This window comes from Oryctolagus cuniculus, chromosome 21, assembly GCF_964237555.1.
Source record: "Oryctolagus cuniculus chromosome 21, mOryCun1.1, whole genome shotgun sequence".
NCBI lineage: Eukaryota > Metazoa > Chordata > Mammalia > Lagomorpha > Leporidae > Oryctolagus > Oryctolagus cuniculus.
Window position 1 is genome coordinate 2,246,731 of NC_091452.1, and position 68,537 is coordinate 2,315,267.

At 64.3% G+C, this 68,537-nt stretch overlaps 1 protein-coding gene and 2 long non-coding RNA genes across 3 annotated transcripts; 1 reads left to right on the forward strand and 2 right to left on the reverse strand.

The window, feature by feature from the left end:
- Positions 1-12,017: 12,017 nt before the first annotated feature.
- Positions 12,018-14,735, reverse strand: FZD10 (frizzled class receptor 10). The gene has a single exon (XM_070066257.1). The coding sequence runs from the start codon at positions 14,650-14,652 to the stop codon at positions 12,901-12,903; it is 1,752 nt and encodes a 583-aa protein (XP_069922358.1). The 5' UTR covers positions 14,653-14,735; the 3' UTR covers positions 12,018-12,900.
- A 22,267-nt stretch (positions 14,736-37,002) lies between these two features.
- LOC138847357 (uncharacterized) lies at positions 37,003-37,987 on the reverse strand. Its single transcript, XR_011385093.1, has 2 exons — positions 37,744-37,987; positions 37,003-37,121 (listed from the first exon to the last, which is right to left on the reverse strand). It is a non-coding gene; the product is annotated as an uncharacterized lncRNA (long non-coding RNA).
- Positions 37,988-48,667: 10,680 nt separating this feature from the next.
- LOC138847365 (uncharacterized) lies at positions 48,668-51,613 on the forward strand. The gene is made up of 3 exons (XR_011385116.1): positions 48,668-49,623; positions 50,440-50,594; positions 50,879-51,613. It is a non-coding gene; the product is annotated as an uncharacterized lncRNA (long non-coding RNA).
- The last annotated feature ends 16,924 nt before the right edge of the window (positions 51,614-68,537 follow it).

Genomic DNA, 68,537 nt, shown 5'->3' on the forward strand with positions numbered 1-68,537 from the left:
TGGGGGATTCCGGCTGCTGCCGTGCGGATGCCCAGTGAGAGAATCAGCTCCGGGCCACCACGCGAGACTGCTGGGGCGCGGGAGCTCCCCGCAACAGGTGAGACAAAGGCCGCAGGGCGCGCTCCGCCCAGCCCTGCCCTTCCTGCAGCCCGAATCTAAACAAGAAACACACGGAGGCCATAAACGCTCCGGTCCTGGCTTTGAAATCTCAATTAAAACCAACAGGAAACAAGGCGGTTCCGCGCCCACGTGCAGGACGGTCTCCCAGGCCCGTCCCTGGTTCTTCCACCGCTTACCTAAAAAAGGAACAAACCTCGCCAGCCGGGCCGGGGCTCAGCCACCGGCCCGAGCCGGCCCCTCGAGCGTCTCCACTCTGGCCGTGCGCCAGGACGTGTCTCGGCACGACTCTCCCCTTAATTTATAACCTCTGTGTATCTGCGAGGAAATGCAATCCTTATGTTTCTGATTCCTTTACACTGAACTCATCAAATGCCGCTCTCCGTGAGCCATCTGATGTCAGGGCTCAAAGAGCCCTGGTTTATGTTCGAGCCTGCGCCCCCTTAGGAGCCGGAAGCCAGGTCTGGCCGGGAGTAAACAAAGCCGGCCGTGAGGTGGCCCCGGCGGCCCTGGCACCCTCTGCACATCTGATACAGCTGCTGCAAGGCGCAGGTCTTCTGGCTGCTGCCCAGCCATGGCCTGTGGGACAGGGCCAGCGGGACCGTGCAGGGGAGGCGCCCTCAGCTCCCCAGGGACGCATTCTGGAAAACAAAGGCCGGGCAGGCGGCAGATGAAAGGAAGCCATTTCCGCCCCCTCTGTCCCACAGCCTCCGCCCCTCCTCCAGGGGCCGGCCCGAGCCTGCAGCCCGCACCCTGACCACTTCCTCACGGGCTGGGGCAGGCGCGGCCCGGGGCAGCCTGCGGTCCAGGCTCTGGGCAGCCTGTGGTGGGCTGGGCAGAGCCGCCGCTGTGTAGGATCCACACACCCACGCCCGCCATGCTGTGCGGGAGCCCAAGTCTTCCGAGGAGGCCCTGGAGGGGGGGAACGCCACGTGACACGGTGTGCGACACGGTGTGTGATACCATGTGGGACAGTGTGTGACACGGTGCATGTGGGACACTGGGTTGTGTGTATGTGTGTGGGGCACCTTGTGTGTATGAGTGTGTGTCTGTGTTTGAGTGTTTATTTGTATATGTATGAGTGCGTACATGCGTGTGAGTGTGTGTACATATGTGTGTGCATGAATGTATGTATGAGTGTGCGTGTACATATGTGTGTGCGTGTGTGTGTCTGAGTGTGTGTATGTATGAGTGTGTATGAGTGTGTGTACATATGTGTGTGCATGTGTGTGTATGAGTGAGTGTGTGCATGAGTGTGTGTGTGTGGCACACGCAGCCTCTACACGTGTGAGTGAAGCGGAAAGCTGCAGCAGATACCCCGGCCCGCGTCAGTGTCCAGCCAGTTTGCGCCAGAACCGACTCCGAGCGGGGCTGTTTTCAGGCTCTGTGTGCTGGGGCGTCGGTGAGCACTGACGGGGAGCCGGGGCCCTGGAGGAGCCGGCTGTCCCCCTTGGGGCTGAGTGTGGCACCGCCGGCTGCTTCCGTGGCCGAAGCCCATGGGCTTCGAGGAGGGAAAGCCCCACGCCCCCGTCTGTGAGAGGCGGGCACAGACCGCAGGTCCTGTCTGCTCACGGCTCTGCGGCTGACTTTGTCCCTGGCTCTGGCGCCCTCGAGACAGCCAGAGGGCAGAGGCGCTTCCAATCCCTGCCTCCCCGACACCCGACCCGGAGACAGGAGGCGCCCCTTCGCCTGCCCGGCACCCGCTGCCGCCCCGGGTGGGTCGTTCCACGGTGCGACCAATGGAGGTGGGGTCCACGTGCCCCAGGCACACGGCCCAGCCAACAGAACGAGGGTGACGCGGGCTTGGGAGAGCAACGCGCCCTCAGGAAACAGCCAGGCGGGAGTGAGCGGCCGCACGCCGGACTTCAAAGTGGAGGCTGCGCGCTGCAGGCGTGTTCCAGCTTCCTGTTGACCCAGGCCGCTCCCAGGCCACCAGAGCTGCACGGAAGCCCAGCTGCTGCGGCCAGGCGGCCGCCGGCTGCCCCTTCCTCACGGCTTCCGCTCTGGCCCCCGGGGCTCAAGCACCCGCTCCTGGTGCAGGTTCGCTGTTGCTTGGCGGACACGTGGCAGAGTGACAGCACACCGGATCCCAGACGTGGGCATCACAGCCGGGGGAAGGTGGGAGCTGCCGAGGACGGCCACGGCGAGGCTGCCAGGAGCAGGGGACCGGGCCGGGAAAGCGCGGCGCAAGTCAGCAGGGGTGTCCCCGCTCCGCTCCTCTCCTCGGGTAGCAAGCCCAGGTCTGACCCCGGGATGGCTCTGGCAGCCTGCGTGACTTTCAGTTTGTTGTTTACATGTGGATGCAGGAGAATCGGCCCCCAGTAAATCAGAGTTTCCTCCAACCTGGAGCCTCCACAGCTGCCGTGGCACCAAAGGCACCTGTTCACGTGGTCCCCGAGCGGGCGCACGGATGCCAGCGCCTCCCCAGCGTCCGTGTTTCTCCTCTCCCCCCGACGGCTTCGCTCCTTGTCTTCCCAGCCCTCCGGCTGCTTCCGCTTGCAGCCCCTGACGGCAATGCAGCCATCGGCCCATGGCTCTTCTAGCCCAGCAGTACGCATCTGCCCACGGCAATGCGGCCATCGGTCCATGGCTTTTCTAGCCCGGCAGTACGCATCTGCCCACGGCAGTGAGGCCATCGGCCCATGGCTTTTCTAGCCCGGCAGTACGCATCTGCCCACGGCAGTGCGGCCATCGGCCCATGGCTTTTCTAGCCCGGCAGTACGCATCTGCCCACGGCAGTGCGGCCATCGGCCCATGGCTTTTCTAGCCCGGCAGTACGCATCTGCCCACGGCAGTGCGGCCATCGGCCCATGGCTTTTCTAGCCCGGCAGTACGCATCTGCCCACGGCAGTGCGGCCATCGGCCCATGGCTTTTCTAGCCCGGCAGTACGCATCTGCCCACGGCAGTGCGGCCATCGGCCCATGGCTTTTCTAGCCCGGCAGTACGCATCTGCCCACGGCAGTGCGGCCATCGGCCCATGGCTTTTCTAGCCCGGCAGTACGCATCTGCCCACGGCAGTGCGGCCATCGGCCCATGGCTTTTCTAGCCCGGCAGTACGCATCTGCCCACGGCAATGCGGCCATCGGCCCATGGCTTTTCTACCCCAGCAGTACGCATCTGCCCACACATTGTCTCCTCCTCCACCTCTCCGTCTGTCATCTGTCCCTCCATCCACCATCTGCTGTCTACCTATACTGCACACACAGCTTGTCCGACACAGACACTGGGAATTACCAGGGGAGTGGACAGCAGTGCCCATGACCCTGACTGTGAGCATCGCGTCTTTCCGGGGACGTGCACAGGTTCTCCAGAGCACTGAGCGGCACTGCACGGCTGGGTGCAGGCTTGCTTTGTCCCATTAGCAACAGGAGCAACGCTGCACTATTCCGAGCGTCTAACAGTGGCTGAGGCAGGACAGGGGCCACGCAGAGAACGCTCCGAGCACAGGTGGCCAGGTGGAGTGCCACAGCCCCATGGCTGCTGCAGTTCCAGCCTAAGGACGGGTGCACCTGCCCACTGGGTCCCGTTGCTCAGGCCCCTTCCCGGACATGGACGCGCTGGGCTGAGGATGGCCGTTAGACACACGGGGAGGCCCCCGCACGGCGAGCCACGCTGCTCACACCCGAGTCACATCTCTGTGACGAAGCACCTGTGTGGGAGGCAGAACCAATCCTGCTCCCCTGGGCGCCCCGCCCACCCCCAGGTGCACAGCCCCCGGGACTTCTCCACCCTGAGCTATGTGTTCTCGGACCTGGGTTTGCGGGTTCTCAGACCCGGGTTTGTGGGTTCTCGGACCCGGGTTTGTGGGTTCTCGGACCCGGGTTTGCAGTTCTCGGACCTGGGTTTGTGCGTTCTCGGACCCAGGGGAGGAGCTCCAGCTCTCAATTCTTGATTGTGTTCACAATGAGTTTGCATTTTTTAATAAATGTTGCCTTCTAGCATCTGACACTCTTACGTATTCGAATCACGATGTTTTGCGTTTTTGGCTTTGATGTCCCAGTACGATGACTTCCCGGTGAGTTGGTGATCAGTCTTTTCCTGTTTTCTTCCTACTTCCCCGATAATTTCCGCGTGCATCCCCACTAACGGTAGTGCTGCTTTTGCATCTAAATCTTTGTCTGTTCTGATGAAGGACGTGAGGTGGGGTCTGACGGAAGCTTCTCCAAACTGCGAGCAGCCGGCGCCTCTCCCCTGCCCCTTGTTTGTGGGCAACAAAGCTCCCGACGCACTGGGCGCCTGCTCTGCTTGTGTTTCGCCGCGTGCTTTGTCCACGTCCAGGCTGTCCTAGTGCCTGCGGCTTTATACGTCAGCTGCTGTCCGACAGTTGCGGCCTTTCTTGTTGCTGCTACAGTGTCTTATTCTTGGCCATTCACTCTGGTCTCGTGTATTTGATATTATTTTGTGAGATTCCAAAAAAAAAGCTTTTAAAAAAATAATTCACGATGGCAAATGTTCATGCATTTACACACACTCACATGCATGGACACACACATGCACACACACATGCAGATACACACACGCACACACAGACACACGTGTGCACACACATGCAGATACACACGCACACACACGGACACACACATGCACACACATGCACAGATACACATGGACACATGCACACGTACACACACTGACACACACACACGGACACACACGCGTGCACACACACTGACACACACATGCATGGACACACACGTGCACACACACATGCACAGATACACACACACGGACACACACATGCACACACACATGAGCCTCATCCACTGGTTCATCCCCCAAGTGCCTGCATCCCCTGGGACTGGGTGTGGCCAAAGCTGGGAGCTGGGAGCTGCACCCCGGGTTCCACACAGGACACGAACCCAGGTTCTTCAGCCCTCACTGCTGTCCCCTGGAGCAGAGCTGTATGTCCGATCCGGGCACCCAGAGGTGCGACACAGACGATTTGACGGCTGGGCAAACGCCCACTCCCAATAGCACAGGCTTTTCCGCTGGAACTGTAATCTCTCTGGGGAATCAGATGGGGATAACGGACATGCACCTGATCCGTAGTGGGATTTCTCCGGTATTGGAGCCTTGTTCTCGTGCCCCGGTAACTTCTCCACCTTGTCTTCCAAAGGGCCTGCAAACCCTGGAGTGACCCTCGGTGGTCAGCGCAGCTCCGCGGGCCATGCACATGGGCTCTCTCATCTGCAGCCACTTACGCAGGGTGGAAGGAACTCCTGATCTCACAGACGCGCTCTGTCCTGGTCTCATCCAGTCTGGTTTCAGCTGGCTCTCTTCCAAAAGATGCCGGTCCCCAGAGGTCTCACCCCCCCTTAGGGCATCACCAGGCATGTCTGGGGGGGGCGCCCGGAAGTCAGAGCCAGCCTCACGTTGCTCCTGGCTTCAATAAAAATGCCTCATGTCCCAGGACCACAAATGGCACACCCTGTGGGTGTCCCGGGACCACATGTGGTGCACGTTGTGGGTGTCCCGGGACCACGCGTGGTGCACGTTGTGGGTGTCCCGGGACCATGAGTGGCATGTGCTGTGGGTGTCCCGGGACCACGCGTGGTGTGTGCTGCAGGTGTCCCGGGACCATGTGTGGTGTGCACTGTGGGTGTCCCGGGACCACGCGTGGTGTGTGCTGTGGGTGTCCCGGGACCACGCGTGGTGTGCACTGTGGGTGTCCAGGGAGCCTGCAAGGTTGCATCTATGGCAGCTGTGCCTGCAGAGCTCCGTCCACTGTGGGTGCCCAGCCTGCTGTGGGGGGTGCAGGCAGCAGGACGGGACCAAGGTACCTGGGCAGCAGCTTCTAGGACCAGAGAAGGGCCAGGGAGCACCTCGCCCTCAGCTTCAACCCTGGGAAGGCTTCCGGGCAGAAGGGGCCCCTTGTGTCCTGAGACTGCTGGGTGAGAGCAGTGCGCTAGTGGAGAGTGACACAGGGAGTGGCTCTAACTCAGCCCAGGAACACTCACTCAGAGCTGGTCCCCCCGCTAACGCCTGCCTGCAAAAGCAGCAGGAGATGGACCCACTGCCCCCTCTCCGCACCCTCGTGGGAGAGCAGAATGAAGCTCCCGGCTCCTGGCCCAGCCCTGGCCATTGCGGCCACCTGGGGAGTGAACCAGCAGATGGAGATCTCTCCCTCTCTCTCTCTCTCTCTCTCTCTCTCTCTCTCTCTCTCTCTCTCTTTCTCCCCCCGACTCTCCCTCTCTCTGTAACTCTGACTTTCAAATAGAATACATAGCACACAGGTCCAAGACAGGACCTCACCGGGGGCAGCCCAGGATAAATCCTTGCAACAACAGCCAGGATTAACTGGGGAGTTTGGGACCACACACTGGGGGCCGATTCCGCCCCTGCTGGCGTGAGCCGCACAGACCCGCGGCACCAACAGCACCTGGAGAACTTGCCACTGCGGGGCCCGAGCTTCGTCAGGAGCCCCAGGTGCTCAGTTCACGGGCACTGGACCAGCCAGGCGGCTGTGTCAGGCACGCCTCCCCAAGAGGCACGGGACACCCAGCCTGCCGACGCGGAGGGAACACAGGTGGCTGGCAGCCTTGCCTCCCTCGGCCTGCAGGGCAGCAGCTTAATGAAGTCGTCAGGGAGCTGGGTCGTTCCTGACTCGCACCTGGCAAATCCAGGTTTTGGCTCCATTGCCTCACGATCACAAAGTGACTGCAAGAGCTCCACAGATGAGTGTCACAGACCACGTTCCACGCAGGAGAAGGACAGCCATCCTCAGCCTCTGTTGATCGTGACGCAAAATCTCCCCTGGAACTGCCCAGCCCTGTTCTTCCCTCTCACGTCTTCCTGGCCAGACGCACGGACACGCACAGCTCGAACCCAGTGCCTCTGACTTCCTTGGCTTTTGGGTTCACCGCAGGACACGTACGGAGATTCTGCCTTGGGAACAATAAAGCGGTCAGAAGGTGGAGGCGAGCGGAAAGCACGTTTCATGCTTTGGGCGGCCCTCCTTCCTCTCCCAGGATCCCCTGCCGGCACGTCCCGCCCCCGGTGATGGGGCTCTGTGCTGCGCGTGGCCGGGGTGTGGGTGCCGGTGGCAGTCGTGAGACGTGGTGACCGTGAATCAGGGCCACCCCAATGTTCTCACGTCTCCTCCATGCCCTGTGTGGAAGGGACAGTCAACATTATTTTCCGGACACTTAGACAAGGTCCCTGTAAGCAGCAAAAGTTTCGGCTGCCGCCCCTCTTTCTGCGTTGAGTTCGACAGGAGCCCTCCACTCAGCCTGGGGGCCAAAGACCCCCAGAGGCACAGCCTGCCTGGGACCAGCGGCCCGGAGCCCAGCAAGACCCCGCATTGCCGGAGAAGGCGGAGGGGGCTGGGGCCTTGCAGGGGAGGAGGTGCGGCTGCCCTGGGCGGCAGGCGGGAGAGGAGGGGCGGGAGGGGAGGGCGCCAGGCCCATCAAAGCCGGCACCTGCGCCTCGGGCTCCGCGCCACCCCCTCGTGGAGCGGCTCCGATTTATCATCTGTCAGCCTTGATAACTTTGTAGTTCTGCCCAAAATACCTAAAACGTCCCTAGGAGCAGCTCTTAGGGTTTTTTTTTAAGTGCAAATATTCCTTCAAGCGCCACAAAGGGCCCCCTTTGCGGGCACCTGTCTAAGGCCCCACCCAGCACCCTGAGAAGTGCGATGAGGCTGCCGTGCGGTGCTGGCCCCACGGGGCGATGGTCGGCAGGACGTCGCCCACTTACGGACACGGCCCGGCAGCCGCAGCCCCTGCGCACCTCCACCAGCCCGGCTGCACACTCTTCATAAAGCATGGAAAAGCAGCCCGCGCCGCCTGCGCCCGTGCGAGCCAGCCTCTGCCCGTCCCCAGGGGACAGCCCCCTCCGTCTGTGGCGCAGAGGCCCCGAGCCTGGGGCCTGAGTGCCCGGGGAGCCGGCTGTCCTGTTCTGGTGTTCACAGAGAGAGCGAGGACCTCTGTGGGCCGTGGGTATTCCGCAGGACGCGGACGCGGCTGCGGGAAAAGCGTTTCTGTGACAAACGTCTCCTCCTCTCTCTGGGTCTGGCAGTCTCGCCGGGACGGGCAGCAGGCAGGAGAGCAGCCGACCCCCAGCACTGCCCCTGCCCGCGGTGATCCAAGGACTCAACACACACCGTCTTTAAAAATGCTATTTATGTTTGTTATTTGAAAGGCAGAGGGACAGAGTGAGCTCCTGCTTGCTGGTTTGCCTCTCAAATGCCTGCAACGGCCAGGGCTGGGCCAGGCCAAAGCCAGGACCTGGGACTCCACCCGGGTCTCCTGTGTGGGTGGCAGGACCCCAAGCACGGAGCTCTCCCCGCAGCAGGGAGCGGGGTCTTAGCCGCTGCACCCCCCGCCCGGCCCTGCTCACGGAACCCCGTTTCTTCTCCCCGGCGAGTTAGCACACAAGCGCACCTCTGAGCGCGGCACACGTGGCGATCACCCCGTAAACACTGGTCACCAACCACGGGCAGCCCAGGGAGAGGGGACAGCAGCACACCCATTTCACACACGAGACACCGAGCAGGGACGCTCCAGTCCCCTTCCCCAGGGCGGAGGGATTCGTCAGCGGTGGTGTCGGACCGAAGCCAGCGCACGTCTCGCTCGCGGCAGGAAGTGTGTGGGAAATGGCGTTCAGAAGGGGCGTGCTCATCCTGGACGCCCAAGGGTTGGCTGTGATGTGTATCGAAGACCCCACCCTGCAAGGTGCCAGCTTTACTGTGCGTTTCCTGGGCTTTGTCCCCTGAGAGTCTCGGGGGGCCCAGGGGCCACTCCCCACAGGGCGACAGCGGCCAGGGCTTCAGTGCCGGAGGGAACCGTCGTGGCCGGCAGAGGAAGCCCCCTCCCACACCCAGTCCAGGACCCTCTGCCCTCCCCCTGCCTCTGGCCGGGCCACAGACTGGGGCTTTGCATGGGCCGGCGACGCCATCTGCTCCAATTCTCTCATGGCAGAAACCAGAAGCCGGGTCCCCGTGTGGACACTGCCCTCGCCGGGCCCCTGCCCCAGCTGGCCCCTCTGTCCACCCTCCGGCCCTCGTCCACGTGACACTCCTCAGCCTCCCCCCACTTATCCCCTCCTGTCCTGTGGCTGTGCCCGCCCTCCCCACTTCCCAACCCCCTCCCAGCTCCTCTGCATCCACCTGCGCAGCCCCGCCCCCCACGCTGACAGAGCTCTTTGCTCTTTGCCCTGTGACCTCGGGCCCCTGTGGCCACAGCAGTGCTGCCAGGGAGATGAAACGATTCAATTTTCAGGACAGTGGGAGAGCCGGGGGTCCCAAGTAGGAATGTGGAGCTGGGTCTGCCTCCCAGGCTCCGGGTGCCTGCCCCTGCTGGCTGCAGACTGCCCCCTGCAGCGAGGGGCCGGGAGCCACACAAGGCCGTCACCCCCGCGACACCGGGAGGCACACAAGGCCATCACCCCCACGACACCGGGAGCCACACAAGGCCATCACCCCCGCGACACCGGGAGCCACACAAGGCCGTCACCCCTGTGACACCGGGAGCCACACAAGGCCGTCACCCCCGCGACACTGGGAGCCACACAAGGCCGTCACCCCCCCCCCGACACCGGGAGCCACACAAGGCCGTCACCCCCGCGACACCGGGAGCCACACAAGGCCGTCACCCCTGTGACACCGGGAGCCACACAAGGCCATCACCCCCGCGACACTGGGAGCCACACAAGGCCGTCACCCCTGTGACACCGGGAGCCACACAAGGCCGTCACCCCCGCGACACCGGGAGCCACACAAGGCCGTCACCCCCGCGACACCAGGAGCCACACAAGGCCATCACCCCCGCGACACCGGGAGCCACACAAGGCCGTCACCCCCGCGACACTGGGAGCCACACAAGGCTGTCACCCCCCCGACACTGGGAGCCACACAAGGCCGTCACCCCTGTGACACCGGGAGCCACACAAGGCCGTCACCCCCGCGACACCGGGAGCCACACAAGGCTGTCACCACCCCCCCGACACTGGGAGCCACACGAGGCCGTCACCCCCCGACACTGACTCAGTGACATTCACCCCTCCCGCACTCAGGCCCTGAAACACTGGTCCCGGATCACTGTTGGGTCGCCTGGTTCTCATGCTGTCTCCAACTTTTTAATAAAATTTTTTAATTCATTTTCATTTTATTTGCAAGGCAGAGAGACCCAGAAGGAGAGAGAGACAGAGAGCTCTTTTCCATGCACTGGTTCACTCCACAAATGCCCACATCAGTCAGGGTCTGGGATAAGCCAAAGCCCCAAGCCTCGAACTCAGTCTGATGTCCCACAGGGGTGGCACGGCCCAGGCGGCTGAGCCAGCACCTGCCGCCTCCCGGAAACCTCATGGGAAGCAGACTAATGGGGACTAGAACCCGCACTCGACATGGGATGAGGGCGTCAGGAGCAGCGCCTTAACCGCTCTGCCACCCCTGCCCCGGCTCCGGCTTTGTCTTGCTGTGTGCCCCCAGGAGTGGTGGAACCTCTCTGTGCATCAGGGACAGCACATGTCCAGGAGGCCGAACAGGCCGCTGGGGTGATGTGGAGACCACCTCTGCCGAGCACGGGGAGCAGAGCTGTGCCGGCTGCACCGTGACCACCCTGCTTCTGCTGCAGCGGCCAGGCCTGCACGCCAAGCTCCCCGCCGGGGGCTGGCCATGCGCCGGGACCAGGAGGCCCCGGCTGGGTCCTCACGGGGCTCTCCAGCCCCCGTTCACGGCTCCCACGCTGGCTGTCTCCATGCCTGCGGCTTCACCTTGGAACTTTTGCCGTGTGCACAGGTCAGCTACCGTGGAGACTTCAGAATCTGGGACACTGCCCCTCACACAGGTCAGGCGACAGAAGGGGAGCAGGGTGTGACCCCGACACGACCGTCCATGCCCCGTCCCCGCAAGGTCTTCCCTGGACAGTCCCCTTTCCCGGGCTTCTGCTGTGACTCCGGCTGCGCAGACCTGGGTGCTGTGTCCCTGCAGCCGAGAAAAGCTCCGACCACAGCAGTCGGCGCCGGGAAAAGTTTGCAGCCGCTCGAGAGCAGAGCGAGAGGGAGCATGTGCCCGGCGGCACCTGGCCCAACTGCACGTCAGACCCCCGCATCTGCTGACAGGATGCGCCCCGCTGAGCGCCGGGCCGCAGAGCACGCCTGCCCTGGGGACCGAGCTGCAAAGCCGGCACAGCTGAAAATGAGCCCCCTGGTTCAGACCCCAGCGCCGCACTGTGCCGGCAGCTCCACACTGCCCTTCTAAAAGCTCCGACCACAACGTCTTTATCCTCCCCAAGAGTGGCAAGAAGGGAGCGTGACAGACACAGTTCCCAACCATCCCATGCCGCCTGAGAGCTGGCTGGGAACAAGCAGTGAACTGATTTTTATTGGGGGAGGGCATTTAAAAATATTATTTCATCCTCCCCAGTGTCCTGCAGGTGTTGTGGGCTTTACATGCATTTCTCTGCCCTCCTAGCCCGGTTCAGCTTCTTGGCCTTCATCCGAAAGCAGCCAGCCTCCTGCTCCCGCACGCTGCAGGTGCGCAGCCCTGGCCCACTCAGCCTTCACCCGAGACCCCCGAGCACCCCTCCGGACACAGCCCTGACCTCAGGCTTCTGCCCCCGGTGCTTAAGAGCTCCGGTTCTGGCTGAGCTGGGTGCGTGCGGCCCCCGGGACGCCTGGTCTGTCTGTGGGGTTCCCGCCACAGTGGGACTGGATGATGCCCCTGGGTCCTCTGGCCAGAACCAGAGCTTAGCTGTGCCTCCGCTCAGCGGCTGTGCGCCTCCTCCGGGAAGCACTCCCGGGACCCAGGGGCACACCTGTGTCCAGGTATGGGGGGAGCGCCCCCTTGTTGGGGTGTCACACCTATGCCTTCCCCGACCCACCCAGCCACCAGGTCACGACCCAGTGCCGTCTCACCGAGGGAGAGCCACGCACGCCCACGGACAAGGGGAAGCCCACAACGCAAACCAAAGAGCATCTTTTATTTTTAATAAAATAGTGGAGCACGAAAAACGCCGTCTCGTACACACGCACACAGCAGCAGCGCCTCCAGACGACACGGGGTGGGGTGGGGGCACCACGCGCGGCGCCTCTCCCTCTGTCCACAGAAACTGCGGTGACAATACAAAGTCACGAGCCCTCTGGGTACTTCTGAACGGCCTCTCCCCTCCCCCGCCTTTCCACAAATCAGTCCACGGGGACAGCAGTGCTGGGTTTCCGTTAAAAAGCCACAAAATGTGACACTGAGAGCCCGGCCTGCTTGTTCTTTTGTTAGGAGGCCTCTTTTGTTGTCTTTATGTACAGCAAAATACTTGTTTCTCTTTTTACTTTCGTGGAGAGAGAAGGAAAAAAATGTATTGCACATGGTTTGAGTTGGCAAACGCTGGGTTCGGTGACGGTTTCTGTCTTGGAGAAAGGCGGCCGTGCCGGTGCCGGCTGCAGCGCCGAGCCTGGCGGAGCGGGAGGGGCTGGCAGGGCCCCTTCTCCCCCCCCCCCCCCCACGAGCTGCTGTCACCCGCAGCCTCCCGGGCAGCGGAAGCTCCTCCCGCAGCAAAGCAGCCCCGGCTCGCACACAGCGCACTTCCGGGGCCATCAGTTCGGTCGCCCCCAGTTAGCGATGCCAGGGCCCCTCACAGAGGAGCTGCCCGCTCCCCAGAAAGCAACCCGGCACCACCCGCGCGTCCCTTCACACGGTCAGTGGGTCACAGCACCCCGAACTCCAGGGTAAACACTTGAGTTATCTCTCAACTTTCATGTTAAAAAACAAACCAAACCAAACCAGAAACACACCGGGCAGGCAAGCAAGCAGAGCTCGGCAGAGACCCCGCGCCTGCCCCGGGGCGAGCTCACACGCAGGTGGGCGGCGGGGCGGGGATCTCGTACTTGCCCTGGTGGGTTTTGGGGGGAGGCTGGGCCTTGGAGTAAATGCCCCCGCCGGCGCCGGCGATGACGCTGGCGGGCTTCCTGCGGCTGCTCCGCCTCAGCCGGCGGCTGCACACGCTCTGCCAGGACTGCAGGGTCTTGGAGGTCCAGACCCACATGCCGCTGGTGATGCCTACGACCAGCAGCATGGACACCTTCACCAGGAAGATCTCCACGGCCGGGATGGAGGCCGCCATGGCGCAGTCCAGGTCCTTGGTCTGGTTGTTCACCCTGCACTTGTGCTGCGTGGCCAGGGTCTTCCAGTAGTCCACGTTCAGGCGCTCGTAGAAGTAGCAGGCGATGACGCAGGTGGCGGGCACGGTGTAGAGCACGGAGAAGACGCCGATCCGCACCATGAGCTTCTCCAGCTTGTCCGTGTTCTCCCCGCCCGTCTTCATGACCCGGCGGATGTGGAAGAGGGCCACGAAGCCGGACAGCACGAAGGACGTGCCCACCACCAGGTAGCAGGCCAGCGGCACCAGCACGAAGCCCGTGAGGGCGTTCACGTCCATGCTGCCCACGTAGCACACGCCGGTCAGCTCGTCGCCCGCCACCCGGCGCATCACCAGCACCACGATGGTCTTCACGGCCGGGATGGCCCAGGCGGCCAGGTGGAAGTAGCTGCTGTTGGCCTCGATGGCCTCGTGGCCCCACTTCTTGCCCGCGGCCAGGAACCAGGTGAGCGTGAGGACCACCCACCAGAGCGAGCTGGCCATGCCGAAGTAGTAGAGCACCAGGAAGACCAGGGTGCAGCCCGTGCTCTCCAGCCCCTCCTGGATCACGTAGCGCTGGCCGCTGTCCCGGTCGCACGCGATGCTCTCGGCGCCCGCGAAGAGGCGGATGATGTAGCCCACGGAGTAGACGCAGTAGCACATGGAGAGGAAGATGATGGGGCGCTCGGGGTACCGGAAGCGCGCCGGGTCGATGAGGAAGGTGAGCACGGTGAAGGCGCTGGACAGGAAGCACAGCACGGACCACACGGCCAGCCAGACCACGGCGAAGCGCTTGTCGGCGCGGCTCCAGTACACGTCCACGTCCGGCGCGCACAGCGGCGCGCACGCCGCGCTCTTGCCCACGTGGTGGAACTTGCCCGGGTTGTCGCAGCCGGCGCGCCCGGGGCCGCCCTCCCGCGGCGGGGGCTCCTGCGCGCCCGGCGGCCGCTGCGGCCGGAAGAGCGGCGGGAAGAGGCCGGCGCCGCGGCGGGGCTCCTCCGAGCCGTTGTGCGGCGGCTCCATGCACAGGTAGTTGGGGTCGTTCTGGCTGGGCAGCTTGGCGCAGTCCAGCGAGTCTGGCCACCTGAAGTTGAACTGCTCCATGATGGGCGAGCACTTGAGGCGGGCCTGCTCGCACATGACGCGGCAGGCGGGGATGGGCGTCGAGACCTGCTCGGTGCACATGGGCGCGTACAGCGAGCACAGGAAGAAGCGCAGGTGTCCGTGGCAGCCGTACTCCACGAGCGGCGCGAACTCGTGCAGCTGGATGGCGGCCTCGCGCTGGTCCTCGTGGCCCATCAGGTTGGGCATGCGCGTCGAGTTGTAGCCGATGTCCTTGCACATGGGGATCTCGATGGGCTGGCACTGGCCGTCGCCCGGGCGCTCGCGGTCCAGGGAGCCGATGGCGGCGCACGAGCCCACCACCTGCAGCAGCAGCCACAGGCGCGGGCCCGGGCGCCGCATGCTGGCGTCGGAGGGGGCCGCGCGCGCGCGCGCACACGTCCGCGCGCCCCCCGCCCCCGCTTCAGGGCCGCCGCGCCCGCGCGCGGGCTGCGGGCGCCGGGCCCCCGCCCATGCCCGCGCGGCGACCCCGGCCCGCCCGGCTCGCCTCCGCCGCCGAGCGCCCGGCCGGCCGGTCCCGGGCAGCGAGAGGGGCCCCCGGAGCTCCCGGCGCGGGCTTCCACCCTCGGCCGCGGCGCGCGGGGCGCGGGGCGCGCGGCGGCTCCTCCCTCCCCGCGCCGGCCTCCGCCCGCCAGCCCGGCCCGGCCCGGCCGGCAGCTGCTCCGCGGTTTGCGTCCCGGGAGGAGAAGACTCGCGGAAAAAAAAAGGAGGCGAGGGGGGAAAAGCCGAGCGGCGACAGGCCCCGCCCCCGCCCCGCCGCGCGCGCCCCGCCCCGCCCCGCCGCCGCTTTGCATGAGAAAAGCCCCGCGGCCCGCGCTGCCCCGGCCCGCTCCGGGCCCCGCGGGGGCCGAGCCCCCCGCCGCCAGCCCGCCCCCGGCCCACCCGCCCTCCCGTCGGGCGCGCAGCCCCCGGGCGCCCCGTCTCGGCCCGGCCTCCCGCCCGCAGGACGCCCAGGCTGCTCGGGGCCCGGCGGGGGGCCGCGCGCCTCTCCCCGACTCCTCCGGTGGGTCCCAGGCGGAGGGCGGTTTCGGAGAGGGGTGGGATCTGCCTTTTACAGCCTGGGCCATAAAGCGGGCCCTGGGCTCCTAAAAGCGCCGCATCTCCCCCGGAGGGGCGGGGCTGGGCCGGGGGGCTCCGGCTCCGGGCCGGGGTTGCCTTTGAAATTTCAAAGCGGCGAGCGAGGGGGAGGGGCGGAAGCCGATTTGGGGGCCGCGGCTCCGAGGCGGCGCGCGGGGGAGGGGAGCCGCGTCCCGGGACCTCTGGCGCCGCCCCCGCCCCGGGAGGAGGGGGCTCGCGGCCCCGCCGGGCTCCCGGGGCGGCGCGGCCTGCGCGCTGGGGGCGGTCGCTCGCTCCCTCGCTCTCGTCGGGCGCCGGAGTGACCCGCGGGGGCGCGGCCAGGCGGCAGCCCCGCAAGCCAGGACGGACCTGGGGGCGCGCTCGCTGCGGCCCCCCGCAGCTGGGACCGCACCCCGGGACCCCGCTTCCCTGCGCCCCCGCGAAGGAGCAGGGCCCTGGCGCGCGCCTTCCTTCGCGGCGGAAGCGGGGCGTGCGGCCCCGCGTGGGCGAGATCCGCGGGAGGGCGCGTGCCCCACAGAACTTGCGGAGCGGGGTCCCCGGGCGCCCCGCAGCGGGAGCGGATCCAGGGGCGCGTCGAGCCGAGTTCTTTCCCCGGGAAACGGCACTTAGAGCCGTTTTTAGAACAATTTCCCCCGCTTTCGGTGTATTGAGTTATTTCCCAAACTTTGTAAAGTGGAACACGCCGCAGCCTGGCTCAGCTCTTCTAGAATTCTCCCCCCGCCCCGCGTCCCTGCCCCATCCTCTCGGCCCCTCCGAGGAGGCGCCGCGGCCGGAGCGCGCCCCTGCCCGAGCCTCGGGGTGCCGCTGGCCCCGCCGGCGCAGCTCCGTCCGGCAGCACCGCCTCGCTGGACTTTCATTTTTTTTTTTTTAATAACCACGTCTGCGGGAGCGCTGGGCGCGGCCCGGCCCAGGGAGGCCGCGGCCGGCTCTGGAACTAATAAGTGAAAGGGCCTTTGATGGCTGCAGCTGCGGAGACCCCCGCTTTATCTCCCGCGTGCTCCCCCGCGCGCGCGCTCGGGCCGGCGGCTCCGCGGAGCGCCAGGTCCCCCGCTGCTCGCCGCCCGGGCCTCGCCGCGCAGAATGGGGAGGAATTTTATGGCTGTCTTTCCCCCTCAGCCCTTTTTTCTTTTGTCTTCTTTGAAGAATGACTTTAGACGTTTTATTTACATATTTAACCACGGATGAAAGAGGGGAAAGAAAGCGCCGGGGACCGTCGTGGGAATCGCGATGGGCCCAACTGGATGGAAACCCTACCGGGCCTCTGGGGTCCGAGCGCAGGTTTTTAATGCAACTTTGTAATTAAACCCGATCTCAGAGAACGTGGCGGCGGGAGCGCTTTCCAGCCCGGCCACCTAAAAAAAAATAATAAAAAAAAGATAATTCCCTTTAAAGATTCTCCGCGCTCAGGTTCCCGCAAACGAGGCTTTGGGGAGGGCAGGGCCGAGCTGGGTGCTGTCCCGACTCCTCTCCGCAGAGGCGTCGCCAGGCTTGGCTGAAGCCCAGAGTCGCATCTCCTGGTGTTCGGTCCGTGGGAGTCGCCGAGCACCGGGCCGGCCTCTCCGACACGGGATCACGGAAAACCCAGATGACGCGTTTCAGACGGAAAGCCCCAAGGCTCGCGGCAGTAGACGCTAAACCGCACACCTGGCACTCTGCGGGTAACTGGAAGCGTGAGCCGGTGGAACCGGCGCGAGAGGCGAGTGCCCATGCAGGACCCAGCCCTGGGCTTCGCAGCCCTGCGGGTTGACCTTCGGGTCAGAGCAGAAAGTGGTGTGTGGGCTGACAGCTGCTCCCCGACCGACCTCGGCCGGCGCCTCCCGGCAGAAACGTGGGAGCTGACACAGCACACGCGGGCGCGGTCTGTGTCCTCGCGGCCGGGCCCCACACCTTCCTTGGGAAGCTCCAGAGCCACCCGGAGCCCGCAGAGGGGACAGGGACGCTTCGGGGCGCCCAGAAGCCACTCGTGGGGCTTTGGGGAGTGGGCAGGGCGAGAGGCAGGCAGAGGCGTGCCCTTGGTGCGGGCGTTGCTCCCGCCAGCCGGTGGCGGTGGCTATTATAGGGCTGCTTGCCCTGGACCCGGTTTGAAATATTAGCAGGGTTTCCGTGGGGGGCCTTGGTGTGAATTGCAAATCAGACCGCGGCTGTAATCCTCTTTCAGGGCCGGGCTTTGCATCACTGGCGTCCGCCCGGCTCCCTACTGCTTCTGGCGCAGAAGGGACCATTCAAGGGGGCAGCTTCTCTCCTCTGTTCCCACACTCCAAAAAACAGCCCGGCACACAGACACCCTCCAACCAAATTAGATTAAACTCCTTCCCTTCCACCGCCGTTAGCCTTTTCACTGCCCGGCTGCCGGCGCGGCGCCTGCTCCCTTAAAGACACAGTGCTGTTTTTGCGCCCACCCCCAAGGACAACAGCAGACTTGACGGGGTGGGGTGGGCTGCCCCCCACCCAGTTACGGACAGGCCCAGCGCATTCTGCTGTGAAATGCAAGCAAACCAGCCCTAACCTGCAGCCGCCCCCCCCCCCCAGGGAAAGGGTTCTGATGGGCCTGAGTTCCCAACAAGGACGTGGGAGGAAAGTCACAGAGGAATGAAAAGAGCGTGTGTGTGCCTGCACATGTGTGTGTGTGTGCCTGCACATGTGTGTGCGATTTTGATTTGCATGTCTGCTCCAAGCAGCCCTCAGGACACCCAGGTGCCTGATCAGTTGTGTTGCTCTGTGATCCCTGGCCCCTGCTGCCGCCCCTTCTTGCCGGGTGTGTGTGTGTGTGTGTGTGTGTGTGTGTGTGACACCAAGCTGGCACCTGGCCTTACAAAGAGCCAAGGACCAGCCGAGACTGCTTCCTGTTGGCGTGGGAAGCCCCTCGGCCAGGGGCTGACTGGGGCACCCGGATGCCAGTGTCAAGGTCTGGATTGGAAAATCCCTGCGGTCTAGCTGCGTCTGGTCTCTGTGCCTCTGTGTTCTCGTCTGCGAAATGGACCCAGCAGCACCCGCTCCTCACAGGGTGCACGGGAGCATCTGTGGCCGTGCGGGCAGGGGTGTGGGGAGCTGGCCACGCTGGGATCACAGTAACCCTAACTGACCACTGCAAGTGACCCACAGAAAGGCCCACTGGAGCCCAAGCCCACTGATGGCGTTGGACAGGTGTCAAGCAGTGGAGGGCCTTGGGGGTCCAGGGCACCAGCCTGTGGGCAGCAGAGCCCAGAGCCCCTCGCAGCCCTGCTGCCCCTCAGAAACAGGGAGCCTGGCCTCTGGGATGAGCTCCCGTGCCTGTGTGTGCCTGTGGGCAGCAGCAGGGAGAGGTCAGGGCGTGTGGCCCTACCCGGCCCTGCTGGACGCGCCCTGGGAACTGGATCTTCAGCTTTCTCTCGTTTGCAGGGATTCCTGGGGCCGGCCGTGCAAGGCTCCGCCTCGTGCCTCATCGCGTGAGCGTTCATCTTGGGGCTGACACACGCATGTGCGTGCACACACATGCCCCATTTCAGAGCTGATGCCCACTCCTCCGTGCAGCGTCCACAGAGCTCTGTCTCCGCATGGCTGCCCTCTGCCTGTCCTCGGGCCGCTCACCTGCCCGCGCTGTCCGAGGACCTGGCCCGAGTTCTCCGGTGTCGGTGTCCTGTCTGCACTCCAGGTGCGGTGGGCTCAGGTCCGACACCTCTGCCCTGTTGGAGCCGGGGTCAGTGGGGAGCAGGTGACCGGAGACACTGTTGCTGTGCACACCCAGCATGGGGGCGCAGGGTGGCTGGGGTGAGCAGGGGTTGAGAGTGAGGCGGGGGTCCCTGGGGAGTTTGAGGGCTCAGAGCTGGGATGCAGTGAGTGAGGGTCAGGCCCAGGGCCCTGGGGGACGGGCGGGAGCCACGGCAGGCCTCTGGAACTCTGCTGAGTAGCATGGGAGCCGCAAGTGCAGGGAGGCCACGGTCTGGCCTCTGCCTGGGCTAGCGGCTGCAGGGGAGGGTGCCGGGGACCCCAGGTGGGTTCTGCTCAGATACGGAAGAGGCAGGCCCGGCTGGAGTCCACACCTCTCCCCGGCGCTGCCCTGACACAGCACAGGGCACTCGTGAGCACCCACTGACCCTCGCTGGGGAGTCCACCTGGCTTTGTGTGTGAGTCTCAGGGACCCCAGGAGGGAGCCCCTGCGGGGTGGGCGGAGGGGTCCTAGAATCGCCCCCTGGAGGAGTGGAGGCCAGGGAAGCAGCTGTGGCTGCAGAGCCCCCTGCTTCTGGGGGTTCCGGTGGGCTGTGTGCCCCACCCCGCTCCTGACCCTCGCTCCTGTGTGGGTGAGACCCCAGCTGCGTGCCTGCATCCCACGGCCCAGCGACAGCCATTGTCAGCAAGCACAGGGACGTGGGGGCCGAGTCCCGTGAGGGCCGTGTGCAGCCACGGGAGCGAGGCATGGGGAGCAGGGGCGGCTGGGCCCCGGGCTGGAAGGTGCAGGAGGCGCCTCCCCTGCTGATGTCCGCCATGGCTCTGGCCTGCAGGACTGGGCACAGCAGGTCTTGTCTCCGGCGGTGGTGGAAGCTTCCAAAACTCTTGCTCCTCACACACGGCGCTGGACACACCCGGCTTTGCGTCAGCACCTCTGTCCACTGCTTTCCCAGGGTTTCTCAGTCTTGTGTCGCTTTCAGTCGTCACTGTGCTGTGCTGGGGGCAGGGCTGTCTGGCTTGTGGGTCCCTTCCAGAGGCCAGGGACGGGGAAGGAGGCAGCATCATAGCAGGGCTCATTCATTCAGTCAGTCAGTCATTCGCAAGTGGACACCCGTGCCTCTCTACTCGGTCAGAGAAGCTGAAGAGAGAGATGGCCACACCTGTGTGCCGAGGGCCCAGTGCACACCACACGCGTCTTCAGGTGGTGCTGTGTTTTAAAGACACAGAGAGAGAGAGAGAGAGAGAGAGAGAGGTCTTCCATCTGATGGTTCACCCCCCCACCAGGAGCCAGGAGCTTCAACCGGATCTTCCACATGGGTGCAGGGGCCCAAGCACTTGGGTCATCTTCCATTGCTTCCCAGGGTCATTAACAGGGAGCTGGATCGGAAGTGGAGCAGCCGGGACACGGACTGGTGCCCAAGTGGGATGCTGGTGCTGCAGATGGTCGCTTTACCCGCTGTGCCACAGTGCCAGCCCCTAGTGAACTTCAGTTTTATCTAAGATGTATTTATTTACTTGGAAGGCAGGGTGACAGAGAGGGGACACACACACACACACACACACGCACACAGGGCTTCCTTTTCCCTGCTTCACTCCTCAGATGGCTGCAGCAGCCAGGACGGGGCCAGGCCATAGCCAGGAGCGCAGAGCCCCATCCGGGTCTCCCACGTGGGTACAGGGCCCACATGCCCAGGCCATCTGCTGTTGTCTCCCAGGTGCATTAGCAGGGAGCTGGGCAGGACGCAGCGCGCGGGGACACAAGCTGGCGCCATGTTGTGAGCTTCAACACATCCACGTGTTTCATACGAAAGCTGGCGCTGTCAGCTCCTCCAGTAGACGCTTGCGGTCTGGCCACGGTCCGGCCGCCCCTGTGCCCTGCAGACGGACTCCGCGTCCAGCTCTGCACCAGCCCTGCGCTGCGGCAAAGCCCCCCCGGCGGGCCCCCACCAGGACCCAGAGTCACCGCGGCTCAGCACAGACACTGCCTCCCAGACACGCCTGGCTCTCGTCTGAGCCGCGTGGCCCCAGCCAGGCTTCAGTGAGGAGGGGTGCACCATCGGCCCCGCCCCAGCCCCCAGAGGCGCTGTGGGGAGCTCGGGCTGCCTCCTCGGGAATGTGGGCCAGGGCCTGGCCCGGTCTCAGACGCGTTCCGCCGCCAGCACTTGCGGCAAATTGGAATAATTAATACCCCCACTTCAGACGCCCCCGCTTCCAGGGCCCCATTAATCTCCAGGTGGGCTCCCGTCACCTCCCAGCACCCGTGTTCACCCCCGGGGGGACGGAAGGCGGCCCTGGCCGGAGCTCGCCTGGAGCTGCCCCGTTGAAGGTGCTGCTGCCCTGGGCTCTGTCTGGGCCAAGCCTGTGCCTTCCACAGGCACCGCCGGTTCCTGCCCTGAGAAGCCGGGACTCTGTCGGCAGCAGGTGGTGGGCTGCGTGGCTTTGTGGGACCTGTGTCATGAGGCAGAAGTGCTGCTTCCCAGAGGGCTGTGGGGCAGGCGGAGCCAGGGAGGAGGGCCAGGTGCCCTGGGGCTGGGGGCGGGTGGGAGAGGGAGGCAGGGGCCTGGGACCCACAGAATAAGGCTGGGCTGCCCCTGACCCACCCCTGGTGCCAGGATTCAAGCCAGAAACCGGAAAGCAGCACTCCTGGGCCTGAGGTGGGCTTGGCCGGAGCTCACTGCTGGGTCCAGGGTGGGTGCTGGTAGCAGAGCAGCACGGGAGGGGGACAGGAGCTAATCGCCACTGAGCCCCGTGAAAGACAGCCAGGAAGGACAGCCGGGGAAACCTCTGGCCCTGGCCCTGCTCCACCTCCTGCGTTGGCCAGCTCTGCCCGGGCCCCTCCCTCTGAGCTGCGTGGTCATGGGGTCCCTTGGTCCGGGTGACCAGGGGCACTGATGGCTGTGCATCTTTGGAGACGAGACTCCCACTTGGTTTTTGTTCCTGTTGTAGGGGGATTTTTCCCTGTGGACCCTGATGTTGGCCAGTAGTGGGCTCGTGGGCGGATGGACAGGTGGACAGGGTGTGCAGAATGCCGGCCGGTTCCACTGGTAAACCGTCCTCGGGCAAGAGGACGCTGGCAGCTCTGTGCCATCCTTACTGTCCCCGTTTCTCAGCCAGAAAGACTGAGGCCAGAAAGGTGAGGCCGGGCAGAGCGGGAGCAGCTCCCGGCCTCCTCAGCCTATGTCCTGTGCCCCCTGGCCCCTGGGCAGAGTGGCTGGAGCTCGGCTTCGGAGCTGCACAGGCTCAGAAAGCAACGAGGACGCCTTGTGAGGAGCAGGCCACCAGGTGGGGACCCTTGGGAGGGACGCTGGAACGGTGGCTTTGCTGGCCTCGGGGCCCCCACGTGCAGGAGTCCACACACACGGTGCCTCCTCCACCTCTGCCACCCTCGACCAGTCCTGCTGTGTCCCCGGCAGCCTGCCCGGCGGGTGCTGACGCCCGAGCTACAGGTGAACCTAAGAGGTGCTGATGCTGGCAGGAGCCCCGCCCCGGGGAGCCTGTGCCGGTCCTGTCCCAAACAGGCTCCACCCACGGCCCACGTCTGCACGTCTGCCACCCAGAGCCGCCTGACCCAGTCTTTCCCAGAGTCCTCCTGTGATAGCGCCTTGATCAACACACATGACAACACAACACCCACAGCACTCACATGACACAACTCACAACACTCACAACATGACAAAAACAACACACAACACACATGGCACATGACACAGCACACAAAAGACAACATGACACGTACACAGGCACATGGCAAATACAACACATAGTGCACACAGCATGACACATGACAACACATAAAACACAATACATGCAACAACACCCACACACAACACATGACGCACAAGGACATGATGCACACAACACACGTGACATACAACACAACGCATGATAGCATATACAACACACATGACAGCATACATGACACAATACATACAACAAGTCAGGCACAGCATGACACAACACAGACACCACACACAACACACATGACACAATACAAATGCTTTCTTCTGGCCACAGGATGCATGCGTGCGTGTTCCTTGCATGAAATGTGTGAAGCCTGAATGCAGGCCAGGCAATGAGAGTGAGAAGTGTGGGCAGCCCCCACCGAGACGCCCGGCGCTGCTGTGCTGCGCCCGCAAGTCAGAGTTATATAGAGGAGTGAGAGAGAGAGAGAGAGAGAGAGAGGTCTTTCATCCGATGGTTCACTCCCCAATTGGCCGCAACAGATGGAGCTGCGCCGATCTGAAGCCAGGAGCCAGGAGCTTCTTCCAGGTCTCCCACGTGGGTGCAGGGGCCCAAGGACTTGGGCATCTTCTACTGCTTTCCCAGGCCACAGCAGAGCTGGATTGGAAGTGGAGCAGCTGGGTCTTGAACCGGTGCCCATATGGGATGCCGGCGCTTCAGGCCAGGACGTCAACCTGCTGCACCACAGCACCAGCCCCGAAATATTCTTTCTAAAAAAGATTTATTCATTTATTTGAAAGGCAGAGTGAGAGAGAGAGGAGAGACCAGGGTGGGGGAGGCCAGGGCTGGACCAGGCTGAAGCCAGGAGCTGGGAACTCCACCCTGGTCTCCCCTGTGGGTGCAGGCCGTCACCTGCTGCCTTCCCAGGTGGTAGCAGGGAGCTGGAGCAGACTGAAGTCGCGCTCTGCTGTGGGTGCTGTGTCCCAGGCTACACTATGCCGACCCCACATGAAGTCTTCTTAGAGAGGAGTGTAGGGACTGGTGCTGTGGCATGGCGGGTAAAGCCTCTGCCTGCGATGCTGGCATCCCATAAGGGAGCCAGTCCGTGTTCTGGCTGCTCCACTTGCCATCCAGCTCTCTGCTGTGGCCTGGGAAAGCAGTGGAAGGTGGCCCAAGTGCTTGTGCCCTTGTACCCACGTGGGAGACCAGGAAGAAGCTCCCGGCTCCTGGCTTCCACCTGGCCCAGTGCAGGCCACTGCGGTTATCTGAGGAGTGAACCAGCGGATGGAAGATCTCTCTATCTCTCTCTCTAACTCTTTCAAATAAGTAAATAAACCTTTAAAACAGAGTGGGTGTGGCCAGTCCACATGCAAGTATGCAGCTGCACCCTGGTTTATAGAGGAGCCCTGCTGCTGGGACAGACGCTGTGCAGTTCCTCTCTCATCTCCCAGGCTCCAACCTTCAGCTGGGTCAGAACATCTCCCACTCTGCTGTCTCCTCCCAGACCCTGGGGACGGAGTTCCTGGCGCTGGAGCAAGAGGCCATCGCCTGGTTTTCTGCACGTGTGCAAGCGCAGCCTGCTGTTCATCCAGCTACGGGGGGTGGGCTCAGAGCAGGAGGTGGGCTCAGAGCAGGGGGTGGGCTCAGAGTATGAAGGGTGGGCTCAGAGCAAGGGGTGGGCTCAGAGCAGGGGGTGGGCTCAGAGCAGGAGGTGGGCTCAGAGCAGGGGGTGGGCTCAGAACAAGGTGGGCTCAGAGCAAGGGGTGGGCTCAGAGCAGGAGGTGGGCTCAGAGCAAGGGGTGGGCTCAGAGTATGAAGGGTGGGCTCAGAGCAAGGGGTGGGCTCAGAGCAGGGGGTGGGCTCACAGTGTGGGGGTGGACTCAGAGCAGGGGGTGGGCTTAGAGCAGGGGGTGGGCTCAGAGCAGGGGGGTGGGCTCACAGTGTGGGGGTGGGCACAGAGCGTAGGGGTGGGCTCACAGTGTGGGGGTGGGCTCAGAGCGTAGGGGTGGGCTCACAGTGTGAGGGTGGGCTCAGAGCAAGGGGGTGGGCTCAGAGCAGGAGGTGGGCTCAGAGCAGGGGGTGGGCTCACAGCGTGGGGGTGGGCTCAGAGCAGGGGGTGGGCTCAGAGCAGGGGGGTGGGCTCACAGTGTGGGGGTGGGCACAGAGCGTAGGGGTGGGCTCACAGTGTGAGGGTGGGCTCAGAGCAAGGGGGTGGGCTCAGAGCAGGGGGTGGGTTCAGAACAAGGTGGGCTCAGAGCATGGGGGTGGGCTCAGAGCAGGGAGGTGGGTTGCACACTGCCCCTACCCGAGTGTGCATGGACAGTTTTCCACAAGTGCAGTGACGTGGAGCAGACAGGTGGAAGCGCTCAGCCATGGGCACACAGCGAGGTGGCGTCCAGGGAGGAGCCAGGGTCCCTGGCCAGCCTCCCCCAGGCTGTGCCCTTGCAGCCGTGGCCTGCACCTCGGCCTCCCAGGAGACTCCCCAGTGCCTCTGGTGCGGCTGGAGAATTCTCAGGGTCCCGTGGCCTGACCCGGGGGAGTGGTGGGTGCGCCCCGGCACGGCCGGTTCCAGTCCATCCATCCTGGCTCCCACTTTTCCCCGTCTGATCTCCGGCAAGGAGGCAATCACGGGTCCTGTGTGCAGCCGCCGAGTTTTTCACTCATGTGCGCCACCTGGGCGGGGCTGAAGATTTGGGCTGAAGGCGTGTCCTTAAGACCCCTCCCACCTTTCCACGGCCACCCTTGGGAGCAGCCAGGGGCCGAGGGCCACTCGCAGGCCTTTCTCCCTGCACCGGGGGAGGAGGCAGCTGCCGCGCACTGCCTTGCAGGGGCCTCTGACAGGGATGCCCTCACCGGGCAGAAGCAGACGTGGGCTCACCTGGCCTGGGGGAGGTGTGGCAAGAGGGGGCTCAGGAGGAGGGCCACACGGTATTCTGGGTAGGCTACAAAGCAAGGCTGGGGTGGGGTGGCCACGGGGGCTCCAGGTCCTGGGCCCTGATGGAGGTGTCTGCCACCCTCCGGCTCACTCCCAGTGTCTACACAGCCGGGGCTGGGCCAGGCCAAAGCCAGCAGTCGGGAGCTGCATCCGGGTGTTTCAGGGACCCGGGCACTGGAGGCGTCACCTGCTGCCTCCCAGGGTGCGCATTGGCAGGGGGAGGGGCCCAGAACTGGAGCCAGGGCTGCACCCCTGCTCTGCCCCCTCCGGGATGCAGTGTTGCGGCCTCTGCCCGACCCGCCTGCCCGGACGCAGGTCTCCCCAGCAGGGCAGCCTGTGCTCCTGACACCGTCCGGCTCAGCCTGGCACCTCGCTCTGGACGGGCAGGCCAACAGGACCGAGGCCCCTGGCCCTCTGCTGATTTCCCAGCACGGGCGGTGGGCCCCACGGGCCTGCTCCTGCTCACCTGCTCTGTGGGCCTGGGCAGCGTGGGCAGCCTCCGTGAGCTGCAGGCCCTCAGCAGAGGGGCCCAGCGCTGTGCGTGGAGCTGGCTGGTGAGGGTGCCCAGGGTGTCCTCAAGCCTCCGGCTGCTGGGAGGACGGGATGCAGGCGGTCGGCTGACAGCTCCCGGAGGGGTCGAGGTCGCCCTGCGGGCCAGCTTCCTCCAGCAACGCGAGGGCTCTGGGGGAAGCCGAGGTCTCTGCAGGAGAAATCCACCTGCTTACCTCGTTCATGCAGACCTGAAGCCCCTGTGGGGGTGAGCGCCAGCCCTAGCAGGAAGACCTCTCTCTCTCTCTCTCCATCCACTCCCCAGCCACGTCCGTGCCAGCCCCTGTATCTGTCCTAGCCGCTCTTCCTCTGGGGAACCCCGACCCAGCCACGGGGCTCCCGGGTTGCACCGAGCCCCTCCCCGACAGCGGCAGCCCCACGTCCAGGCACAGAGGAGGACCCCTGCCCCGTTCACACTCCCCATGCACTGACACACACGCATGCCACAGGGGGTGGAGACCGCCAGAGGCTGAGGCAAGGCGCCGCCCGCCCGTGCCTGCTCTGGGCGCAGCAGGGTCCGCCTGGCGGTGCTGAGCCTTCCAGGTGAACTCCCGCCACAGAGCGAGGCGGGGCGCGGCGTTGACACAACTTCAGACAGTCGGGAGCCCAGGAGCCTGCGCGTTTGGGACACTGGGGTGAGGAACCTGTCTTTCCAGGTCTCTGTCTGGACGCGCGTTGCCACTGGGATGTGCCCTGGATAGCCAGGGAGCGCAGAGGGCCCCCTGCGGGAGCCTGGGGCTGTGAGGTTCAGCCCAGCAGGCAGCCTGCTCCCTGCCGGGGTGCCCGGGTCTTGCTCCGTGCTGGCTGCCACGGGGCGCGACACACTCCAAGTCCCTTTGGCGACTGCTCCCTCTCCGTTCTCACTGCTGCCTCCCACCCCAGCCAGCCGTGGGTCCTCCCTGAACTGGACACAGCGTCCTGTCCTCACGTCCCCCTCCCCCTCGGTGACATCCCACTTCCTGTGGCCCGCCAGGCGTGTCCTCCCTGTGGCTGCCACCCGGCTCTGTCCCGTCCCGACTGCAGGAGCGCCGGGGGTGTGTGAATCACACACAGGAAGCGGCTGTTGTTCTGGCCTCTCCCGAAATGCCTGGGACTGGCTGCAAACGCCGGGCCGGTTCAGGCTGGTTTTTTCCCAGGGGTGTGCCAACGAGGCTCTGGCAGTGGCTTGCTGTGTACCCGGGGCAGGCCGCACTGAGAGGGCAAACACACATCTGGAAACTGCGGCACTGCCCCGTCTGGTCTAATGGTGGTAGCTCAGCCGCAGGAGCTGGCGGGTGCTCAGACGCCGTCCTTGGCCCCTGGAGGGCCCTCTGCGGGCGCGGGGCTCCCTGGGTGCTCCAGGGACCTGCCGCGGGCGCTGCTTGTGGGCCCCAGAGCCTTCCAGAGAAGAGCTTGCTCGGCGTCCGCGTCAGACGGCGAGGACGTCACTTCCGGGCCAGCCCAAGTGCAGAGGCCTCCCTGACCTCGATGGCACTGGCGTCCCCGGGCTGCCACGCTGCAGGCCCGCCGACCAGGGGCTGCAGCACCAGGAATCTGCTCCAGGTTTTCTCAGACGCCACTGCGGAAGAACCGACTCGGCGGTGTCCCCGGGCTCGCGTCCCGCCGGTCTCTTCCCGCTGGGTCTGGGCCTCTTGTCCTCTCCTGATGGCCTCAGCCATCACGGAGCCGGGCAAACCTGCTGCTGGTGACTCACCTCACCCGTCGCACCTGTCAGGACTTTGTCTCCAGTGACAGTGCCCTCGGCGGGCGGGCCGTGTTGTGTTTGCTGAGGGGTGCGATTCGGCTCACAACACGAACCCTGTGCAAGCCCACGGTTAGAAACACAGGCTCCTCCATGAAACCAAAAACTAGGTGAGCCACGCGCAGCCAGCAGCCAGAGGGGCCAAGGTGCAGTGCGGGGTCCCAGCACGGGCGCCGCAGGAGCTGCTGGGAGCCCAGGGGGAGGCCCCGTGAGGAGACCCCCACCCGCACATCCAGCCGGGATTCTGCCCTGTGCTGCCGCTGTGCGCGCAAGAGACCTCGCTTCCTGTCTCCCGGAGGAGGGGTCGTTCAGGGAGGAACACGCGTGTGCTGCTCAGAGCGGCCTGCAGTGTTTTTTAAATTTATTTGACAGAGTGGATAATGAGAGAGAGAGACAGGGAGAAAGGTCTTCCTTTGCCGTTGGTTCACCCTCCAATGGCCACCATGGCCGGCGCACCGTGCTGATCTGAAGGCAGGAGCCAGGTGCTTCTCCTGGTCTCCCATGGGGTGCAGGGCCCAAGCACCTGGGCCATCCTCCACTGCACTGCCTGGCCACAGCAGAGAGCTGGCCTGGAAGAGGGGCAACCGGGACAGACTCCGGTGCCCCGACCGGGACTAGAACCCGGTGTGCCAGCGCTGCTAGGCAGAGGATTAGCCTAGTGAGCCGTGGCGTCGGCCCCTCAGTGTTCACTCCTGGGATCTGGGTGCTGGACCTGCACTGTGCCTGCCCTGACCTCTGTCTGCGGCGGGGCCTAAGTGTTTTGGACCCAGCTCTGGGCCGGAGGTCCCTCTGGCCTGTCTGGTGACGCCGCTGTGTCTCAGGCCCCGGGGAGCGCCGCATTGGGGGCGCGTCCCCTCCGTATACTGTGGTACAGCTGGTCGTGTGTGACAAAGTGGCTGCGAGTACCGCCCACCTCACACTCCTCTCACAGTGGGACTCAGGCCAACCCTGCCAGCAGGAGGAGGGGCCTCTCATCTTCCTGGGGCTTGGACTGGGCCCGTGACCGGGAGGAGATGACGACATCGGGAGTGGACGGGGCTGTGTGAGGGGCTTGTCCTGGGACCCTGTGAGGACGCGCCCACCCGCGGAGCTGGGCTTGGGAACCCGCCAGGGCCCCAGCCCACAGAGGTCCCCACTGACCCCAGGGGCCAGCCCTTGCGCCACCCCCAGCCTGCGGCCTCAGGCCCTGCCGGGCCCAGAGCAGAGAAAGGCCGTCCCAGCAGGGTTGGCACAGGGTGGCCCCGGCCACTGTGTCCACCCAGGGCACCTGCTGCGTGCCGGGCCCCACGCGGGCGCGTCCTCGTGGCTGCTCGGTCCTGGCCGGCACCGGAGGGAGAGATCGTCAGAGATCTTCTCCTCCTGCCGAGGTTTGTTTTTGTTTCATTTCGTTTTATTTTTAAAAGAGGAGGAGACTTGGACGCGGCCCCTCTCCGGGCTTTGATGTTCTTGCCAAATGACTCAGGCAGAAGTGTTCGGGCCGGCGGTGCCAACTCGGGGGCAGCCCGAGCAAACCGGCTGGGAGCCACTCTCCAAGCTGCCGGGCGGGGGGCCGTGGGCAGTCTCCGCGGTCCCCAGCCTTGGGCCATTTCTGAGCGACGGGCGGGGTCCGGGGCAGCAGCGCGAGTGGACGGCGGGGCGGCGCGGGCAGAGGGGACGGGCGGTCGTTTCCGGGCCTCCAGTGGCCACGACTGTGACCACGCACACACGGGACAGCGCAGGGAGCCACCCCGAGGAGCCGCGCGACGGGCAGGAGCGGACACCGACATGGGGAGGCCCCACGTCCACGGGCCGCAGCCCCGACCGCGGGTGTTCTCCCAGGCACCGCCTTGCTCAAGGGCTCTAACTCCCGGCCCTCGTTGCAGGCGCTCTGCCCTCGGGACCCCACGATCCCGGTTCCCGGTCTACCGCCGTCTGCAGGGATGGCCAATCGGAGCGCAGCATCTTGTGGGCCACCATGATTGGTGGAGGGGAGGTCATGTGTCCCAGTGCCAGCCAATCGCCGTCGGGCAGAGAACTTCCTCCACACAGGCCCATTGGATGAATGGCTGAGGGATGGTCACGCGGCCCGGTGCCAGCCAATCACCGTGGGGCAGGGACCGTCCTCCTCGCAGGCCCGTTTGGCGGGAATCTGAGGCTGTGTCAGCCAGACTCTCAACGAGGAGCGGCGCCCGGTCCGAGCTTCCCGCCTGGGTCAGCACTGGGCCGGCCCGCCGGGCATCCTCCGCAGGCCTGGGCTCAGCTGCTGGCCAGGCCCCTCGCCTCGCCCGCCGGAGCCCCGCAGGCCGCGGCGTGGGTCAGGCACCTGCCCGAGGACGCGGCAGGAAGTCAAAACCGACTGCAAACAGCTGGAGCGCAGGCAGCCGGCGGGTTGCTGCTTCCAGGATTTCCCAGGGGGGCCGAACGGCCTCCCAGGACTCGGGGGGCTGGGCTCCCTGGTGAGCTTAGAGCAACGCAAGGTTCCACAATCCCTCAGGGGCCCCTGCAGCCCCCGACGCCGGCGGGGCTCGGCCGTCTAGCTCGTGTGCGGGTCCTACCACCAGTGCACAGGTCCTGGGTGGGCACCACGGCCAGCTGCACCTGCTGTGTCGGGTGCCCTCCGGGAGCCCTGCCTGGGGCAGGCAGCTGGAGCTGTCCCAGGCGTTGGTACTAAGCCCACACCGGGGGCCGGCATTGTGGCCGGCGGGGCAGCTGCTGCCTGAAGCGCCCACAGCCCGTGGGAGAGCCGCTTCTGGTCCCGCTGCTCCACTTCAGATCCCGCTGCCGCCAATGTTCCTGGGAAAGCAACGGCAGGTGACCAAGTCCGTGGGCCCCTGCACCCCGGAAGAGGTCCTGGCTCCTGGGTTCAGCCTGGCCCAGCCGCAGGCTGTTCCCGCCGTGGAGGGAGGGAACCAGCACGTGGAAGAGCCAGCTCTTTTTCTCTCTCCCTCTCTTTAATTTTGCCTTTCAAAGAAATAAAAAAATCTTTAAAAAATTGTGATTCCAGAAGTCCTGCCCCTTTGTGTCTCACTCGCGGCTGAAGTGATGGCCAGGAAGTCCAGTCCAGTTTTCCAAGGGAAGCCCACGGCCGGCTGCTTGCGAAGTTTCTGTTGCCAACAGGGTTTGACGCACGCTGGCCCGTGGACGGCCTGTGGGCACACGAGCCCCGTGGAGTGTCGGCCAGGCTGCGGCGATCGGGGGCACTTACTTTCAGTGGAGGGGCACTGCGTGGAGCATGAGCGTCCTGGGGCGGCACTGAGCCGGGCAGAGTCCGCCCTCGCGTTACCGCAGCCCCATTCCTGCGGCCCTGGCCCCGGGTCTGCTTGCTGTCCCTGCAGACCTGCCTGGCCCGCACTTCCGGCCAGCGGAGCCTGCGTCTGGCTCCTGTTCTCGTGGTTTGTGGTCCGGCCACGCTGCAGCACGGACCTTGCCACACACACTCCTGTGGCCGGGCAGCAGCCTGGAGTGTGGATGGACTGCAGTGTGTCCCCTCACCCATGGACGGGCGTGTGGGCTGTGTCCAGGGAGGTCACCTTCAGGGGGCGAGACAGGAAGTAGCTCTGGGCTGGGGAGCGCCATGCGGACCCCACCACCACCACTCCGGCTTCCGGGGCGGGGTCTGGCTCTCAGAACAGCTCTTGGCCTCAGGAGCAGCCGCAGAAGCCCGCCCTGTCGGCCTGGGCTCCCGGGTTCACCGCAGCTCAGCCCCGGGACTTGGGGAGGGCGTGACTGTGGCAGCCCCTGCACACCCACGGGGGCCAGGCCGCGGCCCACTGCTCCAGGAGGCCGGGGAGGCTGCGGTGCACACACAGGTACGCGGCCCAGTGCAGTGCTAAACGGGGTCCAGGCAAGGCGTGGCTGGCAGGTCAGGGCTTGACCCCTGCCACCTGGGCTGTCTCCTGTGGCACAGAAGTGACCGAGTGGGCGGGGCAGGAAGCCGCAGGGAGCTGCCCGGTTCCACAGCCCAGGCATTGGAGCTCCGGGGGGGGGGGGCTGGCTCTGAGCCGCCACTGATGCAGCACAGAACCACCCCCCCCAAAGGCTGCTCGAGGGCGTGGGGTCCTCGGCTGTGCCTGTGGGCAGATGAAGGTCATGAAGCAGGCAGTTGAGGCTGCACGGGGAGCCCAGCCTGGCCAGGACTGGACAGGAATCGCCTCTGCCCGCAGGAGTGAGTCAGCCGGTGCACACGCCAGGCCCATGGGTTACCTGCAGGCTGGGTCACGTGTGGTCTGCACAGAGGGAGGGGGCCTGTGGGTGCCTGCAGGGTGTGGCAGGCGTGCGACAGCGAGGAGTGTGCGCATGTGCAGACCTGGGTCACAGTGAGTGTGTGAACATGAAGGTGTGAGTGTATGTGAGTGTGAGCGTGTGCGTGTGCAGACCTGGGTCACAGTGAGTGTGTGAACATGAAGGTGTGAGTGTATGTGAGTGTGAGTGTGCGCATGTGCAGACCTGGGTTACAGAGTCTGTGTGTGAAATGAAGGTGTGTGTGAGCGTGGACAGCCAGAGGTTACAGTGTGTATGTGTGGTTGACTGTGTGTGAGTGCGCACGTGCAGACCTGGGTTACAGCGTGTGAGTGTGCACAGCTGGGTTACAGTGAGTGTGTGAATATGAAGGTGTGAGTGTGTGTGAGTGTGCGCGTGTGCAGACCTGGGTCACAGTGAGTGTGTGAACATGAAGGTGTGAGTGTGAGCATGGGCAGAGGTTACAGCCTGCGTGTGGGTAACTGTGAGTGTGTGTGTGTGAGTGTGCAGATGGGATTAGGGTGTGCCCCATGCGTGTGTGTGTGTGAGTGTGCAGATGGGAATAGGGTGTGCCCCATGCGTGTGTGTGTGAGTGTGCAGATGGGATTAGGGTGTGCCCTGTGCGTGTGTGAGTGTGTAGATGGGGTTAGGGTGTGCCCCATGCGTGTGTGTGTGTGTGAGTGTGCAGATGGGATTAGGGTGTGCCCCATGCGTGTGTGTGTGTGAGTGTGCAGATGGGATTAGGGTGTGCCCCGTGCGTGTGTGTGAGTGTGCAGATGGGATTAGGGTGTGCCCCGTGCGTGTGTGTGAGTGTGCAGATGGGATTAGGGTGTGCCCCGTGCGTGTGTGTGAGAGATGTGAATGGGTGAGGGTTTTGAGCAATGAGAGTGTGTGAGTGAATACAGAACTTCTTGCGTGTGAGTGATCTTGTATTTCTGTGTGTGAATGAGTGTGACTGCAGGTGGAAGTGAGGTGAACAGGAGGTGTGTGTGTGCGTGTAAGGGGCGCAATCTCAGCCCCACAGCACCGTGACAGCCCCACTGTCCCCATCCTGCCGGGGCTGCAGGGTGCCCAGCACCGGCCTCACCACTCAACTCTGCTGGCCCCGTGGCTCTGGGGGACCTGACTGCTGCTCTGTGACGGCCACATCCAAGCCACCCTGGCTGAGCACCTGCTGTGTGGCCTGCCCTTCCCGGGCCCCTGCAGCGCCCGCAGGAGGAAGGACACAGTGCACTCCTCCCTGTGGAGGAGGCCGGGGTGGTCCTGGGGCAGGAAGTGGCACCAGCTCGGGGCGGGCAACCGCACTCCGTGCGCAGCCTCTGACTGCAGCGGGCTGGGCTGGTGCTCCCCTGCCCGGCTTCGCACCTGCCCAGTGACGCGCCCTGTGGGCTGGCAGAGCTGCCCACCTCCCGCAGAGCAGCCTGCAACGTCTGCAAGCCGGGCTGGGGTGAGCAGGGGCGACCTCGGCCCAGCCGCAGGGCTGCAGCTCTGGCCTCCTGCCCCTTTCTAAGCGCCAGCCCGAGGCCCCCACGTCAGCTGACGGCAGCGTGTGTCCTGAGACTCCCGGTGCACAGGAGCGCCGGGGTCACCGTGTCGGCCGCGCTGGGCTGCCGGGCCGTGGCGCTGGCCCCCTCCCGCCTGGTGAGGAGGCAGCCGGTTTCTGCCAAAACTTGTGGGAGCCGGTGGGGACGCTGCATCCGGAAATCCGTTGTGAAGCAACTTCTGAAAAATAATTAAAAATCAAAGGGAAGCCTGGGGACGGAGCCAGGGGCTTTCTCCTCTGGCTTCTCCCTGGGTGCTGCAGCTCCCTCCCAGCCCTTCCCGGCAGCTCTGCCTGCCGGGTCCTGTGGAGGCCTGTGTGTGCAGGGGAAAACCGAGGAGGTGAGGGGAGGAAACGTGATGGGGGCTTTCTTAGGGTCCCGCGGGTGGGGCTGGGTCTCGGGACAGGGCCACTGCCTGTGGCACAGGCCGGGAGGGGCACCTGAGAGCGGGTGCCCGGCTGCACCACCCACCCCCTCCCCGATGCCGGCCCCGTCCCATGAGGCTCTGCCTGCCTCAGGCACCTGTGGCTGCCGCAGCAACCGACCAGGAGCCCTGACAGCACGGGGAGGGGGTGCTGGCAGCACAGCGGCCAAGGTGCCACTATGTGGGACGTGAGCCTCCCACACAGGGGTTCCTGCACTCGGGCCTGGCCCTGCTCCTGACGCCAGCCACCTGCCAGTGCGGATCCTGGGAGACCCAGCCATGGCTCCTTGCCACCCAAGTGGGAGCCCTGGACCCAGTTCCAGGCTCCCGCTCCCAATTCAGCCTGTTCAGTCTTGACTGCTAAGGTCATTTGCAGAGTGAACCACTGATGAGAGATCTCTCTGTGTCTGTCTGCCTTTGAAACAGATAAAAACAAATAAATAAAAAGTCACCCCCCACCCAGGTTCCTGCTCTGCAGCTCTGGAGGCCGGGAGTCTGGCCTGCATCTTGCCGTGCTGACATCACGCGTGGGCAGGCGGCTCCTCCCCCCGGCGCTGGACCCTCTCTGCTGTGGCAGGCGGCTCCTCCCCCCGGCGCTGGGCCCTCTCTGCTGTGGGCAGGCGGCTCCTCCCCCCGGCGCTGGACCCTCTGCTGTGGACAGGTGGCTCCTCCCCCCAGCGCTGGGCCCTCTCTGCTGTGGACAGGCGGCTCCTCCCCCTGGTGCTGGACCCTCTGCTGTGGACAGGCGGCTCCTCCCCCCGGCGCTGGGCCCTCTCTGCTGTGGACAGGTGGCTCCTCCCCCCGGCGCTGGGCCCTCTCTGCTGTGGGCAGGCGGCTCCTCCCCCTGGCGCTGGACCCTCTCCTTTCTCCTCCTCAGAGCCACCTGCACTCTGGGAACACTCCAACACCTGTTTCTCTTCTCCTTTTTATGCATTTTATTTATTTGAAGACAGAGAGAGAAAGAGAGATCTGCCCACTAGCTTCCTCTCCAACTGCCCACAGTAGCAGGGCTGAGCCAGGCTAGAGCCAGGATCTGGGACTGCATCCGGGCCTCCCCCGTGGGTGGCAGGGACCCACCTGCCTGAGCCGTCACCGCTGCCCCCAGGGTGCATGACCAGGGAGCTGGGATGGAAAGCAGCTCTGGGGCTCGGCCGAGCACCCGGACACGGGGTCAAGCGTTCTAAGCACTGCACCAGACGCCGGCCTCCCTCTTCCTCGTCGGACTGTCTCGCTTCCCTTTCTAAGGCCCCTGTGATGACAAAATCCCAGCAATGGCCCCAACTTAACCCCACCTGCAGGGCCTCCTTGGCCATGTAAGCTGACGCTCACAGGTTCTGGGATGAGGACGTGGGCGTTTTCTTTCGGAGGCCACAGGCTCAGAACCCAAAGGAAAACAGCCTGGTACACAGGGCGTTCCTCCTGCACTTCCCCCAGCAGCCCTGTCCTCCGTGCCCACGGGGAGGCTGGCCTTGGGAGCCCTGGCCAAGGTCCCCGGTCTCGCCCCAGAGCCAGCCTCACTCGCACAGAGGCCACGGTCTTCCCGGTTGTGAAGGGGTGACTGCCAGCAAGTGCTTTCTTGTCAAGGAGCTGCAAGAAGCAACGTGCGCCCGACGGGAGGGTCTGCGTAGGTGGTGGGAACAGCCTGACCCCAGAGGCAAAGGACATGGAGGCTGCTCAAGAAACAGCAGTTTTACCAAGGGGAAAAATAAACAAGCAAACAAACCCCAGTGGTCAGCAAAGGGCACCCCACCCCCAGGACGCACAGAGCCTGCACAGTGGCCTGGACTCCCTCAGCAGCGCAGGCCTTAGGCACCCTGCGAGGTCCCTGGGAATGTCCACTGGGCTAAGGCTGAGCCACTCGGAGGCCTGGGGTGCAATCCCAACCAGGCGTACCGGGGCATACAGTACTCTTCTAGAACATTCTCTGTAGTCATGGGGACCAGGCTGGCCTGCTGGAGTGGGTGCAGAGCCCCCGCCCTCCCCCTCAGCCTCTTCATGCCCCCACCCAGCCTCATGTCCAGAAAGGCCCCAAGGACAACTTCGTCCCCTGATGAGTTTGTTCCCAGAGCACAAACACGGTGACACTGACAGGAGGGTGGCTGGTCTCGCAGCCACACCCTGCTGCCTTCAGCCTCCCGAGAATCCATCCTTTAAAAAACAAATCCTGGGGTCTGGTCTGGCGTAGCGAGTTAGGCTGCCACCTGCGACGCCAGCATCCCATATGGGCGCTGGTTTGAGTCCCTGCTGCTCCTCTTCTGATCCAGCTCCCTGCTGATGGCCTGGGAAAGCAGCGGAAGACGACCAAGTGCTTGGACCCCTGCCATGTGGGAGACCTGGAAGAAGCTCCTGGCTTCACCCTCGCCCAGCCCTAGTCATTGTAGCCATTTGGGGAGTAAATCAGCAGACGGAAGTACTCTCTCTCTCTCTGTCTCTGTCTCTCCCTCTGTCTCTGTAACTCTGTCTTTCAAATAAATAAATAAATCTTAAGAAAAAGAACGCCTGGGCAAGTGTTTGGCCGGCTAGCTACGGTGCCCATGTCTCAGATCAGAGTACCTGGGATCAAGTCCCAGCTCCGGTTCTTGACACCAGTCCTCCTAAGGTGCCCCTGGAGGCAGCAGGAAAGGATTCAGGAAGCTGAGTCCCTGCCACCCACGCGGGAGACCGGGATGGAGTCCTTGGCTCCCGGCTTCAGCCCCAGAGCCCAGCACCAGCCCGTGCAGGCAGCTGGGGAGTGACCCCGTGGGTTGGAGCTCTTTCTCTGACGCTTTCTATCAAAAGCACCCACATTGTGGTTCTCGGTGGCACAGTCACACCTGGCTCGGGCCACGTGTGGAGGTGGCATTGGTCTCAACATCACACACGTGGGGAGCCTCCCCAGAGCTCACGGGGACCTCGCCTTCTCGCTTAATTCCATTTCCCGCAGACACTGTGAGCCCACAGGAAGCAGCTGTCACTCCCACAGCACTGCTGTTCTCTTTCTTGCGGAATGCCACGATTTTTCTGAAGAAATCCAAATTTTCCAGATTGGCTCAAATCACATCAACCCTTAGCCCTCTGGAGTCCGGACAAATAAAATAAGCGGCAGGCCTGGAGCGCGAGGGCCCCGTGCGGCGCTTCCTGATGGACTCGGACGAACCTGAGACCCAGGAGCTCGGCTTCTGACCCCTGCCGGAGGCAGCAGACCCCAGCCGGCACCACCCCTCCCCCTTGGGCCCTGAGACCCCAGCGCCGTTGCCAAGGAGAGGAAAGAGCAGCGGCGGGGCCCAGAGCCGGCCAGACCTCCCGAGGCCTCTGCTCCAGGGTCAGCAGCTGCCCACAGGAGCGCCTGCCCTGCTGTGTGGGCCGCGCAGCGGGCGAGCGGGCTCGACCTGGCCTCTCCAGGCTAGTCCAGCCGCTGCTCTTTGAAGCCATGAGCTGCAGGGACCGCTGCCTCACCCCTGTGTTCATGGGAAAGGCTCTGGCAGGGCTAGGGCGGGGGCGGGGAGCCTGGACCCCACCCCAGGATGGTGGGAGAACACACAGCTCGTGGGCCCCGGCTTCCGCCTCTGGGAGCCCAGAGCACTGCCTGCTGGCCCAGCACCAGCAGAAGCCGCGGGCATTGCCCGGGGAGGGGTGCTGGCACCTGGGCTGTGGCCGCGCTCTTCACACCATTCATCTCACGCCTGCATCCTTGCAGCCCTGTGTCCTGGGGTCTGGACTGAGGACCGACAGCCTCTCGGAGCTGAGCTCACTGACAGCGAGCTTGGCAGAGGAGTCGGGAGCACTCCCTTCCTTTTGGGGGGCGGGGCGGACTTCCCAGGTGGTCATGGTGGCCTCCAGGGACCTCTGTGTGGAGGGCTCCCTGGAGACCACCGCCAGATTCTAGATTTCCACCCACTAGAATCCCCAGCTCATCAGCAGCCACCCCCTATCCCTCCCCCAGTCTCCAGTCGCCACTGTCTGCTTCCCACCTCTGCGGGCGCACCTGCTCTGTGTGGCTCATATCCCAGAACCCCGCAGCTCAGACTTCTGGGTCTGGCTTCCTCCCCTGGCCGCCATGGTTTCAAGTTTCACCCACCGTGCAGCATGGCTCAGAGCTCCGCTCTTCCTGACCGAGTGATATTCTGCCGCGTACAGACCACGTGTACCTACTGACACATTCTGAGTCCTGCCAGTTGCCTGCTATCAACACTCGCACACGGACTTCATGTGGATCCCGTGTTTCCGTGGCCCACCCAGCTTCAAGCGGTGCCTGTGAGCACATATGAGGCCGTGTGTTCCTGGGCTTCCCCAGCTGGAGCGAGCACACAGCCTCGTGCTCCGCGGGTCCTTAACGATGTGTGCTGACTGAGCAGAGCGCCACAGAGGGCGTCCCTGACTCCGTGGATAGCCTCGCCTACGCGTGACTGCTCCCTAGCGATGTTCAGGTGTCACAGAGCCCCCTGCGAAGTCACTTCCTCCTTCCGCAGGTCCCCACCTGGATCACAGGACCCGCAGGCGGAGCGTCACAGGAGTCAGCCGGGCCACGCCCACGTCGGGACCTGAGCAGCAGGCACTGACATTCTCACGCTTCTTCCCAGAGCTAGGCCCAGACAGCACTGAGGGCTCCTTTCCACTGAGAGGCCTGGACTTTTTTTTTTTTAGATTTATTTGTCTGGAAGGCAGAGTTACAGAGAGGGGGAGGCAGAGGCAGAGGCAGAGAGAGGCAGAGAGATCTTCCATGTGCTGGTTCACTCCCCAAATGGCTGCAGTGGCCAGGGCTGGGCCAGGCCAAAGCCAGAAGCCAGGAGCTTCATCCAGGTCTCCCATGGGGGTACAGAGGCCCAAGTACGTGGGTCATCTCTCTGCTTTCTCAAGCCATTAACAGGGAGCTGGACCAGAAGCAGCATAGCCAGGACTTGAACTGGTGCCCATCTGAGACCCGTTGTGCCACAGCCTCAGCCCCAGAGGCCTAAATTGATTTTGTGCACCCAGGAGAAAATCTGTCCCTCTTCAGCTTTGCCTCATACGCTGAAGACGCAGCTGGCTGCCCTCCACGTGCCTCCCGCTGGACCGCTGACGCGGAGGGACTGGCTGTGCCCAGCGCCTGGAGCAGGGTTCAGCATAGTATGTGCCCAGTAAACCTCAGGGGTGATTACCCACATGTAAAGTGCTCCGGTCGGCTTTCTGAACGCAGCATTGCTGGGGGCGTCTGGGCACATCTGGGCTCCAAACCTTCTCATCACGTGCTAAGCACACTTGCGAAGCGGGAGGCAGAGGAAAGCCCGCGTGGTTCTCTGCTCGTTCATCTCTGTCGGCTGTCGATCCCGACGTCAGCTGCGAGGAGGCAGGGACGGGCCGGGAGGAGAGATTTTGCCCGTAAGCACGTGTTTCATGTTAGAGACCTGGTAAGGAATCACAGTGCTCCGTGGAGGGGAGGTGGGTAAGTGCAGGGGAGTGCTAGGTGGCCTGTGTAATGAGCGGCTTCGGAAGTACAAGTTCAGCTAAGAATCAGATCTGCTGCTTAGCTCCTTGCACCAGGAGAGCGCCAGGCCTGCCACGCTCCCCTCAACGTCCCGAGCGTGCACCGTGCGGCTGGCACGGAGGAACGATGCCTGAGAGAACCAGCCAGGCAGTGACCGTGAACACACAGCTTCGTCCCAACCTCTGCTTCCAGATCGGGGTTCCTTCTCCTTTCTTTTGAAAGATTTGTTTATTTGAAAGGCACAGTGACACAGAGAGAGAGCAGAGGAGAGAGGACTTCCATCTGCGGGTTCCCTCCCCAGGCGGGGCTGGGCCAGGTGAAGCCAGGAGCCCGGAGCTCCGTCTGGATCTCCCACGTGGGTGCAGGGGCCCAAGCACCTGGGCCGTCCTCTGCTGCTTTCCCAGGCCACAGCAGGGAGCTGGGTCCGACGCAGAGCAGCCAAGGTTCAACCAGCGCTCTGAATTGGGGCGCTGGCATCCTAAGTGGCGGCTCAGCCTGCTGCGCCACCAAGCCCGCCCCTTCCCTCTCCTTCTTGATGACTGGCAGCAGTGAACTGGTACGAGACACCTTCATTACATGACATCTGGTACCTGCATTACATAACACAGTGGAAGAAGGTGTGCGTGCTGTGGGTAAGGGGTAGGCGGCCTGACGTCAACAGCTGGGTGGACAGAGGGGCGGGAACGCATACGTGACGGAAATCAGGATACAGTGGCAGGAGCGAGGTGCCACACGTGTGGCCGTCTGCTGTGTGACTCTCACCTTCAGCAGGGCGTACGGTGTTGATGAGACGGCGCAGGGCCTTGTGTCCCGCAGTGTCTGCTGCCCTGAGCACACCAGCTCCCTGCGGCTCCCACGCTGCCGCGCCCGCAGCCTCCAGATGCGTGCGTGCGTGCGTGCGTGCGTGCCAGGAGAGGGATGAGCGACCCACGGCTGCTGCTCCTGCTAAGATGTATCTAAGAATTAGCCGGCTGGGGGGGGGTGCCCCTGCCAGTGCCGCTGGATGCAGGGAGGGCAAGACCACAGCCCTGGCGCACGCCGTGGCTCTGGCGCAGCTGTGGGTCTGGGGCCCTGGGAATGAGCCTCTTAGACCCTCGGTGTTTTCGTTTTCACCAAACAGAAATCAGTTGGAGCCAGCGTAAACCAACCGTGGGCACTGCCAATGCCGAGCCTCCAGTAGAGGGGGGGCTGTGTCCCGAGATGGGTGGGCGCTTGGGCCTGGGCACCCACAGCTCGGAGCCTGGTCACGGCTCAGCTCTGGGGACAGCGCCGCTCAGACTGCTCTTCCAGTCCCACTGGGTCTCCAGCCTCTCCGCTCCACTCCCCGACTCCGAGTACAGAGTCCAGCTCGGGGAGCACACGGCTCCTGCCTGGGCAGCTGGCGGCCTGGCGGCGTCCACCTTGTCCAAGCACAGGTCTCAGGAGCCCCTCCCAGCACCCACAGGATGGTGGGGGCTGCGTTGAGAAAAAGGAGCCAAGGGTGGAATTTGGAACTGGAGCTAAGCTACTGCTTGGAAGGCCTGCACCGGTATCAGAGCACTTGGTTCAAGTCCTGCCTCCACTCCTGATCCGGCTTCCGCTGGTGTGTACCTGGGAGGCAGCAGGTGGTGGCTTGGACGGCTGGAGCCTTGGCACTCACATGGGAGACCTGGATCGAGTTCTCAGATCCTGGGCATCTGCAGATGAACCAGTGGATGGGAGCTCTGTCTGCCTCTCAAGTGAAATAAATCACATTTGTAAAAAGGGAGACGAGGCCGGCACACACCCCTGCTGGCAGTGCTCGCTGCATTTATCTTCTAAAAATCTTTGCAAAGGGCTGGCGCCCGTGTCACTCCTGTTCCCAGGCCAGGCATGGAGGCGGGTGTGTGGCAGATGTTCAGACGTGGCCGCAGTGACTCCTCTGCGAGAGCTAAGAGAAGCTGGACCCAGGTTGCGTCGTGGCACTTTGGGTGTGACGGCCTCCTGACAGACGTCCCCGGAACGCAGCGGCTGGCTCGGAGCAACCACCAGCATCTGCTCTGCTCCTGGCCTGCATTTGGGTGGAACTTGATGGGGGGGGGCCCTCATCTCAGCCCCACAGCCGCAGTATTAAGTGGGACCACTCCCTCAGGGCTGGGGACCCTCTTCCCAGCTGGCCCCCTCCAGGGCTGGCTACTGGCTGGACTCTGCCCCTGCACCCCGGCCTCCACGGTCTCCTGGGCCTCCTCACAGCGTGGCCGTCTCTGGAGAGCCTCCAGCGCTGTGACCCAGAGGGGCCAATTCGATGCCTGGGCTGTTGCCGCCCACGAGGTCCTTCAGCGGCCACCAGGACCACGCCTGCCATTCATGGCAGCTCTGGCGCGGCTGGGCACAGCGAGGGGCCCCCAGTGTCCCAGTGGACATGGCCCACACAGAAGTGGCTACAGGTCTTGTGCTAACCACCATGTTTCTTATTCAGAAGCAAAACGCCACCATGTCAGGAAGGCAGGGGGAGAGACGGCAGAGCCCACGGTGACCGACGTCCTCTGACGCCTGGCGAGGACACATCGGGTTCCCTGGGCACGCACCTCGGATTTTCCCGGATGAGAGCTTCCCAGAACCGTCTCTGGTCAGACACAGGGCGAGGAGGCGCACTCCGCCGCGCCGGCCCGGCAGCGGGGACGCCCAGGGCTCCCTCTCCGGGCCACGCTTCCCTGCGCACCGCAGGGGCTGCCCCGTTTTCATCCGAAAGATGAACTCCATCAGAAGCTCTCCTGACAGCAGCCAGATGCCGCGAGTTGGCTGTGAAACATTTCAAGGTCTCAGAGCAGTTTAATGCCCCATGAAAGTGAAATAAACTGTGTACAAATAATTCAACAAGCTCAGGGAAGTCGGGGAGCAGGCGCGTGACGCGTGTCACACGCGGCACCTTCAGGCGGCGTATCAAAGCAGGTCTCCTCATTTAGCAAAATCATCTTGGCGTGCCGCACACAGGCCCTCCTGTTTGATCCTTAATAACAGCACTTAGCACTTTCGGGGAGCGGCTGCGGTGCCCGGCTCTTCCACGCATCAGCCAATCAGCCATCAAAGGCCTCTCCACGCAGACGGGCAGGGCCTGGGAGCCCGGCTCGACCACCCGGAGTGGCCGTGCCAGCGCAGGGCTCTGCCAAGGTCACCCGTGGGGGAAGGTCCCTGCGGGGGGCCCAGTTCCCGGTTTGTGCTGGGCTCGGCCCAGGAGGCCCGGGGGAGCCTGGGCCCTCGGGCCGGCCGATCCCGGCTCCCCGGCCTCTGGAAGCCGCTGCGTCCCGGTTCCTCCCTGGAGCACACGCAGTGGGACCCGCTGTCCTCCATGGCTGCCTGACCAGCGCCGCAGGCCCGACGGGCCGAAGCTCCCGGGGCACGCCTAGCAGGCCACTCGGGCCCCTGCCCTGCCACGTGACGCGAAAGGCACTCCCCACTCGTGTCCTTCCCCCAAACCCGGCCTCCGCCTCCGGTGCGAGGCTCCTGAGCCAGACCCAGGCCGAGGAGGAAGGCTCGGAGAAGCCCAGGGAGCCGGCGCAGCGCAGGTCGGGGGCAGCGAGGGGCACAGGGCCGAGGCGGGGGCGCGCCCACGGAGCCCGGGGTTCGCGGAGCGCCGCGCGCGCCACGGCCGCTTTCCTGTGGCCCAGGCACGCGGCGCGCACGTGAGGCGGGGCGCGGCTGCACTGCCTTGGCGCCCAGGTTGCCCGGAGCACACGCGGATCTGAGGGTGGGAGGGCGGTGCAGTGGCGAAGCCCCAGCCCGGACCCGCGCGTCCGACTGCAGAGCATCGGGGACCCGGCGCCATCGCTGCTTCCTAGCAACTTCCGGCCGGGGTGCATCCTGGGAGGAGCAGGTACCTGGGCTCCCGCCCGACGAGGAGACCCGGATGGAGCCCCTGGTCTCCGCCTGGCCCAGCAGAGCATGGGGACCCGGCGCCATCGCTGCTTCCTGGCAACTTCCGGTCGGGGTGCATCCTGGGAGGAGCAGGTACCTGGGCTCCCGCCCGACGAGGAGACCCGGATGGAGCCCCTGGCCTCCGCCTGGCCCAGCAGAGCATCGGGACCCGGCGCCATCGCTGCTTCCTAGCAACTTCCGGCCGGGGTGCATCCTGGGAAGAGCAGGTACCTGAGCTCCCGCCCGATGAGGAGACCCGGATGGAGGCCCTGGTCTCCGCCTGGCCCAGCAGAGTATCGGGACCCGGCGCCATCGCTGCTTCCTAGCAACTTCCGGCCAGGGTGCATCCTGGGAGGAGCAGGTACCTGAGCTCCCGCCCGACGAGGAGACCCGGATGGAGCCCCTGGCCTCCGCCTGGCCCAGCCTGGGCTGCCACCATTCGGGGAGGGAGCCGGCGCCGGAAGGCGAGTTTCCGGCCCTCCCGCAGGAGTGCGTGTGTGCGCAGCGTGTTTCCCGCTCTCAGCCAGCGCAGGAGGTGCTGGGCAGCGTGGCGGCGCCCCCGGGGGAGAGGCGTCTGCCCAGCTGCCCAGGGGTCCGGGCTGGGACGTGGTCGATGGGGCGAGGAGCGGTCAGTGTGTTTCCGGCCCACGCTGCTCTCTGCGCTGGGCTTAATTGTGATGGTACCGACGCGCCGTGTTGACCTCCTGCGTTGGCAGAGGTTGAGACATTTGTAGCCAGGGCCGGCCGAGGTATGGGGAAACGAGTCGTGTGTGTTGTGTGTGCACGTGGGTGTGTGCATGTCTTTGTAGGTGTGTGCATGTGTGCGCATGTCTCTGTGTGTGCATGTCTCTGTGTGTATATATGTGTGCATCTCTGTGTGTGCATGTCTGTGTGTGTGCATGTCTGTGTGTGCACGTCTCTGTGTCTGCATGTATGTCTGTGCATGTCTCTGTGTGTCTGCATGTCTGTGCATGTCTGTGCGTGTATATATGTGTGCATCTCTGTGTGTGCACGTCTGTGTGTGTATGGGTGTGTGCATGTCTGTGTGTGCATCTCTGTGCATGTGTGTGCATGTCTGTGTGTGTATGGGTGTGTGCATGTCTGTGTGTGCATCTCTGTGTGTGCACATCTCTGTGTGTGCACGTCTCTGTGTGTGTGCGCCCTTGGGCGGGGAACAAGCTGGTTGGTGAGAGTGCTTTGGCATCGGTTCTGGCCGCACCCGCACTCAGGGCTCTCAGCGGGTGACCCTGGAGGGTGCTGATCTGAGCGGCGCGGGGCAGCTCTCTTTGGGTGGCCTGGGTGCCACAGCCGTGTTTCCTTTGAGGCCATGTTGAGCCCACGTTTCCCATGCCGCTCCGTGTGTACGACTTTATAGAAAGTTAGGAATGAAGACACCTGGATTCGACAGGCTGCCCACACTTCCTGCACGCGAGACAGGCAGGCGTGAAAGACCGCGGGCGCTCCCGGAATACCATCTCTGGCAGAGTGATGCGAGTATAAATCCCGTGCAAACCCGTGGTTGGACTTCGGACTCCACTAACACAGTGCCATCCTCGCTGGATGAGAACTTCAACCCACGCCCTGCCTTCCCTGGATCTCCTCTGTGGGGCTGGGCCAAACAGAATCAGTAATGCAGGCGCTGGGCGCTTTCCTCTCGTTATTTGCAGACAAAGTATTTCTGGGGTTTGAACAGCGACGGGTTGCAGAAGAGGAAAGGGGTGTACGTGAGCAGTCACCGAGTTTGGGGAAGTTAACTGAACTGTTGGTTGGGGAGATACAAGATAACATGGAGGAGGCCCCGCTTCTGGACCACAGTGCGGGGTCTGGAGTGCGGGGCGTCGCGGGGGGGGGGGGGAGCTCGCCGGCGGCAGCCGCCGGGCGGGCGCAGGTGAGCAAGTCGCTGCTTTCAGAGCAAGAAGTGGAAGGATCCGGTTTCCCGTCCAGGACGGGTAAGGGTCCCGCCTGGGAACTGGGAGCAGACATCAGACAGCCGTCCTGCGCCAGGGCATGGTGGGGCGGGGCGGGGGGGGGGGCCTGTGGGCCGACGCCCCCCCCCACCCCCACCCCGGTGCTTTTGCAAGTGCCCCAGGCACCGCAGGACTGGTGTCCTCAGCCCCACGGCGGCCCAGGGCCTGCAGGAAAAGCCAGTGACCTCTGCTGCACGTGGGCCCCCAGCCCCTCCCAGGGCCCTCCCAGCCCTACTCTGCCTCCTCTGTCTCTGGTCTTGCGAGTTACTCCAGCATTTCCGCTGCTTTGCTCTTGGGAGGACCCTGCACTGAGGTCTGGAGCTGAAGCGCGAGGGTGGCTGCGCACGGGGCACCCGGGGGCGTGAGGAGCGCGGCTGCCCCGGGATCCCGAGTCCTGGAGTCAGGTCTGCACCCAGAGAGGACGCCCGCCGGGGATGGCTCTGGGAGCCTCCTGGTGGTGGTGGTGGTGGGAGGTAATTAAAAGCTCACTTTTCCCAGGCCATCGCCGTGGGAACATGCCTGGGTGGAAGGCCAGGAGCCCTGAAGGCCAGGAGGGGTCTGTGAAGGCATCCACAGTGGTTTATCTGGGAGGGCGTTTCTAACGACGGGCGGGTTGAGGGGCAGCTCGTGGCTGGGAGCAAGGGCGAGAAGCTCGCTTCCAGAGTGCCTTTGATTCGAGCGATTTTGCTGGCAGGCAGACTGGGAAAGGTCACTACTGTGAGACATTCGTCCTGCGCGGCACTCCTGAGTGGAGTGGCTCTACGGTCAGTGCTTCCCTAAAATGCTGCCTATTGTCCTTGCCTATCACAACGGTGACTGTGCCCAGACACAGGAAGAGGGGCCAGTGGGTTATTCAGGATGGGGAGGGAGGCTGCATGACCAGTCTGTCGTCTGGGCTTAACTCAAGTCCTGCTTGCTCTAGAAAATCTTCCCAGAAGGTTCCGGCTCACATGGATGTCTGTCCCCTTTTACCAAGGTCCTAAGGATGACTTTCACCTTTGACCTGGGGCTCCTGGGATGCAGTGCTGAACTGTGCGGCTCCTGGAGCCAGCGCCTGGCCAGTCCTTCCCGGTCACAGACAAAGCAGCACCACTCGAGTCCCGTGCGGAGTGGGCACCGGGGGAAGCCAGCTGCACGTTCTCTCCTCTCCCACGCAGAGACTTGCTGGGATCCGGAGAGCAGTGGAGCGGCTGCCGCGCTGCCGCGTGGACGCGGGCCCAGCGCAGCTTTTTTGGAAGCTGCCTCCGGGGTCTTCAGACCCGGTGCGAACCAGGTCCCCGGGAGGAGAGGGAGGCGGCTCGGCTCCTGGGCACCATTTTCCCCTGGCTGTGCCGAGAGGCCGCTGGCCGGATGAATGTGAGTGAACCGGCGTCCCAGTCCATGGAAGAAGAGGTGCTGAGGAGAGCCCCAGGAGGCCCGGCCGGGAGGGTGGAGTCAGGGACAGCTGCGTGCATGCCCAGGGCTCCGCGTGTCCTTGAAAATCAGTTTCCTCCAGGCCTGGGCGTCCCCAACTCTGACAGGGAACCACGGAGAACTCCACGTTTCTTTTCATTCTTTTTTAAACTTTTTATTTATTTATTTATAACTTGAGAGACAGTCACCCTCCCATCCACTCACTCCCAGATGCCCAAAGCAGCCGGGGCTGGGCCAGGCCAGAGCCAGGTTTCCCGTTGGCAGGGCAGGGCCCAAGTCCTGGAGCCACCACTGCTGCCTCCCAGGGCGTGCCTGCGCAGGGAGCCGGGATCTGCAGCAGGCAGGACCCGAACTCGGGCCCTCTGATGCGGACACGTGCACCGGGGGGCAGACCACGCCTTCACCAGACACCTGCGCTGTCTCTTTTCCTGAAGCCACGGCCGCACACTCACGCGCACACTCGTGCACCAGGCTCCTGGCCAGGGGCTCCGGGGCTCCTCGTGAGGGTGAGCTCCGCGCTCCCTGGGATGGCAGAGCCGAGCGGGGCGGCTGCGGGGCCGGGCTCAGGGCCGGGGCGCAGGGGTGTCCCCCAGGGAAACGCTCCCTCTGCGCAGGTCCAGCAGGTGCTGCGCCTGGCCCCGGTGAGTGAGGGTCTGCGCTGAAGGGGACAGGGCCCGGCCCAGTCTGCCCCTGCCCCCCCATCTCCCGCCCCAGCTCTCCGGACGTGGCCTGCGGAGCAGGCGCCAAGGTCCGCCCGGAAGTCGCGCGGCCTCTGACCGGAAGTCGCGGTCGCGCGGCCTGTGCGGCCCCCGATGGCCACGCGCGGCCGCAGGATGTTTGCTTTGCCGGAGAAGGCAGGCCGCCCCCCGCGGGGCCTTTGATCTCGGGCTCGCGGCCCTGCGCCTCTGCAGCCGCACCGAGAGAAGCCGGAAGTGGGAGCCCGCAGGAAACGCGGCCCTGGAAGGCGAGGGGCGTCTGGGTTTCCTGTTTCATCCTTTGCAGGAACGTGCAGGGCCGAGAAGCAGGCGCAGCCTGGGCAGCGCCAGCGGGAGGGCCGGGCCGGGCGGGCCGAGGCCTGTGGTTCCGCATCGCGCCTCCCGGGGCAGCCTGCGCGGGCGCGGAGCCGGCCCCACCTCGGAGGGCCTGGGCGCTGCGCGCTCCCGCCTTCCCTCGTGCAGCAGGTGTGGCGGGGGTGGGGGTGGGAAGAAGCGGATCACTCCTGCAGCCTCCAGATGGGTGCTTGGGCGGGGGAGGGAGGAGCGGGAGGCTCTCTTCTCCCCACCCCCTGCTCCCGCTACTGCCTCCCTGAGCAGGTAGGTGACTGATGGCTGCCGTTTCCACAGAGCTGTGTCCCCCCGCCCCCGCCCCAAGCACCGCCGGACAAGGACCCCCTAATTGTTGAGATCCCCAAGGTTCATGAAGAAACCTAGCAGTCGCACAGGCCAGGAACGAGGGTGCAGAATATAAGCCCCTCAGGGCGGCACTGTGGCCTAACCGGTTAAGTGGTGCCGGCATCCCATAATGGGCACCAGTTTGAATCCCGGCTGCTCCGTGTCGATCCGGCTCCCTGCTAATGGCCTGGGAAAGCAGTGGAAAGTGACCCATGCTTGGGCCCCCGCACGCGCGTGGGAGACCAGGATGAAGCTCCTGGCTCCTGGCCCCTGGCCCAGCCCTGGCGATTATGGCCATTTGGGGAGTGAGCCAGTGGGTAGAAGATATCTCATAGCTCTCCTCTTCCCTCTGTGACTGCCTTTCAAGTAAATGAATATTTCTTAAGTGAGCCTCTGGCGGGGTGGGGGGGCTGCAGGGAGGGAGCAGATGAGCTCCTGGGGGCTACGGGGTGGGGCGGTGCCAGGGGTCCCAGCCACCCCCACCTGTGCAGAGTGGTGCTCTAGATGAGGGTGCTGGCACCCAGGGAGCTGACTGCCCGTGGGCTCCTGGCAGAGCTGTTTCCTGGCCATGTTTTTAGACTAAGGGGATTGGTGGTGGTCATGCAGACGGGAGTCCTACAGTGAGCGTGGCCGTGTGCCGGGCCCAGCGAGCCGCTTGCTGGAGTGTTGGAGGTGCTGTGGGGAGGCCAGCGGTCTGAACTTCAGCCACACTGGTGTCGGCCGAACCACACGAGCTCTCAGCAAGCCGTGAGGCCTGCGTCTAAACCGGCTCAGATCCACAAGCAGAAGGCCTGGCAATTCAGGAGTTTTGGGATCACCCTCCGTGGGCAGGAGGGCGATGCCGACTGTCCGCCAGCCAGCACCCTCCTACGAACCCCGGCAGCGTGCAGAGATGGAGCAGAAACCAGCCCACAGCAAGGGCGCCCTCCCTCCTGCCACAGGGCCCAAGCGCCCTGCCACCCCTCCCCTCCCCACACTGGCCCCAGGGCTGCTGCCCCCGCCCATCCTGGGGCTTCCTGGTTCCTGGCTCCTTCCTCTGCCCAGCCTGGCTTTCCAGCCCAACCCTCGGTCCTGCGGGTCCCTCCGTGTTGTTTCAAGAAGTAACTTTGCTGCATAATTAGCCAGTCACCCTGAGACAGAGCCCCCACACGTGGCCGGGGCCCTGGGCTGGTCCCCCTGGCTGCAGCCTCGCTCCCCTCACATCTGTGTCTCTTTGGAAACACGGGCCAACAGCACCAGTTCTCCCAATTTGCACTCCCACAGCAGGTGCTCAGGCCCCCCCACCTCCCTCCCCACCAAGAGCCACTCCCAGCATCCTCTGCCCAGCCCAGGTTGAGAAAACCAGCAGAACCCTGCAGCGTAGGAGCCTGCTCGGGGACAGCAGCGTGGGGGCCTGCACCGGGAGAGGCTATGTGGTGAGTAGCGTGGGGGCCTGCTCGGGGACAGCAGCGTGGGGGCCTGCTCGGGGACAGCAGCGTGGGGGCCTGCTTGGGGACAGCAGCGTGGGGGCCTGCTCGGGGACAGCAGCGTGGGGGCCTGCTCGGGGACAGCAGCGTGGGGGCAGCGAGGGGGCCTGCTCGGGGAGAGGCTATGGGCCGGTCGGCGCGGCCTTCCCTCCTCCCCACGCGCCTGCCCACACCTGACGCTGTCGCTGGCCTGGGCAACTCTCGCCCCTCTGGACAGTGGGGGCTGGCTTTGCCCGTGGCTCTGTAGGGTGCCGTCCTCTGCTGGGCCCCTCCTCTCTTGGCCACAGCTTGCTGCTGGCCTGTCTGTCTGTAGGCATCCAGCGCATCAGTCCCTCACCAGGGGCCATGTGGCGAGGCCCGCTCCCCATCTGAACTTGACTTGTGTGGTCGGGAGCCTGGTACAGTTTCCAGCCAGTCGTGCCTGGTTTTCTGGCCTCAGTGCACTGTTCTGATGTGGGGTGCTCTCGCAGGACGTCAGCCCAAGTGTTGCTTGTTCAGCGAATCAATGGTCCTTGCCTGCTGTTGCCATGTGCCCTTGGCATGTGTGTGGCAAGTATACATATGTGCATGTACACACGCTGTATACATATATCCATGCATGCACTTATATACAATACACACATGCATACGTGTACACAGTACCTAAAATGTGGTTTTTTTTTTTGAGAAGGTGGGACTGGTGTTGTGACAGTGAGTAGAGCTGCTGCCCATGCGGCATCCCGTATGGGCACTGGTTCAGGTCCCGGCTGCTCCGTTTCAATCCAGCTCCCTGCCGGTGCACCTGGGAAAAGCAGCAGAAGACGGCCCAGGTGCCTGGGCCCCTGACACCCACGTGGGGGACCTGCGTGGAGTTCCTGGCTCCTGGCTTCAGTCTGGCCCAGCCCTGGCCATTGCAGCCACTTGGGGTGTGAAGCCAGCAGGTGAGTCCCTCCCTCCCTCCCTCTCTCCCTCTCTCTCTCTTTTTCCCTCTCCCTCTCTCCCTCCCTCCCTCCCTTCCTCTCTCTGTCCCTCCCTCTCTATAACTCTGCCTTTCAAATAAATAAATTAAATCTTTAAAATAAGATAAGATAGGTGTTACCTAGGAGAAACCTGGTTATCTCTATTGTATAATCCTATATGCTTTATATTTGCATGTCTGTGTGGGGTTATGTGTGTACATAAATATGTGCAAATATATAAACCAGTTTTTTCCTCTGTTCCATAGGATTACAGCGAGAAATGGATACCATGATGGGACGCCCTGTGCACGGATAATAGCAGTACTACGCGTGGACTGGCCGATGTTCGTTTCTCTTCTTAGATTTTACCAGGCAAACGTTTTCTCAGGTGACGGTGCTCGTGCAGGCCTGGAGGCCTTGCAGTGGGAGCTGTGGCAGCATCTGGGGCCGTGCTGGTGGTGGTGACTCACGGCGAGTGGACCCTGCCGTGTGTGCACGCCTCACGAGCCTCTGGCTTGTCTCCGAGCCACACCCCATTCTGGGGCAGGGCTGGGAGCCATGCCCTCCTTCCCAAGTGTGCCGCTCAGCTCCGGAACTACCTGTGGGCCCAGTTTGTTGTTGTTGCTGGTTTATTTATTTTTTTCTCAAGCTGTATTTTTAAGATTGATTTATTTGAAAGAGTTATGGAGAGAGGTAGAGACAGAGGTCTTCCGTCCACTGGTTCACCCCCCCAGATGGCTGCAATGGCTGGAACTGCGCCAATCCAAAGCCAGGAGCCTCGAGTCTCCCACGTGGGTGCAGGGCCCAAGCACTTGGGGCATCTTCTACTGCCTTCCCAGGCCACAGCAGAGGTGGATTGGAAGAGGAGCAGCCGGGGCTAGAACTGGCACCCGCAAGGAATGCAGGTGCTTCAGGCCAGGGCTTTAACCGGCTGTGCCACAGCACCGGCCCCTCAAGCTGTATGTTTAAACGCGATGATATTAAATGCGACTTTGACGTCATCACTGCTATGCTGGTTGGACTTTTAAAAAGGAAGGAAGGAAACGCAGTCGCCTCTTCAGCCTGAGTGCCCGCGGCCGCGTCTCCTCTGCACCTCAGGGAGTCCTGAGTGCCTGGTCACGGCAGAGAAAGGCCACCCTTCAGGGAGCTGGGCTGGGCACTGCTGGCCCCGGCCCCCGAGCGTGGGCGGAGGCGGCCGGGATGCACCCGGGAATCCTGGGAGCTGGGGAGTGGGCTGGGACCCAGGCCCCGCCCTCTGCTCTGGCAGGGTAGATTAAGTGGAGGGTGCCCCCCACAGAGGCTTTAATTGGCAGCAGAGCCGGAGCCCACTGAAGTGTGCAAGATTCATTATTGCTGGGGGCTGGGATGCCTGCGCGGGCAGCCGGTTCCCTTTCTGATTTTCCCACCAGTTTTCAAAAAGATCTTGTGTCTTTTTGTCACAGTGTCAGCCCCCCTGTGGGCTTTGTCTCCTGAGTTATGTTTTGGTGGTAACCCCGAGGGCAAGGGAAAAGGTGTTATCGCTGGAGTGGGGGTGGGGGTGGGATCAGAGGGTTTAGCAGCGATAACAGCCTGGGGAGGGCGGAAGGGGGAGTGGGGGCGCCTGCCTCGGGCTGCTTGCAGGGGACAGGGCCACCGCGAGGCATCCGGAGCCAGGAGTCCCGACCCTCCCTCACACTGGCCCACGTCCTGCCGTGGCAGCACACGGGATGGCAGTGAGGTGGAGGCTGCCGGGGTCTCCCCCATCTCTCTAATCTCTGCAGAGAAATTATCTAGGCAAAAACTGTGTTCTTCTCTAGCTGTCTTGCAGCCACCCTGAGCCCAGTTTGCTCCCTGCTCCATGTGAGCACCGGGCCTCCCCTCCCCTGCCCCGGCGTCTCGGAGATGGGAACCGAGGGTGCCCCCGCCCCTCCCCCAGCCTCAGACCCCTGTCCTCACCTCCTGACCGCTGAGCTCTGACGGCGAGAGCCTTAGTGTGAGGTCACCGGGCAAGCACAGCAAATGGCACTGAGGACCTGCTGTGTGCCGGGCACACTGGGCTCGAGAGAGGAGAGCGGGGATGCGAGACCCGGATCTTGCGAGTTCGTTCTGGCTGGGGATCAGGCGCAGCTCAGCAAGGGTGGGGGGACAGCCAGTGTGGGCGCACCTGGTCGCTGGAGTGCTCTTTCCCAGGTCTCCCTGCAGCTGGGGCAGTCATGTGACCCATCCTGGCCAATGAGAAAGAGACAGGTATTACAGGGCGGGGCTTCCAAGGGGTGTCAGGGTCTGGTTGTGCTGTGTGGACAAGCGTGGGAGTGCAGCGGAGCAGGAGGGAGACGGTGTTAGGAAGAGGCGCAGAACAGAGAGGAGGCAGTGTAGGAATCTACAGACAGACCGAATTTATTCAGAGAAATGAATCTGCAGAGGTGGGCGACCAACTGCTGGCGTCCACACTGACGGAGCATGGGCAGAAGGCCCCGACCCCCAGGGGCCAGGGGTGGGGGTGGGGCGGGGTAGCAGGGGGTGGGGGTCCTGGAACTGGGCTGGGTCTTGGGAACCTGGAAGAGAATGCGGGGGGGGGGGGGGGGTTATGAGGCAATGGGTGTGAGACCCAGTTGAGAGTCAAGGGCGGGGAACGCCTTCCAGTGCTTACCTCTTTGGGCCGTGAGGCCTTGCCCCATCAGTCCCGACTCTGAGTATAGGTACGGAGAAGGGGCGTGGATTCCTGGCTGGCTGCTTCCTGCTCATGTGGGCGTGGGCACAGGGCCAGGGCTTGGTGGGGGTCTGTTCCCGAGGTCGGATTGGTTGAAGAAGAGCAGTTTTTCCTTCCTGCGGGAGCCTTGGAATGAGTCTGTCACACCTGGCAGAAGCAGAGCACTGTGAGGAGGACAAGAGGAGACCCCCAGAGACGTCGCCCGCGGCGGAAACCATGGCCAGCATGCGGCAGAGCTACCTGTGGCCGCCTCTCTCTCGTTAGCGCGCCAGCCTGGGAGAGGTGGGCCCCGTGGGTAGACCACACGAGGGAGACGTTAATGCAGTACAGTGTAGCGCAGGGGGTAGTGAGTACCGCCTGCTGGGGCCCGCGCCACGTTGCCAGCCTGCTGCCTTGAGCAGCGGAACCAGTGCTGCCTTGGAATCCCCGCGGCGCTGGGTGAGGGACGTCAGCGCTCAGCCCGGTTCTCTTCTCCTGGAGCCCAGCTCTGCCTGACACGAGATCACCCAGCATCGTGTTTCTGACGGCCCTCTGTGGCCTGCCTTGTTCTGCAGGGGTGGGCATGCAGAACAGCCTTGCCCTCTGCTGGGGCTGCCCTGGGCGCGGAGCGAGCACATGGGCCTCTCCAGCACCGGGGACACGGGGCAGTGGGGCGTCCCTCTCAGCCGCCGCAGGCTCCGCCAGGGAAAGTTCCGGAGTGAGGGGGAGGGGCCTGCCCGGCCCTTGGGGTCTGGCTCAGGGGTCACCCAGCCTGCCCGGCCCTTGGGGTCTGGCTCAGGGGTCACCCAGCAGCCCCCTCCCGAGCCCGGGTGGGGTGTGGGGAAGGACCTCATCTCCCAGCGGGGGGAACAGTCAGAGACTCCGGTCTTGTTCTGAGACCTGGACATCCTCTCGGGCCGATCCAGAACAAACAGCCTTTCCTGTCTGCCCGCTGCCCTCTGCCCTCTCCCTCCCGTGCCTGGGGGAACAGCCGTTGGTCCCCTGTCTGCGGAGCTCCGTGCAGGGCCCGCCTGGGGCGTGGGAGCGACCGCCCTGCTCCTGGGGACGCCCAGCTAGGGTGCACAGACAGCGCCTCACCTGGGACATCCCTGGCCTGTGTCTCTGTGTGGCTGCCTCTCCCTGCACCTTCTCTGTTTTTTTCTTTATCTCTGTTCTCTCTATCGGAGACAGGTTGAGAGTCCCATCCCTGCGACCTCAGGCAAATGGCTTAAGGCTCAGTTTCCTTGTTTGAAAAATGTGGACTGAGGGTCCCAGAACTCCCTAGGCTGCTGGCTGGGGACTGTCTTGGCATCAGTCTCCATCGCTTTCTCCTCTGGAGGCTGATTTTGCTGCCTTGGATCGGGCTGCCCCCCAGTCCACGCCGTGGCTGGGTCGTGTTGAGAGCGAGTGGCCCCCATGGCCTGACCCGGGGAAGAGCAGGGAGACAGAGGTCGGAAAACAAAAGCCTGCACACAGCTTCCAGAGCAGGGCGCGCCGCGAGGGAGAACGGGCGGGCGGCCAGGACGCCACCTCCCCGGGAAGGTGCCGGGCGGCCGGGCAGGGTCTCCAGGCTCAGAGGGCTCCAGCGGCCGCCGGGGCCCTCAGCAGGCCCTGTGGGGGCGACGGCCGCTTTTGGCTGCACCGTGTGGGAGGAGGAGGCTGGGATGGAATCCATGTGGCCGCCAGGGGCTGTTCTAGCCTGGCAGATTCCTTTAGAGCCAGGAAGGAAAACCGGGGGGGGGGGGGGGGGGGGGCTTCGGGGCAGATCCGCGTGACAGGGCTGCCAAGCCCAGGATGTGCCCCGCCGCGTCCACGGGCCTCCCTGGGCTCTCAGCTCCTGTGCTGGCCGTGCCGAGCGGGAGCTGATTCCAGAGGTGCAGGTGTGCCCCGGCGCTGGGGTCTGGTCAGTCCCGTTTGGTTAACGAGTGGAATGGCAGGGGAGGAGGCCGAGTACCGGCCCCAGCTCTGCCTCCTGCTCCCCGACGGTGACAAGTCTCCCACTCTCCATGCCTCAGTGTACCCGTCTGGAAAACGGGCGTGATGACAGGGTGTAACTCGCAGGGCAGGGGGAGGGATGAACGAGCCACAGCTCTTGCCCTGCTCCCATTCACATAACTTCAAATGGCTAAAGACGGGGCGGCACTGTGACACTGAGGGTTCAAGCCACGGCTTTAAAGCAGCTCTGGCATCCCACATGGGCGCTGGTTCGAGTCCCGGCTGCTCCACTTCCCATCCAGCTCCCTGCAGGTGCACCTGGGAAAGCAACGGAAGACGGCCCAGGTGCTGGGGCTCCGGCACCCTTGGGGGACTCCTGGCTTCAGCCTGGCCCAGGCCCAGTTCTTGCAGCACTGGGGAGTAAACCAGCGTGTGGAAGATCTCTCTACCTCTCCTCCTCTCTCTGTAACTACTTTCCAAGTAAACCAGTAAGTCATATATATATGTTTTTATATATATATATATATATATATATATATATATATATATATAAAACCTCTCAGTCCTGTCTCCCAGTTTCCCTCCCTGTCTGTGGCTCTGGGTCACCCCAGCAGCCTCTGTCACTGTCTTATTCTTGGATCCGTGAGCAGCTCCCTTGGCTCGTCTCCCTGGCTCAGCCTCATCACCTCTCCCTGGGCCACAGCCCCCGCTGGTCTCCTGTGCCCCAGACCCATTCCCACCCACAAGCTAACGTCTGCGGCCGGCCTCGCTCCCCCGCATGTTACAGGAACCGAGTCTCCTGGGCTGCTCCCGGCCATTGGGCGGCTGCCGGGCTCTGGCTTCCCCCAGGCTGGTGCTGGCTCTCTGGGTCTTTGCTCAAATGTCACCCTCTCAGTGTCCCGCGGGAGCAGCTTTCTGGGCCACTCTGGGTTCCCTCAAGTACATCCCTCAGAGTACTGGGCTCCCTGGCGCCGTCCTGCTGGCTTCCCACCGTTCATGCTCTCGGCTGATTCCTTTGCCACACCCTCAGCGCTCACCCGCGGGAAGAGGTGCGACCATGGTGGACGGGGCCCCGGCCAGTGTGCACTGACTCACAGGTGTGTAGGCTCTGGGGTCTGCTTCCAGCTGGATCCCTCCCCCTCCCCCTCCTCCCCCTCCTCCTCCTCCTCCTCCTCCTCCTCTTCGTCCTCCTCGCCAGCCTGGGCAGAGGGGTGGTGGCCATGGCACTGGCCAGGGCTTCAGCAGCCCCACAGCCCAGACAGATCCCTGGTGGCATTAAATATGCTGACAAAGTTTGATTCCACCTTTCTGTTTTAAAGATTTATTTATTTATGTTCAAATCAGAGTCAGAGAGAGAGAGAGAGACAGACAGACAGAGACAGAGAGAGAGAGATAGAGATCTTCCATCCACTGGTTCCCTCCCCAGATGGCCGAAATGGCCAGGGCTAGGCCAAGCCGAAGCTGGGAGTTTCTTCCAGGTCTCCCATGTAGGTGCAGGGGCGCAAGCACTTGGGCTGTCTTCTGCCATTTTGCCAGACCATTAGCAGGGAGCTGGATTTGAAGTGGAGCAGCCATGGCTCACAGACCGGTGCTCACATGGGACGTCGGCATCACAGGTGGTGGCTTCACCTGCTGAGTCACAGTACTGGCCCTGTCACTCAATTCCAGTGCAGGGCAGACCTCCGCACCTGCTGGCCTGCTCTGCCTGTTCCTGCCCTGGCTGTCTCTGGGGTCCCCCTCCGCACCTGCTGGCCTGCTCTCCTGTTCCTGCCCTGGCTGTCTCTGGGGTCCCCCTGCGCACCTGCTGGCCTGCTCTCCTGTTCCCTGCCCTGGCTGTCTCTGGGGTCCCCCTGCGCACCTGCTGGCCTGCTCTGCCTGTTCCCTGCCCTGGCTGTCTCTGGGGTCCCCCTCCGCACCTGCTGGCCTGCTCTCCTGTTCCTGCCCTGGCTGTCTCTGGGGACCCCTGCGCACCTGCTGGCCTGCTCTCCTGTTCCCTGCCCTGGCTGTCTCTGGGGTCCCCCTGCGCACCTGCTGGCCTGCTCTCCTGTTCCTGCCCTGGCTGTCTCTGGGGTCCCCTGCGCACCTGCTGGACAGCTCTGCCTGTTCCTGCCCTGGCTGTCTCTGGGGTCCCCTGCGCACCTGCTGGCCTGCTCTCCTGTTCCCTGCCCTGGCTGTCTCTGGGGTCCCCCTCCGCACCTGCTGGCCTGCTCTGCCTGTTCCCTGCCCTGGCTGTCTCTGGGGACCCCTGCGCACCTGCTGGCCTGCTCTCCTGTTCCCTGCCCTGGCTGTCTCTGGGGTCCCCCTGCGCACCTGCTGGCCTGCTCTCCTGTTCCTGCCCTGGCTGTCTCTGGGGTCCCCTGCGCACCTGCTGGACAGCTCTGCCTGTTCCCTGCCCTGGCTGTCTCTGGGGACCCCTGCGCACCTGCTGGCCTGCTCTCCTGTTCCTGCCCTGGCTGTCTCTGGGGTCCCCTGCGCACCTGCTGGCCTGCTCTCCTGTTCCTGCCCTGGCTGTCTCTGGGGTCCCCTGCGCACCTGCTGGACAGCTCTGCCTGTTCCCTGCCCTGGCTGTCTCTGGGGACCCCTGCGCACCCGCTGGCCTGCTCTGCCTGTTCCCTGCCCTGGCTGTCTCTGGGGTCCCCCTGCGCACCTGCTGGCCTGCTCTCCTGTTCCTGCCCTGGCTGTCTCTGGGGTCCCCCTCCACACCTGCTGGCCTGCTCTGCCTGTTCCTGCCCTGGCTGTCTCTGGGGTCCCCTGCGCACCTGCTGGACAGCTCTGCCTGTTCCCTGCCCTGGCTGTCTCTGGGGACCCCTGCGCACCTGCTGGCCTGCTCTCCTGTTCCTGCCCTGGCTGTCTCTGGGGTCCCCTGCGCACCTGCTGGCCTGCTCTGCCTGTTCCCTGCCCTGGCTGTCTCTGGGGTCCCCCTCCGCACCTGCAGCAGGACCCACAGCCAGACTCCATCCTGTCTGACAGGGGCCACCGTGCCCCCTCTGGAGAGGACGTCTCCTGCAGGCTGCTTGTGCACACAAACCTCTCGAGAAAATTAACTGGATGCCCTCTGTGTGGGCCAGCTGGGACAGTGACCCCTGCCACTCCCCCCAGGTGGCCCCCACGACCTTCCCCAGGTTTGGTCTGCTCACCCTGAGCCCTCACAGTGCTGTGGCCCCCTCACCAGACAGCAGACCCCCATACCTGCTGCTGTGGCCAGACTCAAATCCGAGCGTAGCAGGGGATGGATGCTGGACACGTGGGCATCATATCATGTCTGTCACAGCTGCCCCGTGTGCAAGTCCCTGGCTGTGGAGAGCCCAGGCTCAGCGGGCACTGGAGGGTGGGAAGGGAAGGGCTGCCCAGAACCAGGCTGGTCTCGCGGGAGCTTTCCACGCGTGGCCTCTGGTGTCTGAGGAGGAGACGGGCTGCACAGGTGCTGCATGGGAAGTGGAGCGGGCACAGATGCCGGCCGTTGGTGTCTTGGGAGTGGGAGTGACTATCGGGGGAGAGGTAACGCACCTGCCCCTCCGTGAGCTCCAGAGGTGGTGCAGTCCGCTCTGCGGGGCTGCAGGTGTGAGCTGCACGTCCTGACCGCAAGCCCGGCTGCTCCAGGCTTCCCGTGGCCTCTGCAGGTGACCGTGGGGCAGGGCCAGCAGGGGGCGGGACGAGGAACCAGGCAGGCGCAGGAGCCAAGAGGCCGGAGAAGGAGACGTGAGCAGTGGGGTGGGGGTGACCCCCACGGAGCAGCGTGGACTCTGCGGGTTCCCGCGTCAGCACCCACCGGCCCGGTCACGGGAACTCGAAGGCCGCAGGCGTGCTGCTCGTCTGTGGCTTCCAGCGGCAGGAACACCTTGACCCGCCCTAGCTTGCTGGGGTTCTTTGCTTTGGGCGTGCGCCCCGACCGATGGCTCACTTGGCTGTGTGACTCCACGTCTGTTTGTTAAGATGGAAGAACGCGGTGGGGGGGGAGGTCTGTGCAGGTTCTTTCTGCCTCTCGTGGGTATCACTCACACATTGCACTTTGGCCTGCATTTACTTTAATGGCGATTTTTTTTTTTTTTTTTTTTTTGCAACGAGCTTTTATTAAATCTTCCTGAAGTGTTCCAAGTATTTTTCGCAGACTCTTGCTCTCCTGTTTCGGTTGTTGAGGTGGTACTTGGTTAGGTCCTGCACCGACAGGAGCCCGTGCCCCGCCGACGCAGGTGCGCCAGGGTTCTGGGTGCCGTACACCCTGGCCCCCATGAGCCTGGGGCAGGAACAGCTCTCTCCCAGTGTGGGGGGGCTCCCTTAGCAACCACTCCCCTCCGCAGTGCTAGGGTGCACAGCCGCCCGGGCAGGCGAAGACGGGGAGCTCCGCACAGGTTGGCCTCGCACCCGGGCACACGCCTGCTGCCCGGGAGGAAGCCGTCTGCCGCTGTGTCCGGGCTCAGCTCACACGTGTGCTCGCCTCCTGGGGCTGCCGGTCCCCTCAGACGGTGGCCAAAGGCAGCCGAAGCTGAACTCCTCACGGCTCTGCAGCAGGGGGCAGAAGCCAGCGTCAGCAGGGCCGGCTCTGAGCGCGGCTCCGTCCCTGGGCCCAGCGCCTGTCCCTGGGGCTCTGCGGCTTGTCCGCGCCTCACTCTGGCCCCGGCCTGTGCCCCGGCTGTCTGTCTCACACCCCAGCTCCTGGAATCCAGTCACTGGGTTCGAGGTCCTGCCTGAAGTCCAGGATGCAGCCATCTCAAGGTGTTTAACTGGATGATGTCTGCGAAGCCCCTGTTTTTCTTTTTAAATAAATATTTACTTATTGATTTGAGAGACGTCATTACAGAGAGGGAGAGACAGAAAGATTCCATTTGCTGGTTTGCTCCCCACATGGCCCCAAAGGCCGAAGCTGGGCGGAGCCGAAGCCAGAGCCAGGAGCTCTCCCACGTGGGTGCCGGGGCCATCTGCTGCTTTCCCAGGCACATTAACAGGGAGCTGGATCAGAAGTGGAGGTGCTGGGATGTGAACCAGTGCCCATATGGGATGCCGGCGTCTCAGGCGCTGGCTTAACCGCCACGCCCAGCGCCGGCCCAGAGCAGTCACTGTGCGTCTTTGTGGGTGGTGCCATTCACTGCTCCTCTCTGCACTTCCTGTGTGATGCACCCTGCCGGGTGTGGGAGCCGGACGCGTGGACAAGGCTGACACTGTGGTCTCTCCAGCCCTGGGTCTACCCACGGCGCTCAGCTGGGCTGGGGACAGCTTCCTTAACAAAGCCTTCGAGGGCTCTGCGTGGCCCGGCCGCGGTGGCTTTCATGCCGAGCCTCAGGTGTGGTGGAGACTCCCAGAGCTGTGAGCCCGTGACCCTGGACCTTGGTTCAGTTTGGATGCGTGAGGGCCCCAACTTGACCTTCAGGTGCGGCTTCAAGTTCCAGTGAGTTACTTAGTCCTTCAGAACCTCAACCTGGCCATCCTTGAAATGGGAGAAGCCGGGCGCTCAGTACCTGCTGGCGTGGTCCGTGCTCTGAGAACAGCCGGGCGCTCAGTGCCTGCTGGCGTGGTCCGTGCTCCAGGGACAGGGGCTCCCTCACCGTCAGAGCCAGTCCATCTTCCATGCTAGCCCACGTGTTTTCAGGACAGTCATCTCTCTCTTTAAGTTTATACTTTTTGTCTTTTATTGGAAAGATAGAGTTAAACAGTGAGAGAGAGAAAGGTCTTCCTTCCCTTGGTTCACCCCCCAAATGGCTGCTATGGCTGGAGCTACACCGATCCGAAGCCAGGAGCCAGGTGCTTCTCCTGATCTCCCATGGGGTGCAGGGCCCAAGCACTGGGGCCATCCTCCACTGCCTTCCCAGGCCACAGCAGCCGGGAAGAGGAGCAGCCGGGACAGAACCGGCGCCCATAGGGGATGCCGGCGCCATAGGCGGAGGATTAACCAAGTGAGCCATGGCGCCGGCCGCAGTTTCTAAGTTTTATTGATTGATCTGGAAGGCAGAATGACGGGGGAAAGCCACAGAGCTCTTCCGTCTGCTGGTTCACTCTGAACATCCATGACAGCTGGGGCTGGGCTGGGCCAGGCCAGGCTGAGCCGGGAGCCGGGATCTCCGGCCCGCTCTCCCACGTGGGTGGCAGGGGCCCAAGCACTCGGGCCATCACCTGCTCCTCCCAGGGTGCGCGTGAGCAGGAGGCTGGCGTCAGGAGCCCTGGAGTGGGCCCCGGCACCCGAGCGCTGTCCTAACTGCAGGCCCAGCGCCTGCACTCCTGTTTCCTTCATAGGCCTGGGGGCCCCGGGTCATTCAGGGCCTGCCCTTCCGCGGGCTCCTGCAGATTCCCTGCCATCCTCCGGCCTCGGGGCCATTCCTGTGCCCATGCACCTCTGAGCGGGGCCAGCTCCCAGGGCCATCAGGGAGGGGCCCCACCTGGGTGCCCGCTTTTCTCCTTTGCCATCTCTCTTGCCTCCCAATTCTCAATGTCACGCCTGTGGCTGAGACGCCCACCGCAGGACCTGGAGGACGCTCCCCTGGGGGTGACTGTCGGTGCAGGGGCTCCCAGGCCCCAGTGCAGTGCTGAAGGCAGCCCACCTGGGGGGACTGTCGGTGCAGGGGCTCCCAGGCCCCAGTGCAGTGCTGAGGGCAGCTCCCCTGGGGGTGACTGTCGGTGCAGGGGCTCTCAGGCCCCAGTGCAGTGCCGAGGGCAGCTCCCCTGGGGGTGACTGTCGGTGCAGGGGCTCCCGGGCCCCAGTGCCGTGCCGAGGGCAGCCCACCTGGGGGTGACTGTCGGTGCAGGGGCTCCCGGGCCCCAGTGCCGTGCCGAGGGCAGCCCACCTGGGGGTGACTGTCGGTGCAGGGGCTCCCAGGCCCCAGTGCAGTGCTGAGGGCAGCTCCCCTGGGGGTGACTGTCGGTGCAGGGGCTCTCAGGCCCCAGTGCAGTGCCGAGGGCAGCTCCCCTGGGGGCGACTGTCGGTGCAGGGGCTCCCGGGCCCCAGTGCCGTGCCGAGGGCAGCCCACCTGGGGGTGACTGTCGGTGCAGGGGCTCTCAGGCCCCAGTGCCGTGCCGAGGGCAGCTCCCCTGGGGGCGACTGTGCAGGGGCTCCCAGGCCCCAGTGCAGTGCTGAGGGCAGCTCCCCTGGGGGTGACTGTCGGTGCAGGGGCTCCCGGGCCCCAGTGCCGTGCCGAGGGCAGCTCCCCTGGGGGCGACTGTGCAGGGGCTCCCAGGCCCCAGTGCAGTGCCGAGGGCAGCCCACCTGGGGGTGACTGTCAGTGCAGGGGCTCCCAGGCCCCAGTGCCGTGCCGAGGGCAGCTCCCCTGGGGGTGACTGTCGGTGCAGGGGCTCCCGGGCCCCAGTGCCGTGCCGAGGGCAGCTCCCCTGGGGGCGACTGTCAGTGCAGGGGCTCCCGGGCCCCAGTGCCGTGCCGAGGGCAGCTCCCCTGGGGGTGACTGTCGGTGCAGGGGCTCCCGGGCCCCAGTGCCGTGCCGAGGGCAGCTCCCCTGGGGGTGACTGTGCAGGGGCTCCCAGGCCCCAGTGCCGTGCCGAGGGCAGCTCCCCTGGGGGCGACTGTCAGTGCAGGGGCTCCCGGGCCCCAGTGCCGTGCCGAGGGCAGCTCCCCTGGGGGTGACTGTCGGTGCAGGGGCTCCCGGGCCCCAGTGCCGTGCCGAGGGCAGCCCACCTGGGGGTGACTGTCGGTGCAGGGGCTCCCGGGCCCCAGTGCCGTGCCGAGGGCAGCCCACCTGGGGGTGACTGTCGGTGCAGGGGCTCCCAGGCCCCAGTGCAGTGCCGAGGGCAGCCCACCTGGGGGTGACTGTCGGTGCAGGGGCTCCCGGGCCCCAGTGCAGTGCTGAGGGCAGCCCACCTGGGGGTGACTGTTCGTGCAGGGGCCCCCAGGCCCCAGTGCCGTGCCGAGGGCAGCCCACCTGGGGGTGACTGTCGGTGCAGGGGCTCCCAGGCCCCAGTGCAGTGCTGAGGGCAGCCCACCTGGGGGTGACTGTCTGTGCAGGGGCTCCCGGGCCCCAGTGCAGTGCCGAGGGCAGTCCACCTGGGAGTGACTGTCCGTGCAGGGGCTCCCAGGCCCCCAGTGCAGTGCCGAGGGCAGCTCCCCTGGGCCCAGGGCTCAGATCTCAGACCTTCCAGGTGCTTGCTTGCTCAGTGCCTCAGCTTCCCGGCCTGCAAAGGGGGAGGGGGCAGATCACGGTGTGTGCCCTTGGGGTTGGCGTGAGACAGGCCGGGCTCGAGGCCCTCGCGGCCCTGAGGCCCTGCCCTCGGCCAGAGTGAACAGTGACACAGGAGCCCTTCCGGGTTTTCCGGGTTTCCTGACTGCAGTTGGAACGAGATGTGTCTGGGTGCGCCGTCTGGCCGCGAGCCTGTGCCCGCTGTCCACGGAGACTGCAGGGCAGGTGAGGCGGAAGCCACAGGTGTCTTCATTCACCCATATAATCTTGACTTCTTTTCCAAAGAAAATTATCGGGCACCATTCGGGATTTAGGACAATGTAATTTCTCCATCCAGATAGCCCCCTCCCCTGGCAGCACCACACCCGGCACCCTTCCCCCAAACCCCACACCAGTTCTAAGCGTGGGCTCCTGTGTCTGGTCATCAGGCGGGGTGGGGGAATTTGCGGGAGCGGGTGCCTCACTCCCGGGGGGCAGCCCCTCCACAGGCACCGCCACAAGGACGCCAGGGAGCCGGGCCGCCCTGCGTCCTGTGGGGCCGTGGGCCCTCGCGCACCGCCTGCTGTGGCGGCAGAGAAAGCGGCAGGCCGGGAAGCACTGCTCTCTGTGTGCTGGGCCAGAGCCGGGACGGCCCCCCGTGGCTGCACCTGCGAGTGCTGCTCTTTGAATTAGCGGCCGCCGGCGCCCTGCAGACGCAGGAGGCCCGGCTGCCTGGCGTCCTCCGCTCTGTCACCGCGGGTTCTGTGCAGCTCACAAAGCCCCTTCATCCCGCGCTGAGGGGCGGCCGATCCAGGGCAGGAGATGACAATTGGAGAGACCCAGTGGGCGGGGGGTGTGTGACGTGCAGCGGGGCCCAGCCCGGGGACTCGGCTGGGCCTCCTGGCTCTCGCTGGCCCCTTTCCACGGAGGGTCTCTGGGGTCGTTGGGTCTGTCCCCTCTGGCACCAGCATCCAGGCAGACAATGATCCAGGACAACAGCCGTGTCTCTGAGTTCTCAGCTGTGCCACATCGGCTCCAGCCACAGTCGCCGGCACGAGACAGGACAGTCGGCTGAATCGGAACTCCAGACAGAAAGTTAGTGGCAGTATGTCCCACATGTCGCATGGGGCGCACTGACACTAAACTGTCACTCATCGGTCATCTGAAATTTGTTTTGGAGGGCCCCGCGTGTTGCTCGGGACAGCCCAGGCTCCTCAGCCGTGTGAAGCGGGAGCCCCAGCCATGAGGGTGGTGAAGCCAAGATGGACGGCTCCAGGCCGCTGCACACCTGGGTGGGGTCAGCCCTGAGACCTTTTCCTGCAGAGACGCAACGCCTCCACCCCAGTTCTGCCAGGTGCCAGGTGCAGTGTACAACCTGTTTAACTGCACGCGAGGGCCTGGGACTCAGAGCTTCATTAGGAGTGTGCACGCGGGCGGCCGCACCGAGCTGGCCAGGCCCTGCCCCCCGGGGCCTGGAGATCCAGGCTAAAGAGCAGGCGAGGCAGCTCGGGGCCCGGAGGCAGGCGCTCGGGAAGTCCCGGGCACAGGTGGACGTTCGGCTGGCCTTGCGGGGCCACTGAGGCCCTTCAGGGGCTGGGAGGGTGGTGCCCGGTCTCGGGGGGGAGCGGAGGCAGAGCTGGTGGTGGTGGTGGTGGGGGTGTCCGGGGACTTGGTGTGGCTGAGTTGCAGCCGTGGGACCCGGGGCTGTCACTCTGTGGGCACTGAACTCCAGGGTGTGGAGCTGACCCTTGTCCGCCAGCCGCCGGGAGCCTGCAGGTGCTCCTGGGGGGGGGGAGGGGCAGCATGGTGAGGTCCCAGACAGATGCAGCCTCCGTCCACTCAGACCGAGAGACACGCTTCGTTTCTGGAGCAGTCAGGCCTGAGTGACGTCACGGACACGCGCGATGGTGCTACTTTTTACAGAAAGACTGATTCCCTTGCCATGTCGAGTTTGCTGGGACCATGGGCTTGGGGGGGCACCGGCTCCGGGCTGTGGCTCTGCCCTCACACGCCGTGGGCCCCCAGGGCCACTCTGCTGCCTCTGCGGCAGGTGCACACCAGCGCCCATCTCCTAGACCCCGGCGTGGATAAGGCCAGGAGGGCGACCAGGGCAGCGCAGGACGGCTCCCTGCCCCCAGCCCTCCTCCTCCTCCCCCTCCTCCTCAGGGGGTTGGGGGGCACCGCCGGGGCGCTGTGTATCTAGGACCCCCGCAGCAGTCCCTCCGGTACCAGCGCACAGGGCAATGACCCCCAGAGAATTTTCTTTGGACGCACGTGTTGCTCACCCGCGCCCCCTGCAGGCCACGGGGAGGTGCGCGCTGCGCGTGCCCGGGACCTGAGGATCCCGCCGGCTCCTGGAAGGCGGGGCCGGGCGCACAGGTGTGCGGGGCGGAGTCGCGCAGGTGTGCCGAGTCGCCCGCAGCGCTCCCCGCCGCCGAGAAGCCGCCCGGCGCCTCCTTCAGACTCCGGGATTCCTGCCAGTCTCACGGGCGGGAAAGATTTCCTTCTTCTCTGGCCGCGGTTGGGTTGCGGAGGTCGGCGGCGGCTTGCGGTGCGGGCTGAGTCGCCGTGTGCGTGAGGCTAGCGCTGCATCCCGCCCACGCGCGCCCCGCCTCTGGGTCACGCACCCCCGCACAACCCCAGGGTCACCCACACCCCGTGCACCCCTCAGGGACACCCACACCACCGTGCACCCAGCGTCGTGTGCACCCCTCAGGGTCACCCCCACCCCACACACCCCCCAGGGTCACCCACACCCCCACGCACCCCCAGGGTCACTCACACCCCCGCAAACCCCCAGGGTCACCCACGCCCCCGTGCACCCCTCAGAGACACCCACATCACCGCGCACCCAGCGTCGTGTGCACCCCTCAGGGTCACCCAGACCCCTGCGCACCCCCAGGGTCACCCACACCCCCACACAACCCCCAGGGTCACCCACACCCTCACACAACCCCCAGGGTCACCCACGCCCCTGTGCACCCCTCAGGGACACCCACATCATTGCACACCCAGCGTCGTGCGCACCCCCAGGGTCACCCACACCCCCATGCACCCCCAGGGTCACCCATACCCCCACGCACTCCCCAGGGTCACCCGTAACCCTGTGCACCCCGAGTCATGCACACCCCCACCCTCGCGCACCCCCCAGGGTCACCCCCACCCCCACGCACCCCCCGGGTCACGCACATCCACACCCCCCCAGGGTCAGCTGCACCCCCGCGCACCCCCCAGGGTCACCCCCACCCCCGCAAACCCCTCAGGGACACCCACACCACTGTGCACTCAGCGTCGTGTGCACCCCTCAGGGTCACCCCCACCCCACACACCCCCCAGGGTCACCCACACCCCCCAGGGTCACCCACACCCCCACGCACCCCCAGGGTCACTCGTACCCCTGTGCACCCCCAGGGTCATGCACACCCCCACCCTCGTGCACCCCCCAGGGTCACCCCCACCCCCACACACACCCCCTGGGTCATGCACATCCACACCCCCCATGGTCAGCTGCACCCCCGCGCACCCTGTGTCCCACACACCATGCATGTGGGTGGGGGGAGGGGCCTTGGTGGGCGGTGCAAAAGGGACTGGTTGGGCAGGGGTGTGGTCACGTGGGATACCCAGCTGTCTGCAAGGTTTTGAAGTTTTTTACAAGAACAGGTTTAATTATATCATTAGAGGATTAGGTTTTTAAATGCCTAAGGGAAAAACGTGTGTGTCTCTGAGTATGTGTGTTTGACTGTGAGTATGTGTGTGTGTGTGTATTGTGTGACTGTGTGTAAGGTGTGTGTATGTGTGTCTAGTATGAGTGTGTGGTGTCTGTGTGTGGTGTGAGTATATGTGTGACTGTGTATCTCTGAGTGTACGTGTGTGAGTGTATTTGTGTGTGTATGTGTGTGACTATGGTGTATCTGTGAGCATGTGTCTGTGTTTGACTGAGTGTGTCTATCCGTGATTGTGTATGTGTATGGCTCTGTGTGTGTGTGGTGTGTGTGTACCTGTGAGCGTGTGTCTGTGTGTGACTGGGTGTGTCTGTGAGTGTGTATGTGTATGGCTGTGTGTGTGTGGTGTGTGTGGCTGTATCTGGGTGTGACTGTGGTGTGTGTGTGTGTGTGAGAGAGAGAGAGAGAACTCGGGAGTGCCCGCGCGTGGGCGTGGGGGCTGTAGCGCGGGGCCTCCCAGTCTCCGCACTGTTCTGGGAACTTCTCGGTGGCCCGAGCGCTGTCCGGGAAGCGGCACAGCGGTAACTCACAGGCGTGACGCAGGCCAGGCCCGCTCCCGCCTGGGTCCCCTGGAATCTTTGAAGGGGGACGGCCGGGAGTCTCCCCTCAGCCCCGCGGGGGCCGGCTGCTGGCGGCACAGAGAACGGCCCCTCTTCAAAGCGCGTCCTGCCCCGCGTAGCCTGGCCGCCCGGCCGCAGTTCAAAGCGGCTCTGCAGCAGCTCGGTGGGGCCCCTGTTTGGCCTGGGGATCGGAGCGGATTACCAGGGTCCCGGGGCGCGGGCGGCGGGCTCGGGCCTCAGGTGCGAGGAGGCCTTTGATAAGAGTGAGCTCTCAGAGCCCCAGACAGGCCGGGGAGGAGCCAGCTGGGCTGCCCAGGAGGGGGCGGGCGGGGCCCTTTCTTCCCAGGCTTAGGAAAACAAATACTTGATATTCCCAAGGCTGAGTAAACTCATTAGAAGGATCTTTCCTTTGCAGGCCGCTCTTGGAAGCTTCTGGGCCAGGCCGGCTCCAGGGAGCCGAGATGGAAGGCTGGAGTCACCCCGGCCCGGAGCTCTGAGCCGGGCGGCCACCTGCTCCTTCCCGACAGGTCGCTGGCCCCGGCTCTTCCCCACCCCGACCCGTCTCATTCCGAGGTGCAGGCGGTTGAGGGAGCCACGCCTGGCCACTGACGGCCACACTGACAGCCATGCGTGCCCCGAGCTCAGGGGACAGCACGGCTCAAGGGAAACAACTCCTGATTTTATTTAAAATTAAAAAAAATATATACTTTCTGCTGGCTCTGCCCGGCACCTGGCCCTGACCCTCTGTTTCTAGTTCTTCCAGCTCCTGCGTCCCGTCCGCGGTGGCTGACACAGCAGGGCCCCTTTCCCACGCGTCCAAGGTCGTCCAAGGTCGTCCAAGGCCGAGGCCAGCGTCTCCCGAGGCCTCTCCTGGGCTCCCCGACGCCGTCTCCCCCCGGAGGAGACCCCAGGGGCCTGCCATGCCTGTCATCTTCCCGCGCCCTCTG

Coding starts and splice junctions, on each gene's coding strand:
- FZD10 (XM_070066257.1), bottom strand. CDS start 14,652: ATGCGGCGCCCGGGCCCGCGCCTGTGGCTGCTGCTGCAGGTGGTGGGC.